Raw genomic sequence first — 72,089 nt, 5'->3', positions numbered from 1 at the left:
AAATGAATGTATCGTCCCTGGTCATTTTGATATCTAAGAAAAAATGAGACTGTGACAAGGTATAATCGGATATACCTTATAAGCAATAGTGACACACCTAATCTCACAAGAAATGAATTCCACAGTGATATAGATTGACGAGGCACGAATTCTCACATGGGTTTTTGTTTTCATCTGAACCTCCTAACCTTATGTCCCTTGATTGTTTAAAATCATCAATAATGAAATAAAATCGAAGGAAATAAAGTTATATACATTATGAAAAGTAGGAGATTTGAACCTTCACTCCAATTGAGAATCAATATGACTTAAAATCTTCATCGACCATAAGCATCTGAAAATTAAGTCAAAAGACGATTAATCACAAGGTTCTATAAAAGCTTATTATGGCAAGTATTTTATTCTATTTTTGAAGATTTGTTTTTCTGAATGTTTTTGGAAATATTGGTTATCTGAATTTTTTTGGTATTTTTGAAAAAGAAAGCAATTTTCAAATGTTTTTGAATTTTCTTTTTGAATGAAAGTAAACACACTTTTGTACAAACAAAAGTTAAAAGTTTAAGGATGGATGTTATCTGGATTTAACATTCCTAGACGGCCTAGGAAGTATTGAAACTTTGTTTCATCGAGAGCCTTAGTGAAGACATCGGCAATTTGATCTTCGGAGTTGATGAAGTGTAGTTCGATATGACCCTTTTGAATGTTGTCTTTGATAAAGTGATATCGAATGTCGATGTGCTTTGTCATGGAATGGTGAACGGGATTGTGAGAAATGGCAATTGCACTGGTTGAGTCACAAAATATGGGAATTTGTGAGATTTTGAAGCCATAGTCATGCAGTTGAGTTTGCATCCATATGACTTGTGAGCAACAGCTGGCGGCAACGACATATTCAGCTTCTGCTGTTGATGTGGATACACAAGTCTGTTTCTTTGAAGTCCAACTCACTAGTCTACCTCCTAAGAATTGACAGCTACCAGATGTACTCTTTCTATCTAGCTTGCATCCTCCGTAGTCTGAGTCGGTGAAAGCGTTTAGCTGAAAATCGGATTTAGCTGGATACCAAAGGCCGAGTTTGGGAGTGCCTTTAAGGTATTTGAAGATACGTTTCACAGCAACTACATGGGATTCCATAGGATTTGCTTGGTATCTAGCACACACACATGTAGAAAACATGATGTCAGGTCTGCTGGCAATGAGGTATAAGAGTGATCCAATCATTCCACGATATCTTTTCTGGTCAACGGGTTTCCCATTTAAGTCTGCATCGATTTTGTATCCAAAAGCCATTGGAGTTTTTGCGGTATTTGATTTGTCCATTGAAAACCGAGTGAGTAGGTTTTTGACATAATTCTCTTGGTTGATGAAAATGCCATCAGTTGACTGTTTGATTTGAAGTCCGAGAAATGTAGTCATCTCCCCAATCATGCTCATTTCGAATTTGCTCTTCATTAGATCTGCAAACTTAACACTTAAAGATTCATCAGTAGAACCGAAAATAATGTCATCAACATATATTTGTACGATTAACAGATGTTTATTAAATATTTTACGAAAGAGGGTTTGATCGATTGAACCTCTTTTAAAACCTGATTCTTCGAGAAAGGTTGACAACGTGGCATACCAGGCTCGAGGTGCTTGTTTCAAGCCATAGACAGCTTTCTGTAATTTAAAGCTGTGATCTGGAAATTTGGGATCTTCAAAACCTGGTGGTTGTTGGATGTATACTTCGCGATCTATCTCTCCGTGTAGGAATGCACATTTAACGTCCATTTGGAATACTTTGAAGTTCTTATGCGCATCATATGCAAGAAAGATACGAATTGCTTCAATTCGAGCAACTGGGGCATACGTTTCATCGTAGTCGATTCCTTCTTGTTGTGAATATCCTTTGACTACAAGACGTGCCTTGTTTCGACAAATGATTCCTTGATCGTCAGTCTTGTTTCTGTATACCCATCTTGAACCTATAACAGTAACATCGGGTGGAGTAGGAACAAGATTCCATACGTCGTTTCTTTCAAATTCTGCTAGCTCTTCTTGCATAGCTTTTACCCAGTCTGGATCTTTTATAGCAGAATGTATGGTTTTGGGTTCATTTGTGGATAAAAAGGCTCCAAATAAACATTCATTTGTAGATGCGGCTCTAGTCTGAATGGCTAAGTTGGGATCTCCGATGATTTGGTCGGTTGGATGATTTCTGGTCCACTTTATTAAGCGATTCTCTTCCGCTATAATAATTGGAGTTTCAGTATCCCATTGTTCTTCTCCAGGAGTTTCATCTTGGAATAGGTTTGAAGGTTCCCCCATAAATGATGCATTGGGGTTGTTTTGGCTATTTGGGGATTGGGCATTTAAAGGAGGATTTGGTGTTTGTTTCAAAGAGGAAGTATGTGTTGGTGGTTCCCCCTCGAATTGATCTGCATCATTTTGGTTTGTTTGTGGAATAACTTCACTGGGTGTTCCTGTAGGATCAATTAAAGTAGTTAGAAGTTCAGAATTGTAAGCAGTTTTTGGTTGTTCAAAAAGTAAATCAAGATCGATTTCAATGTCTATGTCAGGAGAAGGTGTTTGTTGAATTGGATTTTGAAAAATATTTTCAATCATTTTTGAACCAAAATGTTCACGATCCAATTTCCTGACATAAAATTCATCGAAATGAACATCGGTACTTTCTTCAATTACTCTGGTACGTTTGTTCAGTACTCTATAAGCAGCTGAAGAAAATGAGTAACCAAGGAAAATTCCTTCGTCCGACCTTGATTCAAATTTTGAAAGGTGATCTTTATTGTTCTTTACGAAGCATCGACAACCAAAAATATGGAAAAATTTGATGTTTGGTTTTCGGTTGTTAATGACTTCATATGGTGTTTTATGAAGATGTTTATGGATTAAGGAACGATTTTGAGTGTAGCAAGCTGTGGCTATTGCTTCTGCCCAGAAGTATTGTGGCAGATCAGCAAAGATAAGCATTGATCTTGCAGCTTCACATAGAGTTCGGTTCCTTCTTTCGACAACACCGTTCTGTTGTGGAGTGTATGGGGCTGAGAAGTTATGTTCAATTCCTTTGTCTTTGAGAAATGAATCTAGAGTATTGTTTTTGAACTCTAAACCATTATCACTTCGGATTCTTCGAACAGGTCGTTTCAGCTTCAGCTCGATTTGTTTGATGAAGTTGATCATCTCTTCAGGTGCTTCTGATTTTAGTCTTAAGAAAAAGACCCAAGTAAAGCGCGAGAAACCATCAACGACAACAAGAATGTACTTCTTCCCTTGTATGGTTTGGGTTTTGGCAGGGCCACAAAGGTCTATGTGCAACAATTCTAGTGGTTCGGATACACTAGATTCTGAGATGCTTTTGTGAGTGGATCTGGAAAGTTTTCCTTTTTCACATGCGGCACAAAGAGTTTCGTTATCAAGCTTCAGGAGTGGTAGCCCTCGAACAAGATCATCGCCGATTAATTTGTTGATGTACCCAAAGTTTAGATGGGAAAGGCGACGGTGCCATAACCAACTAATATCTGCTGGGGCTTTAGATAGCAGACATATATCGGGTTTACCGTAGATAAGATCCATGTCAAGTGGATACATATTTCCGGCACGGTTAGAATCAACTATAACATCTTTTGTTTTGGCGTCCATGATCAAGCTTCGTTGTTTGGTGAAAAGAACTTCAAGATTGTTATCACACAGTTGAGAAACACTGATGAGGTTGTGTTTCAGGTCATCGACGAAGGCAACTTTCTTTATGGTAAAATTACCATTTGTTATGTTTCCATAACCTTTGATTTTTGCTTTCATGTTGTTTCTGAAGGTAACATCTTGATTGGTTTGTATAGGTTTGAAGTCACGTAAGTAGTTCCGGTTTCCTGTCATATGCTTGGAGCAGCCACTATCAATATACCATGTATCATCATTGGGTTCTCCAGCATTAAGTACCTACAATCAGACAGAAAGTTTAGGTACCCAAATCTGAATGGGTCCTGGTTTGTCAGTTGTTATTTTGGGTGCTTTGCTTGATGAATTTCTTTTATCATTTGACTTCACATTATTGTAATGGTTTGGTTTATGACAATGGAATGGTTGAGGTTTGATTTGATCTATTAAGTTTACCCAAAATGTGATTTGTTTTTGAAAGCCTGTGGGTTGATAAGATCTGTGATTTGGTGAAAGATATCCTAGATGTGAAGGTTTGTTTGAAAAGTTTTCTTCATATCTGGGATGTGATGGGCGGTTTTGAAAAGCTTTTTGATGATGATGGTGTGAAACTTTCTGATGTGATGGTTTTTGAAAGTTCCTTGAATGATTAAAAGTGATATCTTGAAAGCGGTTTTCAAAAGGTTTTGGAAAAGGTTTTGGTTTTTGTTTGGAAACCTGTTTATGAGGTATGACGTAGGGTTTAACTGGTTTCTTTGGTTGGTTTTCAAAAATGTTTGGCATGATAAGTGGGGTTTTGGTGACTTGAATGGATTTTTTGCTTGTTTGTTGTTTCTTGGAGTATTTTTGTCCCAGACTAGTTTTTCCAACAATTGATGAAGTCATTGTAGGAAAAACAGTTGGTATAGAAGTACTACCATCCTCATAAGAGGAATTTTCTCCATTCAAAAAGTTTTTGAGTTTAGTGGTTCCATCGGTATGTTTGATTTAGTGAGTTAAAGAACTTGCAGAGTTTGTTTCAGAATTTACAACTCTTTTGAAAGACTTTTTGGAAACACTGAAAGCAGTATCATCTGGACTACAGTTGATAACTGTTTCGTCATCTGAATCTTCCTCATTAAGAGATGTGAAAAGATCTGGTAGAGTAGATTCAGAGTTTTCACAATTCGTCATGTTTTCCTGTTCTGCTTGTTCAATTTCAAAGGATTCTCTTCCAATTCCTGGTCTATAATTCGTATCAATTTTGCCAGTTCCTAAGGTGTTTGCCTTTGTGAAAATATCATCACTTAGTTTTCTAGCAACTTTGATAGAATCCATATTCCATATCAGTCTTTTATTCTCGGTTTTAAGAGAATTGATTTGTTTTAAAGAATCAGTCAGTTTTTTATTTAGAATATTGTATTTATCAGTTGATTCTTGAAAGTCTTGTTTCAACTGAAGGATTTCCATTTCTAAAACATCTTTTGTTTCAGAAGAAATGATTGACTGATCTTTTAGTTCCAAATCCCTTTTCTGAATTAGGGACTGATTTAATTGTTCCAAGACATGATTATAATCTTCTGATTTTCTTTCAACGTCTCTTTCCAATTTGCTTTTAGTTCTTGTTGATTCTCCAAATTTGAGTTGCAAGGTTTGTAACTCAGATTTGCAAATATCATAATTGACCATTGTGTCATGATATGTTTTGAGATCAGTTTCCAGACTAGTCTCAATTTTGGTTATGTGGGACTCAAAAATTGTTTTGGAAAAACCAAGTTCAGAGATCATAGACCATACCTGTTCTATGACGTTTGGAGCTCTTGAAGGTATTTCAACACCAGCTACGAAGCAGAAATTTGATTGTGCTTGTTCATTATCAGCTTCGTCATCAGATGTTGGCCAGTATTCCACGCTTGGTTCATGGATTGCCATCAATGCTTTTTTTCTTTTCTTGGTTTTCCAGTTTCTTCAATTCATCGGCTCTTTGAGCATAGTATGCTGAGTCTTTGATTTTGGTTTTGTTTTTGGCTCGGCATTCTCTGGCATAGTGATTTGTTCCTTTGCAGTTGTGACAAATGATCACTTCTTCATCACTTTCATCCTTTTGACTTTTAATCGGAAGTCTTTCAGGTGCTTGAGTTTGGGTTTGTTGGAAAGGTTGAGAATGGTTTTGTTGGAATCCAAAATTTTGGTTGTTTTGAAAACCATTGTTTTGATTGTTGTAACCTTGATTTTGGAAACCTCTGTTTTGATTTTGAAAACTGTTGTTTGGATTGTGATTATGACCTGAGTTGGGATCGTTTTGAAATCCCTGGTTTTGAAAACCTTGGTTTGAGTTATTTTGGAAAGACGGTCTTTGAGAATTTTGTCCAAAGTAAGGTCTTGGTTGAAAACCTGAGTTATTTTGTCCAAAAGACGGTCTTGGTTGAAAACTTGAGTTATTTTGTCCAAAAGATGGTCTTGTTTGAAAATTTGGTTTAAAATTTGATTGACCATGATTTGGGATAAATCTCTGGAGATTTGTGTTTGCAACCAAAGCACACAGTTGTTGATAATCTGCTTCATCATTTGAATCAGACTGGAAGGATTGGTTTTGAAAAGATGTAGTCTAATTAAAATGATCAAAGTTTTGATCATTATAAGGTGTTTGGTTTTGAGAAGTTGTGGACACAAGAGCAAGTGGTCCTCCAAAAGCTGCAATGGTTAGTGGGTCAATCGAGGATTCATACGATTGAAGTTCTCCATACAAATTGTACAAAGATTCGGTATGAATAGTTGGATTTCCCTAAATAATGAGTTTAACCATTTTCCAGCTTTCGAAAAGATTGTTTAAAAACTTGAGATTTATCTCGTGTTGTGTCTTTTTGATACCCAAATTGTTCATTTTAACCATAATCAAATTGAACCTATCATGAGCATCATGGATAGTTTCTGATGAAAGCATTTTGAAATTATCGAATTCATTCAAAACAGATGTTCTTTTGTTTCCGATAATTCTTTTATTTCCACAAAAACAATTTTTCAAATTTTCCCAAATTTGATTTGCGGTTAACATCATAATGTCATCCATTTGACTAAGAATACTGTGAGGTATTCCAGACACAAGTTCCTTTTTGGCTTGGAGTTCCAACTTTCTTATGATATCGGTTTGAGTGGCTTGATTCGTAGCAAGAGTAGCCATATTTTCTGGAGTAACATATGTTCCTTCTACACACTTCCAGATATCTTCATTTATAGTGTTAAGATGAAGATTCATACGGCCAACCCACGAATTATACTCTTCAGGAATAAGTATGGGTGCCCGTGAACCAGATCCTAAGCTATTTGCAATGGACACAGAGTTCATGTTGGAGTAATTTGCCAAAGACATTTTTTTTGAATTTTTTTTAAAGGATTTCGAACAAGTGATATTAAAATGAAAAAATTTTAAAGAAAAACTTATGGAAGGTTTATAAACGCTATAACCAAAATTTTTTCGACAAAAATTTCAAGGTAAATCACACAAGCTCTGATACCAATTGTTGGATATTATTCCTTTTATATATCAGCTCAGATACCGATTGTTGGAAATATAAAAATCTGATCACTGCGACAAAAGGCTCGGTTACCGGTCACTGTGTGATAGATATATAAGTTTAAGATATAAGATGTAAATATATATAAAGAATAATAATTGCGGAATAAGTATAAATATGAAAGCTATAAATGACTGAAAGCTATAATAATATAAATGACTATATTTAAATGACGTAAAGCTATAAATAATATAAATGACTGTATTTAAATGACATAAAGCTATAATAAAATATATATATATAAGTATATAAATATATATCAAGTAGGTTCATCAATAAATTGATTGAATTGGACTCGTGGAACGACTGGTCGATATTTGTTCTCTTGGAAGGACCGGTCGATATTGCGACTCTTGGAACGACTGGTCGATATTTGTTCAAAGATCAATCCGGTAATTGATAAGTAGTAAAAAGTTCATTTTCATGTAAAATGGATTGTTTACAAAACAGTGCAAGGTACACGAGTCATGTATTTGTATACGGGTATCGGGTGTTTTGAGGAGATTTGATGAGGTTGGAGTGGGTATTTGGAGGGTGTTAGGAGGTGGAATAAGGTTGTAATTTTGGTGGTGTAAGGCAGCAAAGATGGTGAAGTTGAAGGAGCTTTGGGTGGTGATGGATGTAGATTTTCGGAGTAAATCTCTCTGGATAGCCAATTCTCTCTCGCGTCTCTTTGGGGTTTCCCGTGGTCAAAATCGTCCACGAAAATTTCTAGATGTAGGTAATGTCCTGAAGAATTGATGGTGAAAATCTCCCTAGTAGTATTTTGGCTGTGTTGTTCTCGCTTTTTTGTTTTCTAACATGAAGATTCTGAACTCAAAAACAGAAATCTCTCTGGATAGCCAATTCTCTCTCGCGTCTCTTTGGGGTTTCCCGTGGTCAAAATCGTCCACGAAAATTTCTAGATGTAGGTAATGTCCTGAAGAATTGATGGTGAAAATCTCCCTAGTCTTTTTGTGCTTGTAACGAGCCCAGTTTTCTTTGTTTTTGACTTGAAGATTCTGATGTCGAAAAACAGCAAGGTGGTGATGGTTGTGGTTATTTGAAAGGGTTTTTTTGGAGGAGGTTTAAGGATGGTATTTGGAGGGTGTTAGGAGAGTATTTTGAGGTTGTTTGGAGGTTGGAATGAGGTTGATATAAGGTGGTGAAAGTTTATGAAGATGATGATGTTTGATGGGTTGAAGATGAACACCTTGAGTTTGAATGAAGAAGATGAAGATGGTTGATGATGTTCTTCATTTTTGGTTGTTGTTGATCTTGATGTTCTTGGTTATCTCCAGGGATGAAGATTGAGAGGGTGTGGTTTTACAAAGGAAAATTCACTATAACATATGAATCTCTCTTAGTCTCTTCTATTCTCACTTTCTAACACACATTACATACACATGTATATATATGAGAAACAAATATCTTGTAGTAGTGCACTTGAGTGGTTTTTGAAAGAGTTGGCTGCAAGTTGATGTAGAGTAGGAGGAAAAAAACGTGGGTGTGGGTTTTGCTTCACATTTCCATTACTTTGTTGACTATTCCTTGTTGACTACTTCCATTTCTTGACTTTTCAATATACAACATATATATATATATATATATATATATATATATATATATATATATATATATATAAAAATACATATATACATATATAATACATACATATATATAATACATATATATATATATATATATATATATATATATATATATATATATTGTTGAAACTGTTTAGTCACACATTTGTGTTTTCGTCATTCGCGTGTTTTCGTATTTTCCGTTTTGACCATGCATTCATGCAACCTGAAATAACTGATAATATTTGTTAGATTGTATAAAAACAGTTCATCTTATTTCAATGATGGTCACATACAAGCTTACATAAGAACATTTTTCAACAGATAGTTTGTGGATATTTATGACCTCGGGATGAATTATCATTTTGACTATTCGAATGAGGGTTTTTAGCTCATATATACAACACAAAAATAATACCAAGAGACCTAAAAAAATTGCTAAGAACATCACCACCCACTGCCATCATGGCAGCAGTGGGCAGTTGCAAAAACCACCATCTCAATGGTGGTGATTTTAGGGTGAAACGTACCAATCAAGAATCAAGAAGGAAAGAAGAAAAAGAATTTGAATGCTAAACTTGAGTACAAGAACACCTCCAGCCAACACCCTAGCACTATTCCTTCATTGGCGACAATATTCACCTCTAACAACCTTCCCTTTCCCACTCTCAATCTTTCCTACTTTTTTTCCGGCCACAAGACAACACACACTCACACACACAATCTTTTGGGTTTTAGGCTTCTAATTTGACTAAGGTTTGAGATGTATTAAGGTTAGATGAGTGGGCCTCAAGAAATCACATCCAAAAACCAGATCACGTCGATTTATGGCTATGCATATTCGAATTTCCACAATTTACCCTTAACTTTTCCATAATGGTAGTTTTAGTCCCTCAAAACAAAATCTTTGCATCACAAGTTACCAAAGCTGTCAATTTCGTTCATTATTTTGGAAAATGATTACAAATATTTAAAATACTTGTTTCGTAATTATCTTTATTATTAAGAGTAAATTACATGTATGATCCCTATGGTTTAGGGTAATTTCCACGTGTGGTCCCTAACTTATTTTTTTTTAACTTGCAAGATCCATACTGTTTGTTTTTGTTATGCGTTTGGTTGCTGTCTTACCTAAAAATGCTATTTTCCATTGAGTTTTTAATTTATTTAAATAAACACACCCCAAACCCACTCCCCTCACCTTACCTTACCTACCCACAATTTTTCCCTATTTAAATAATAGTTTTTTTTAGGTAACACAAGGACCAAATGCATAACAAAAACTAACAATATGGACCAAAAATGTAACAAAAACAAATAGTAGGGTCCTTCCGAGTTAAAAAAATAGTTAAGGGACCAAGCGTGCAAATTACCCCAAACCATAGGGACCATTCGTGTAATTTACTCTATTATTAGTTATTATTAATTTTATTTAGAGTAAATTACACGAATGGTCCCTATGGTTTGGGGTAACTTGCGTGATTGGTCCCTAACTTATTTTTTTAAGTCGGAAGGTCCCTGTTGTTTGTTTTTGTTACGCGCTTGGTCCCTACTGTTTGTTTTTGTTACGTGTTTGGTCCCTATCTTAGCTAAAAAGACTATTATTTAAATATGAAAAAATGTTAAGGTAGGTAAGGTAATGTGAGGGGGTGGGGTTGGGAGGGTGTTTATTTAAATAAATTAAAAAAATCAAGGGCAAAATAGTCTATTTAGGTAAGAACGGGAGCAAATGTGTAACAAAAACAAACAATAGGGACCTTCCGAGTTAAAAAAATAAGTCAGGGACCAAACACGCAAATTACCCTAAACCAAAGGGACCATTCGTGTAATTTACTCTTTTATTTATGTATATGCATTTATACCTATTTTTTATTAAATAATTAAATGAAAAAGCAAGCATTAGATAAGAACTATATGAAAAGACAACATTGCAAAAAATGATCCTTTTGCTTGACAAATTTCTATGGTTTTTGTCCAAAAAAAATTGGTGATGCATTGGTGGTCCAATTTTGTATACCTTATGTGTTTTTGGTCCCTATGGTTGGCATTTTTGTATGACTTTGGTCCATACCCCATATGAAATGACAAATATGGCATACATTACTTCTTTTTAATTTCTTTTATGTATTTGTTTTTATTATTTTAATTAAAAAAATAAAATAAAATATCACCCACCCACTTACACACACACACACACACACACTCTCTCTCTCTCTCTAAAATACCACCATTAATTCACTAACTCCCTCTCTTAATGCTTGCATCTAAGAGCACCATAGACCAACATTCTTTTGAATCTCTCCTTCTCTCCCTTATTCTCTTTTTTTTTTTTTTTTTAAAATTTTCATTATTTAAAAAATGTTAATATAAATATTAAAAAATAAAATAATAAATGTAAGAGCTATAATAGTCTTTTTAAATTGATTGAAACCAAAACCAATAAAGAACCCAATTTTAAACGTTTAATAAATCATCAAAAGCTTTTAGACTAAAGGATGTTCGTTTATCTCTTAATTGAGAAATTAAGAGGCAACCTCTTAAAATCCAGATATAAATTGTTTGGCAACATCTTATTTGTTACCTCTTAAACTAAAAAAACCACTTAATTTTTCAAACTTGGCATTGTATCTTAAAAAATAAATAGGCACGCTCTTTCCCGTTTTGCACAAAAGCATATTCCCTATTCTCTATTCTATTTCACGATACAACATCTTCTTCCCTCCTAACCATCTCTGACGACCTGAAAGCCTTTACCACTACTCTCGCCATTGGCCAGTCACCACCTCCGCCAGAGCCATTGCCTGCGCCGCCGCCTACTTCGCCCTTTATCCTTGTTAATCTCGTCGACTACAACATCAGGTAATGGTTAATTTCTGAACCTATTTCTGAAATTGGTGTGCTGGATTGAAGTCTACACTTGAAATCATGGTGCTCTTTTGGGTCTTTGTAGTTTTTTAATGTGATGCTCCTTTCAGTATTTATCTTTTCAGTGCGTTGGATTGAAGTCTACACATGAAATCATCCCCCCTCCCTAATTTTCTGTTACCTTTGACACGTGATTTTGAAGATTGATTCCTTTTCATCGGGTGTTAGAATTGTTATTTTCATGAAACTTGCTATGGTTTTAAGCATTATATCAATCCTATGGTGCACATGCAACCCTAAAGCTTTGGATCTAGGTTTTCTCTAGTTATACATGCAACAAAAATTATCCAAGGCTATAACCCTAATCTTGTTGGATTAGTGTCTAAGTCCATAACTATTTTGGTATGTACTTAACCCGATGGTGCATGGTCCTTTTGGGTTGCCTTCACCAAAGCAACTTGATAGGATGAATTATGAAGAGAAAGGAATAAATATGATTTATTAATATATTATGAGAATAATATATTAAAGGAGAAATCATATTGTTTAATTAATATTAGTCAAGAATTAATTAGTAATTAGTTTTGTGACTAAAAGAGATTAATTAAACTTAAGGGACTGGAATTGTAATTATAAGATAATTGCAATTTGGGCTATGGATTGCCTTATATTAAGGAGTGGACGAATTCTATGGGAAAACTCATTAGAAATCGTCCAAGGCCTTAAGAAAAGGAGTCCATGGGTTGCTTAGGGCTTAAGCATCCAAATTAGGGTTTCCTTGTTAGATAACCCTAATAGCCTCACTATATAAAGAGTCCTTATGCCTCAAAAACGGGGACAAGACTTATTCTAGGGTTTCCACATGTTTTTGAGAGCCTCCTTCTCTTCTCTTTTTCATCCTCTTGCTCTTGGTGTTTGTGAGCCATTAGAGGAGTGACATTTGTGACTCTAAGCTTTCTAAAGTCATTACAAGGAGGATTTGAGATTGTTATTGCTACATAACAATCAAGGTATGATCTAAACCCTAATTATATGTTATATTGATTATCATATGCTAGATCTAGGGTTTATAGTCTTGGATAAATTGCATGTACAATAGAGAAACTTAGATCCAAACATTAGGGTTTGTATAAGCACATAGGATGTTCTTATGACCAAAACCCATCAGTGGTATCAGAGCCTTGATTGGTTTCTATTGTATTGATGCCTTGTATGTTGAAAAAAATTTGTTTTTTGTGGTTCTGCATGATGGACTCGGCGAGTTGCCCCCTACTCGGTGAGTCCATGGGGGTACTCGGCGAGTTCGAGCGTCAGATGGAGCTATTTTCAGGATTTCATGCTGTTTATCTTTGAGATACTTGTCTTTATCATATTAGATCAATATAAATCCGATTTTATGATATATATGAGTATATTCTTGATCTAATTAAAGATATTTATCAATTAATAAAATATTTATTTCCTTATGTTATAATTGATTAATTATTTTGATTAAATTGGTAAATTGTTTTGCAAGAAATCATTAAATAAATCAAATATGGATAATTATGTGATTAAATGTTAATTTAGATTATTTGTTATTTGATCCATGTGTTATGAAAAGTTTCAATTTTCCCTTTTAGGTTTTATAGTTTAAATTTAAACTCAAAAGTTTAGTTTTGAAATTTAAATAGTTGAAACCCTAATGTTTTGAAAAGGTTTCAAAACTTGCCCTCAAGTTTTGGAATTTAAATTTTGATTAAAAGTTTAATTTTGATGTTTATTTAAATTCTAAACCCTAAGTTTTTGAAATGTTTCAAAAATTGTCCTCAAGTTTTGGAATTTAAATTTTGATTAAAAGTTTAATATAGGAATGTTAAATTCTAAAACCCTAGTAGTGTTTTGAAAAGTTCATATCACACCCTTATGGTTTCATTAATTAATTAAGGTGTATAATTAAAAGAGGTTTAATAAATCCATAAAAGTTTTGGTTTACAATTTAATTGAATTAAAAGTATTATCGTTAAATTTGACCACCTAGTATTTTAAAAGTCTAAAATACACCCTATACTATATATAACATTAAAAGTCTAACATTATATATATATATATATATATATATATATATATATATATATATATATATATATATATATATATATATATATATATATATGTATGAGTAAAAGTCAGTCTTACCGTTAGTAGGCCTCATTCACGAAGCTGGTCTATAAGGGGTGTTTAAGGAAATTGCCTATAAAATGGCGATTGAATGAGTATCCACTCATACCCACCGCACTCTTGACTAGTGGAGGGTCGTTAGCCGAACAGGTAGGATAGGACAAAACCTTCCATTATAAGTATAATGAAGTACAAAAGTAACTAAATGTTTTATAAATTCCCAATCTTAGTTACTTAGGCAAAAGTGAATTGATGCAATTCCATGAAATTACACTTTGTGCCCTTGCGAAGACGTTAGTGGAGCATGTGTGGTTTACTGGCACACTAAATGGTTCGAAGCAAAGGTAGCAAAGGGTGACTCAATGTTTGTCATAGTTCGTTGGAGCGTGTGTGGTTTACTGGCACATCGAATAGGTGAATGTAACATGTGAGGGCACTATGTGAGTTTTCATGGTTATTCACACCCGCTTTGTGATCCTCGACATCCCAGTCACAAACAAGAGGGGCATATCGAGATTTAAACATGTCATTGAAATGTTCAATGAATCTCAAAGGATCTAGGAGTTTCAATAAATTTAAAACTTAAATTTCTTTTTCGTTTTTCGTGGTGGAAATTAGTGAATCATCATTCACTTACCTTCAAATATTCTGCAACTAGATTACGGCATCCCTTTTCTAGGTTGTAGCATATTGTGTTGGGTCCTAGACTTAGTATCTCATTTGGGTGATTTACTAAGGAATCAATCAATCAACTAACTTGAATTCGTTTTCTCCCGTTTTGTAGATGTCAAATTTCGACAACTATGGTCATCCCAAATCCCGTGGAACAAGCTTTCCACATGAAGATGATATTCCACGATTCGATCGAGGAACAAGAAATCATGCTTCGCTTCCTCCACATCCTCCAATTATTCTCCCTAACCCACAAGTTCGAAGGCTTGAAAAGTTCAAGCTCACTCAAGCCCTTTTGGCAAGTAAAGATGAAGAGGGAAAGTCGATGTGTGCATACGTCCTAGGGATGAAGTCACACATTGATAGGTTAAGAATGTTGGGATCCGTTGTCTGTGAGGAGATGGCTGTTGATTGGGTTCTTCAGTTACTTCCTAACTCGTATAGTGAGTTCGTAAGAGAGTACTATATGATGAACTACGATGTGACCCTTATAGATCTCACCTATATGCTTATTGCTGCTGGATCAGCAATGGTTTGGCGCAATAGAAAAGTAAAGTTGATTGGTGAATGTGCCTTCAAGACCTCTATGGATATAGACAATGACAACGAAAGACATGCTATGATCGAAAAGTTTGATCATAAGAGAAAGGCAATGTCTGAAGTAGTTCCATGTCCTATTCCAAAAGAATCAATTTGCTTTTATTGCCAAGAGAAGGGGCATTGGAGATGAAGCTGCCCTATTTACCTAAGAGATCTAAGAGATGGGAGAGTCAAAACGTATGGCTCTGCTTTAGGTAAAATCCATTGACTAACTCTTTTAAGCTCTGATTCTAGATTCTTAATAGATAATGTAATAAGATTACAATTGATGTTTTGTAGGATCGAAGAAAGGAGAGGAAGCTTAAGGGAAGAAGTGAGCAGAATCTAACCGTGAAGAAATGGATTTTGATTGCATTACTTGAAGATTAGATTCTTGAGCTACTACTTAGAGTTAGAATTAGATTGCTAAGAAATATGTATTAGCATAGTTTTTCAATGAATTGCATTGTAAGGACAAATTTTTTCCGCAATAAAATAAATTTTGATTTTATATTATTTATTTATCCTTGCAATGGCGTGTATGCAAAATTGTTGTTTGAATATTTCTATTATTAGCAATAATGGATTTGATTCTTAATTATGGAAATGTCAAAAATTTTCCAAATAAGGTGAGTTTCTCATCGCCCAAGTTTCAATTGGACAGAAACTTGGAATCATGCAACTTGGTTGCACGATGAATGAGAAATTTCATATTTGGAAATTAGACAAATTCATTGACAAAGTGTCAAGTGAAGGACTAAGAGATCGAGTACACAAAGTTGTGTGTTGATCAAGTCCACCACAAGAGTAACAAAGACATTCGTCATGATTTACTAAAGGTTTAGTAAATATGATTATACTTATAAGATTAAGTGTAATTCTGAATTGATTGAAAATGTTTAAATCAATAGCAGAACGAATAAGAAGAATCAAGTAGGCAGAAAGATAAAAGTTTCTCCATTCTAAGAAGAAGGGAGAGTACCTTTTATGCTTTATGATAGGTCTTAATGATTAAGAACCATATCTCAATTGATACTCTAAGTGAGTCTTAGTACAATTGTATGTCTAAGAAGAGGAATCAAGAATTGAAGAAATGGTTAAAACAAGAAGTCAATCATACTTCGTTCCAAAACAAGTCTTAGAGTTAAGATTGTGACATTGAGTGATAAATATTAAGAAGGTTTATAACATTCATCAAATGTGGAAAGTTGTGATGTCTTGGATAAGACAAAGACCAACTAGGACCAATTTATGAAGTGTTTTGATAAAAACTACACTAACTCTTGAATATTTGTTTGTCAAGAAATGTTTATTGACAAGAGAATCTTATATGTCAAGGAGTTAGTGGGAGTCTTAATGGTCTTGAAAGGTTTCAAGAACAAATCAAAATAAACCTTATCGATCATCACTAGCACACAAGTTGAGGTTTACAACCTATCGTGTTGACACTATTTTGTTTCTATGCCATTCCAATTAAGATAATTATGCATGAGTTCTATGAGTTCTCATTTGAAAGCATAAAAGGCAGGAACCTTGATCAATGAAAAGTACATTGATAGGAAAAGGTGAGCTGCTTAACTACTTGGAAGACATGGTGGGCAGCTGTGCTACCATAAGGCAAGAAATCGAGATTAAGAAAGTTCGGTCCATATAAGTTTGAATTTGTCATAAAACTTGGTTTTAACAAATTCACATGGATAGGAACACATACACCATTAAAATCTAAGTGTCATAAGATTTTTTCCTTCATGAAAATGACTGTGAGAAAATGCTTTCACTAAGAGAGATTTGAAGAAGATAGCAATTGTAAAATTGCATTCTCAAATTTGATTATGGTTACGGTATCCCTCTCCATGATTCGAATTGTGAGATTTGGCAATTAGTCTTAATTGTTTAAGACACATATGAGCTATCTTGGATAAAGGTGTATGAGATTAAGAAGCCTTGATAAAGGATTATCAAAGCATTAAGTATTAGAAACATGAACTTAAGAAATTCAATAGTTCTTGTTTTTCTGTAAGTTAAGCTGTTTTCTGAATACATGTCAAAGATAGTGGGAGCATAAGTGTTATGTTTATAATAATCATCATGATAGTGGGAGCATAAATATTATGATTGTATGATTATTAAGGCCAGTATTGCAAGTTAGCAATATTAATTATAGAAAACAAGAGTTAAACTTTGTAGAGTAGTAAGGGTGTAAAGTTGTTTTGCTATAATTAAGGGAGAGAATATTGTACTTCGTTTCAAAAGCTAAAGCTTAGATTGAGAAATTTTAATAAATTTAGTCAAAGGATACATAGTGCGTTCTTAAATTTCAATTATGATTACGACATTCCTCTTCATATTTCGAATTATGAGAACGTAGCACGTAAAATATGATGGCAGAAGATTGATAAAGTATTAAATCTTCATGTAAGACATTGTGCATCGTGTCCATACGCTTCGAGTATAGGATTGATTGCAAATGCTATAATATTTGACCATTCTAAAATTTTCCAAATGTCTAGCACATTTAGAGGGAAGAAGGACAAGAATCGGTTTTAACTAAGATAATTAAACAACCATCAAAGGAGAATCCAAAGTTCGCCGAGGATTGGTCACTTGTGAGTAGTTGGAAGTATAGTATTGAATGGACCATATCGATATTATTATGAATAGATAAGATTCTATTAACAATGAGTTGTCATATGGAAAATATGGAAACGTGTCCATATTGGGAATTGAATATTGAAAATCTATGTCTAGATTAGAAACTTTTATGCAAAGGATGTTCAAAGTAATGTACTTTGAGTGAGAGACATCATATCTAAGGAATTGTATTGTAACAATCTCCGATAGAGGACTTTGTAATATCGTTGGCAATAGTCTTTGTGACTTTTTGTGCTATGACATTACGAAAAGGATCATTGCATAAAATGTTAGAATCTAACATATTCTATAAGTGGCAAGAATTTGATATTCTTTCACTTATGAAAAAGGATTTGGAGTTGTGAAATGAGTATGATTGGAAATGTGTTCATTTGATCTATTTCACAAAGTAAGAACCATAAGTAAACATTGTGTGCATGATAAGAGCATGGGACAAGTGTAATAATTCAAGTAAGAAGTTGATTACCCGAAACAACAAATAATGAGTAATCGATATGGTGATAAATAAAAGGTGTTTTAATTATACTCAAAGATTTGAGGCCATATGGGATTAGTATTATTCTTGTGTTTCACTTTGCATGTTTTGACTTCCTGAATAATTTAATTGGTTTAGAACAGTCAAATTATTCGAACGGGCCACAGTCATTCATATGTTGGAAGTAGGTATGAATAAAGACTGTCGTGAATTGGTTTGTGGATTGTCTAAAGAGCATTTGACATAAGCAAATGTTTGCTGCAACGTTCATGAGTGCTCATGAATATGATTTGAGCATTAGATTAAACCCACGCTCACTTGGATCACTTCATGAATTGTATCACAAGTGATTGGTGAGACGATAACATCTTATATTCTTGAAACCGAGATGTGTCAGTTGTATCTTGCAAATCGGTTGCACATTGATAATGTGTAAACGCACCAGTAACTTGGTGTCATAAAACATATTGTTGTGTGTGATTCGGTGAGTGAGTGCAAGCGAGCATTGAATCAAAGTTTATCCGTTCCTTTTATTCAAAGTAGGATAAAAGCGATATCTTTGGGCCCCTCGATGATTTAGTGATGACAAACGTAAATGCACGGTCGGGCTAGGGCTAATTTGATTTGTTCAATTAGTCAGTTGTCATAAATCGGAAGTCGAGAAATGGTACAGAGAAAATGATTAGAAATCATGTCTTATACGATATCTAGAATGGAGGAATATATGATCCCTTATCTAAAGGACATGCGTATCTGATAGGATCAGAGTTGATAGCGGCTTTGGAAAGCTACGATTGCAGATCAGGATCTGAAGTCATACACAGAATAGCTATTAGACTTATCCAAGTGGGAGACTGTTGGATTAGTGTCTAAGTCCATAACTATTTTGGTATGTACTTGACCCGATGGTGCATGGTCCTTTTGGGTTGCCTTCACCAAAGCAACTTGATAGGATGAATTATGAAGAGAAAGGATTAAATATGACTTATTAATATATTATGAGAATAATATATTAAAGGAGAAATCATATTGTTTAATTAATATTAGTCAAGAATTAATTAGTAATTAGTTTAGTGACTAAAAGAGATGAATTAAACTTAAGGGACTGGAATTGTAATTATAAGATAATTGCAATTTGGGATATGGATTGCCTTATATTAAGGAGTGGACGAATTCTATGGGAAAACCCATTAGAAATCGTCCAAGGCCTTAAGAAAAGGAGTCCATGGGTTGCTTAGGGCTTAAGCATCCAAATTAGGGTTTCCTTGTTAGATAACCCTAATAGCCTCACTATATAAAGAGTCCTTATGCCTCAAAAACGGGGACAAGACTTATTCTAGGGTTTCCACATGTTTTTGAGAGCCTCCTTCTCTTCTCCTTTCCATCCTCTTGCTCTTGGTGTTTGTGAGCCATTAGAGGAGTGACATTTGTGACTCTAAGCTTTCTAAAGTCATTACAAGAAGGATTTGAGATTGTTATTCCTACATAACAATCAAGGTATGATCTAAACCCTAATTATATGTTATATTGATTATCATATGCTAGATCTAGGGTTTATAGTCTTGGATAAATTGCATGTACAATAGAGAAACTTAGATCCAAGCATTAGGGTTTGTATAAGCACATACGATGTTCTTATGACCAAAACCCATCAAATCTAACATGCTATTTTCGAAATTGACATAATAAACAAGTTAGATGATTACCTTTGTTTGTAGATTGAAGATCTTCAACCTTTGAGAGCTTATTATCTCAAGTATGATACCTCTAATTGATGATAAACACCAAGAGCAAGTTACAGGAATATGAGAGAGAGGCTTAAGGATCACAATTTCCGTTGGAACTCTTCTTAGGGTTTCTAGTGGCTGAAAATAGGATACCCAGGGGTTCCTTATATAATTAAGGTGTTAGGGTTTCAGTCAAAAACCTAATCCTATTGCTTAGGCCTTAAGGAACCCAATAGATCCTTCCAGAAGATGCCTTTGGATGAATTCTTCTATGGACTTCCATAGAATTCGTCCACCTCTTCTTAAAGATCCACAAGCCCAACTTTTAATTATCATATAGTTGCAATATCAGCCCCATTTATTTTAATTAATCTCTTTTGATCACAAAATTAATTCCAAATTAATTCTTGACCAATATTAATTAAATAATATGATTTCTCAATTAATATATTATCCAAATAATATATTAATAACTCACAATTAAGCTCTTTCTCCATAATTCATCCAGTCAGGTTGCTTTGGTGAAGGCAACCGAAAAGGACCATGCTATTATCGGGTCAAGCACATACCAATTATAGTTATAGACTTAGACACCTAATCCAACAGTCTCCCACTTGGATAAGTGTAATAGCTATAATTTAATCTCCATAGGCTCCTTTATGGCAGGTACAACTCCAAGGTCTCCAATGAAGTTCTTTAGCCATATTGCCTCTTTCGACGCCTCACTTGCTGCTATGTACTCTGATTCGCACATTGAATCAGCTACGGTCTCCTACTTAAAACTTTTTCTGAGTCACTCCTCCTCCATTTAGGGTAAATACCTAACCCAACTGAGAGTGGAAATTATCTCGGTGGGTCAGAAAATTAGCGTCACTATACCCACGCACTCTCAAGTCATCACTCCCACCGAGGATAAGAACCCAGTACTTAGACCTCTGTATGTACGTAAGAATGTTTTAGTGGTATCAGAGCCTAGGTCGGTTTTCGGTTTGTATTTGATGCTAGCTTAATTGTTCAAAGCTGAAAAAGTCAAAAATCTGGAATCTGGCAGCATAAACTCGTCGAGTCCCCTAATGAACTTGACAAGTCAGGGCTACTCGACGAGTCCGCTTATCTGTTGGTAGACTTTTCAGGATTTCAACCAGAATTGGATTAGGATAATTACCATAAACGTTTTTAACTGATAAAATTCGATTTCTATGATATGGTAATGATTATCCCCCATCCAATTAAAAGATAATTGTCAAATTACAAGATCATTACTAATTTATATGATAAAATTAATTATTTGTATTATTTGTTTTGAATTATCTTGTCTAGAAAATGGATTAGGTCAAATTTTGTGGTAATTATTAATTATATGATTATTTAATTATTCTTCAAATTTGATCTAAAAGATATTTTGAAAAGTTTCAAAATCAGCCCTCAAATTTTGGAATTTAAATTTTAATTAAAAGGTTTTGATTTTGAAATATTTAAATTCTAAACCCTAGAGTTTTAAAAGTTTAAAACTCAACCCTTATACCATTATAATATTAAAAGATTAATATATATATATATATATATATATATATATATATATATATATATATATATATATATATATATATATATATATATATATAAGACGAGTCAGTCTTACTGTTAGTAGGACTCATTTACGAAGCCGATCTATAAGGGGGGGTATAAGGATACTGCCTATAAAATAGCGGTTGTATGAGTGTACATTCTCACCCATTGCTTCCTTGATTGGTGGAGGGTCGTTAGCTAAACAGGTAGGATAGGACAACTAATTCCTCATCAATAAGTATAATGATTTTATAAAGTAACTAGACATTTTCATAAATTCTCAATCTTAGTTACTTTAGGAAAATGTGAAAATGATGACGTTCCATGAAATTGCACTTTGCATATTGCCAAGTCATTAGTGAAGCGTGTGTGGCTAACCGACACACTAATTTGGGACTAGCAAGGGTGGCAAACGGTAGCTTGATGTTTATCATAGATTATTGGAGCATGTGTGGTTAATCGACACATTAATTAGGTGGTAAATGACATCGAGAGTACCAAGATGTAACGCCCAGAATTCAGAAGACCTAGAAAGGAAAGAGAAACCTCAAGATAAGGAAGTAACTCGTCGAATAGATGGGGTGACTCGACGAGTAGGAGCGCGAATTCGGTCACGGGTTAAGTGACCTACTCGACGAGACCGACTCGGCGAGTTGGTCAGGTTTTGGGAAAACCCTAAATGCAGGCCTTGTACCCTATTTAAAGAACATTATAACCCTTCATCAGCCTCCTTGATGCTCTCTCTAGTCCAGAACAAAACCCTAGTGCCTTCCATGAGTTTGTGAGCCTTTGAGAGCATTCTTGAGTGTTGTGAAGCTTGAAGAAGAAGGTGAAGCCTTGGGTATACAAGAAGAGACTAGTAGATCCAGAAACCTCTTGCAATCTCCTCCATTTTCTGGTAAGAAAGTTTCCACCTTGATCATTATGCATGTAGATCTCTATTCTTTGTCACTTTTGGGGGTTTTTGGGCCAAGAACCCTAGCATGAAGGGAATGGATGTCCCTAGAGCTTGTGCTTTCAGATCTAGCACCATTGAGGGTTGTTATAGCATAAAGGTGCAAGCTTTATGCCATAGGAGTCCCCATGCAATCATATGAAGTGTTCTTTTGGCCTTTCTAGCTCAAAAGGCCATGAATGGAAGAAAAAGGTAGTAGCTTCGCATTGTTATGAGATGGTTGGGTCCAGATCTATGTTTTGGATGCTTTGAGACCCTCAAAAATCATCTGAATAGATTGAGATATAGAGGGACTTGGCGAGTCAAACCATTTTCTTGCCCTAGAACCCTTCTGTTAAAGGGTATAAGTGGAGTGGTTAGGGACTTGGCCAGTCTAAGTTCACAGGGGACCTGGAGCTCTTCGTAGTCAACGAGTTCAAAGTGGAACTCGGCGAGTCCAAGGCAATCTCCTTAATTTATGAAGGTGGACTCGACAAGTTCAAGGGAGAACTCGGCGAGTCAGATGAAGGAGGGTCCCGATATGTTGAAGGTGCATTCGACGAGTTCACGGAGAACTTGATGAGTAGGATCGAAGTCCAGAGTTTTGTATGGGATGTAGGACTCGACGAGTTTGTAGGCCAACTCGGCAAGTTGAAGTCGACTCGGAGCGTTGACTTTGACAAAGTCTAGTCGACGAATATATTTCCAGTCTGGGGGTCTAATGTCGGGGCAAACCTGAGGGAGATTCTTATGTACTATGTTAGATTATACTTGTTGTCTCTATGATACTTGTATATGCCTGGTAGGGAGGTGCGTGTGGGCAAGGTCACGTATCTCATCACTATCTGAGTATCGATGGGGTTTAATATCTCAATATTAGCAGAGTATGGGCGAGGCCCGTGATAAGAGGGGAGTGAGTGTGGGCGGGGGCCCATATCTCACTACTAGTAAGAGTGTGGACGGGGTTCCACAACTTCAGTAACAGAGCAGGGGCAGGTGTAACGCCCGCATTTCCAGGCTAGGCATTTTCATTGATGTAATAGTCTAGGTTAACCCTTGTAACTCTTTTGAAGTATTAATAATGAAATATTTGAGTATCATGTTAATTATGTGTTTATTTTCTTAATTATTATAATTTAATGAATTAAGAGTAAAATAAGCGTCAAAATTAAAGTATGAGATAAGCCCGATATCTTCGCATAAAGATGTAGTGGCCGAAACGAGGTTTCTGAATATATATAGAACGCCCAGATGTGACTTCGTATGAGGAAGTTATGATTTTCTGAAGTTTCGACTTAGCGGTGAGCAGCATGAATACTCGATTTGAGATCGAGCAGTTTTTAGCCGAAGCAATCTAAACGAGAATCGAAGATCTCGTTGTTAGTAACGAAACGATGAAAAGTTAGGCGAGAACGGACGTCGGACGAAGAAGTTATGAATTTATAACGGAGTTTTCCTGTCCGGGCCTACTAAAAATAAAGCCAAAATTAGCCGATGGAGTCAAATCGAAAGTTGTAGAGAGTAGTCTCACCTACGCGTAGATATAAAGAACATCGAAAACGGAGTTCGTATGGCGAAGATATGAATTTTAAAAGTTTATTAAATAATTAATATTTAAATTTAATTCTTATATCCGATATTATCCGAAGAGGAGTCACCGGACTTATCAGGGTTACGCCCAATATAAGGCGGTACGCTCCGCGTACAGCGAAGCATGATGCACCTCGCACTCGAGTGACTTCGGATACGTAAGCCATGATGACCGAGGTAGTACGCCCCTCGTAACCTCGTACGCCCAGCGTATTGTGAGGCCTCAGCCCCCTATAAAAGGGCACGCGAGGACAACTTCTTTCTTTTGCCAACTTCTTCCTTTCTCTCTAGTTATTGCCTCGATTTGCATGCCATTTATACCCCGAAGCCCCGGTATTATTCCCGAGCCCCGAAGCAAGTCCCGAAGCCCCGAAGATCCCGAGAAGTGCAATTCCCAAGTCGAAGCTCTGCTCGCGAAGAGTCCGATTTTGTGAAGATCTTCCAGATCTACTGAGGGATACTACTTCTATAAGCCGCAGTGCTGTCTGATCATCTTCTGATTAGGTGAGTGTGTAGTTACTTTCTTCCAACACAATATTATGAAGTATTTTATATAAAGTACATGCTATGTGTATATATTTTGTTATTATATGTGTGAATGTATATCCACTCTCTTCTATCTCATAGATCTGATTTATCCTCTATGAAATACGTGTTATGTGTGTGTGCCTTATCTGTTATGTGGAATATGTATTGATTAAAGCATGATATACAGGTTTTAAACTACGTATAAAAATGTATATTTCCATCTACTAATATGTTGGGTAGAACATGGGTAGATAGTCGGTGCGTAATAAATAGATGAGAGGCCTCGTTGTTGTTTCGATTTAGTCATCTAGCAGAGTTTAGATGACGACCACGGACTTTTCTAGACAGTCTCGTGGAACACTAGCAGGCTCGCCACCTATAGGTGTTAATGGATTTGGGTGTTCATTTGCTGTACTCCATCCCCCCATGGTTGCCTTATTTGACATATATTGCCGGGAAACCCCCGAAAGCATGTGTTGTCGCCCCGATGAAATATTCTTAGACTAGGTCCCTTGTGGTAGTTATTTTAGGGACATAAAGTGAGAATAACGGGAATGGGTAATCGGGTTATTGTTGGTTGATGAATATTAATTTAATTATTTATTGTGGGTTGAAAACCCTATATGCTCACCAGGCTCCCAAGCCTGACCCACTCAGTTTCTTTGTATTACAGGAAGTGGCGCGAGGGCATAAGATGGATAAACATCAAGTTGTTTTGTTTACAAGTCTGTATATGTATATATTTTTTGAATGACTTGTAATGTTGTCGTTTATGCTTTATGGTCTGTATCGGAACATGACATCCCGAGTTTTGATTATATAATGAAAATACATTTCTTTATGAAATGCTTTGGTAAATATTATTTTATCAAGTTTTGTTTTTTGGGAACAAATTCCGCATCTCTTTTAAAATCAAAAGGATTTACTCTGAAAATGTTTAAAAAGCAGAAATGAAACCGGTCTTTTCTGGCCGAGATTTTGGGGATGTCACAGTTGGTATCAGAGCATTAGTTTAAGCGAACTAGGAATTTGTAGGATTTCTAGACTTAAACTTAAAATGCTAAGTGGAATTTTGAGATGTGTGTCTGTTATATTTTAGACATGAGCACTAGTTTATTTTAGGAAAATTTCCTAAAATGCTTTTATGTGCTAAATGTTATATGTTTTCCATATATGATATTATTTTTTCGGATCTATGGTCTGTTGCCGACTGGATCTGGAAACCTTACGTGTGTAGGATTCTAAGCGTACGTCTACGTATTTAGAACTAGCATGTAAACGTTTCAGAGTGATAAGGATGATTTGAATATCTATCGTGAATGAGGATCTAATTTCACCTTATTCGGTGTGTAGATCAAAAATGGTGAGAACAAGTAGTGGAGTTGGAAATGCTGATGAAAACAGGAATCAATCACCTGTGATTGAACAAATACCTGTTGTAGCAGCAGCACCTGAGCCGATAACAATGGATGGTGTACAATTGATGATTCAAACAATGTTGGATCGTCAAATGGAGGACACTAGGCGGTTGCTTCAATAGAATCATGAAGAACTGTAAATTCGTATGGAAGAGCCTGAATTAAATGAAGGGCACTCGGAAGGTGGAAACTTCAATGGGTCTGTTGGTCAAGCCAACCCACCGATAGATAGACAAAACAACCATGATGGAAGGAATGATGGAATGGGATGCAAGTACAAGGACTTTCTAACTTGCAAACCATCGACCTTCAATGGAAAGGAGGACCCGATTGGAGTTATGGATTGGATCTCAGAAATGGAGTTGGCCTTCATGACTTGTGGCTGCAGAGGCAAGTTGCATATATATATGCAGTGCGTCAGTTCCGAGGTGGAGCTGTTCGATGGTGGAACACTCTAGTAAAGACTTTAAGCCCTAATGAGCCACTGCAGTTGTCGTGGGCAGAATTCTTGGTGCAGTTCAAACGCAAGTTCTGCTCGGCTCAAAATCTGTTGGAATTGGAGAATAAGTTTTTGGCATTGAAGAAAGGCAACATGTCAGTTGATGAATACACTAATAACTTTACCGATAAGATGGAGTTTGCTTTGCGCATCATGCCAGATGAGCTGACAAAGGTTGACCGATACGCAAAAGGACTCCCATGGGAGTACGAGGTGCCGGTACGTCAGACACCTACCCTAGAGGCAGCTATCTGGGCTGCCAAGTCTGTTGAGAACATGATTAAGGGGAGAACCACCAACAAGGTTGAGGTTGGTGAGAAGAGAAAGTTTGAGGGAACATCTAGTTCCGGTAAGAAAAGCAAATTTTCGAAATCTGATTCGAAAAAGTTTGGTGGAGGAAAAGGAGGCGAAGCGAAATGGTGTGATAAGTGTAAGAAAAAGCACTTTGGGAAGTGTAGTGAGGATGTAACCTGCTACAAGTGTGGAAAAATTGGACATTTTGCCAATGAGTGTCTGAACAACAAAAGGATGTGTTTTGGTTGTAATGAGGAGGGGCACATTTTGAAAGACTGTCCGAAGAAGAAGGAGGCAGCAAAGCCCAACATTCCACCAAAACCGAAGGCGAGAGCCTTCCAGATGACACTTGAGGCTGCGAAAGATGAAGCTGATGTCACTTCAGGTACCTTTCTTGTTAACGAACTACCTGCTCAAATTTTGTTTGATTCTGGAGCTAACTACTCCTTTATTTTGCATGAGTTTGGTAGAAAACTAGCTTTGCCTGTTGATAGACTAGATAATGCTTTATTAGTCGAAGTTGCTAGTGGTAAGTTTGTACCTGTTAGCCATCGTATGAAAAACATCTTAATCGACCCGAATGGGAATAAGTTTCACGAGGAATTATTTCCTATCGAACTTAATGGTTTCGACATCGTTCTGGGAATGGATTGGCTTAGCGCCAATGATGCCGAAATTTTATGCAAGAAGAAGATAGTTAAAGTAAACGCGCCTGGGAAAGATTCGTTTATGGTGTATGGGGACAAACGCAGAGTAAATTCTGGAATCATTTCCCTAATGAAATCCAGAAAGTGTTTGACCAAGGGATATACATCATATTTGGCATTCGTGATTGATGCTAAGAAGGAAAAGAAGGTGATGCAGAGTATTCCAGTGGTGTGTGATTATCCGAAAGTATTTCCCGAAGATCTTCCTGGATTAGCACTTGATAGACAAGTGGAGTTCATAATAGACTTGTTACCAGCGACCACGACAATAGCAAAAGCACCTTATCGATTAGCACCGACGAAGATGAAGGAGATGATGATGCAACTTCAGGAGTTATTGGACAAAGGTTTCATTAGATCTAGTTCATCACCTTGGGGAGCTCCGGTGTTATTCGTGAAGAAGAAAGATGGAAGTATGAGAATGTGCATCGATTACAGAGAACTGAACAAGGCAACAATAAAGAATAGATACCCGTTGCCAAGGATTGATGACCTGTTTGATCAATTGCAAGGTTCGAGCTATTTCTCGAAGATCGATCTAAGGTTAGGATATCATCAGCTAAAAGTGAGAGAGCAGGATATCGAGAAGACTGCATTCAAAACACGATATGGACACTATGAGTTCTTGGTTATGTCGTTTGGACTAACCAATGCTCCAACAGCGTTTCTGGATTTGATGAATAAGGTTTGTAATCCGTTTCTAGATAAATCTGTAATAGTATTCATAGACGACCTTCTGATTTACTCGAAAAGGCAAGAGGAACATGGCAGACACTTGCGAGAAGTGTTAGAAGTCTTGAAGAAGGAGAAGATGTATGCGAAGTTCTCCAAATGTGATTTTTGGATTTGAGAAGTCCAATTCTTGGGTCACGTGGTCAACCACGAAGGATAATGGTCTATCCAGCAAAGATTGAGGCTGTAATGAAGTGGGAACAACCAAAAAGTCCCACAGAGATCCGAAGCTTTTTAGGATTAGCCGGATATTACCGAAGGTTTATCCAAGGCTTTTCTTCGATCGCTAGTCCATTAACAGCTTTGACCCACAAAGGAGCTACTTATGCTTGGAGTGATAAGCATAAAGAAGCATTTGAGAAGCTAAAGAAAAGACTATGTGAGGCACCAATACTTTCTCTACCCGATGGAGTTGAAGACTTTGCTGTTTATAGTGATGCATCTAGGGTTGGATTGGGTTGTGTTCTGACCCAAAGAGAAAAGGTGATAGCATATGCGTCTCGACAGTTGAAGGAGCATGAAAAGAACTACCCTACTCATGATTTGGAGTTGGCAGCGGTAGTTTTCGCTCTGAAAATATGGAGGCATTACCTCTATGGCACGAAGTGTAAACTTTTCACCGATCATAAGAGTCTCTAATATCTCTTTAATTAGAAAGAATTGAATATGAGGCAACGACGCTGGCTAGAATTACTTAAGGACTACGACTGTCAGATACTTTACCACCCCGGTAAAGCTAATGTTGTTGCTGATGCTCTCAGTCGGAAAGTCAATCTTGAAGGAAAAAGGCCAAGAGCGTTGAGAATAGAAGTTGTCTCGACCATTGTGGAAAGTATAAAGAAAGCTCAAGAGGAAGCTTCTGAAAAGAATGACCGAAAGGAGGAACGTTTGGGCAAAACGTTGGTGTTCGGTATAAACAGTCATGGACTGAAGGTGTTCCAAGATCGGATTTGGATACCTAAGTCAGGTGGAATAAGAGATCTTTTGATGGAAGAAGCTCACAAAACCATGTACTCGATTCTTCCCGGCAGCACTAAAATGTATAGGGACCTGAAACCCTACTACTGGTGGCCAACGATGAAGCTTGATGTTGCAAAGTATGTGTTTGAGTGTGTGACCTGTGCGAGAGTCAAGACACAACATCAGAAACCATATAGGAGTTTAGAGCCTTTACCTGTGCCTATGGGTAAATGGGAAGACATTGTTATGGATTTTGTCACTAAACTACCCAGAACGAAAAGTGGTCACGACATGATTTGGGTGGTCGTTGATCGATTCACTAAGAGTGCGCATTTCATAGCAGCCAAGGAGAAATAGTCTATGGATAAGCTTGCGAATTCTTATGTGAAAGAAATCGTGAGGCTTCATGGTGTCCCGTTAACGATTGTGTCTGATTGTGATAGCCATTTCATCTCAAGGTTTTGGAAAAGTCTACAAGAGGAAATGGGTACCAAGTTGTGTTTAAGTACAGTTTACCATCCACAGACTGATGGTCAGAGTGAAAGAACGATACAAACACTTGAAGATATGCTGAGAGCATGTACCCTAGAATTCCTAGGTAAGTGGGATGAACATTTACCTTTGGTAGAATTTTCCTATAATAATAGTTTCCACTCAAGCATAAAGATGGCACCTTATCAGGCTTTGTACGGACAGAAGTGTCGTATGCCATCTTGTTGGCTTGAGGCTGGGGAAAAGCAGTTTATGGGACCCGAGATGGTCTATCAGACTACTGAGAAGTTGAAAGTGATCAAGGAAAGAATGTTAGCAGCTCAGGATCGTCAAAAGAGCTATGCTGACAAGAAGCGAAGACTGATGACTTTTGAAGTTGGAGATTCAGTTTTACTTAAATGCCGTGGAAGGGACTTATAAGGTTTGGTAAAAGGGGAAAGTTAAGTCCGAGGTTTATTGGACCGTTCAAAGTTCTTCAGAGGATTGGGAACCAAGCTTGCAAGCTAGAACTACCAGAAGAATTGAGGGGTATTCATAACACTTTCCATGTGTGTTATTTGAGGAAGTTCATGGGAGAAGTTCCCAATATAATTCCAATTTCTGAATTGAGAATTGATGAAAACAAGAGGTTAATTGAAGAACCAGAGGCAATTGTTGACCGAAAGACTAAGAAGCTTTGACGCAAGATGGTCGAATTAGTGCTTGTCCGTTGGAAACATTCGAATGGGCCAAATCTCACTTGGGAAACGGAGAGTGACATGTTGAGTCGCTATCCGCATTTGTTTGTTGATGTGCGATTCCGGGGACGGAATCATCCTAAGGGGGAGAGAATTGTAACGCCCGCGTTTCCAGGCTAGGCATTTTCGTTGATGTAATAGTCTAGGTTAACCCTTGTAACTCTTTTGACGTATTAATAATGAAATATTTGAGTATTATGTGAATTATGTGTTTATTTTCTTAATTATTATAATTTAATGAATTAAGAGTAAAATAAGCGTCAAAATTAAAGTATGAGATAAGCCTGATATCTTTGCATAAAGATGTAGTGGCCGAAACAAGGTTTCCAAATATATATAGAACGCCCAAATCTGACTTCGTATGAGGAAGTTATGATTTTCTGAAGTTTCGACTTAGCGGTGTGCATCCCGAATACTCGATTTGAGATCGAGCGGTTTTTAGACGAAGCAATCTAAACGAGAATCGAAGATCTTGTTGTTAGTAACGAAACGATGAAAAGTTAGGCGAGAACGGACGTCGGACGAAGAGGTTATGAATTTATAACGGAGTTTTCCTGTCTGGGCCTACTAAAAATAAATAATAAAAATAAAGCCAAAATTAGCCGACGGAGTCTAAACAAAAGTTGTAGAGCGTAGTCTCACCTACGCGTGGATATAAAGAACATCGAAAACGGAGTTCGTATGGCGAAGATATGAATTTTCAAAGTTTATTAAATAATTAAAATTTAAATTTAATTCTTATATCCGATATTATCCGAAGAGGAGTCACCGGACTTATCCGGGTTACGCCCAGCGTAAGGTGGTACGCTCCGCATACAGCGAAGCATGACGCACCTTGCACTCGAGTGAATTCGGATACGTAAGCCATGACGACCGAGGCAGTACGCCCCGTGTAACCTCGTACGCCCAACGTACTGCGAGGCCTCAGCCCCTTATAAAAGGGCATGCGAGGACAGCTTCTTTCTTTTGCTAAATTCTTCCTTTCTCTCTAGTTATTACCTCCATTTGCGTGCCATTTATACCCCGAAGCCCCGAAGATCCCGAGAAGTGCAATTCCTGAGTCGAAGCTCTGCTCGCGAGGAGTCCAATTTTGTGAAGATCTTCCAGATCTACTGAGGGATACTACTTCTATAAGCCGTAGTGCTGTCTGATCATCTTCTGATCAGGTGATTGTGTAGTTACTTTCTTCCAACACAATATTATGAAGTATTTTATATAAAGTGTGTGCTATGTGTATATATTTTGTTATTATATGTGTGAATGTATATCCACTCTCTTCTATCTCATAGATCCGATTTATCCTCTATGAAATACGTGTTATGTGTGTGTGCCTTATCTATTATGTGGAATATGTATTGATTAAAGCATGATATACAAACTATGTATTAAAATGTATATTTTTATCTACTAATATGTTGGGTAGAACATGGGTAGATAGTCGGTGCGTAATAAATAGATGAGAGGCCTCGTTGTTGTTTCGATTTAGTCATCTAGCGGAGTTTAGATGACGACCACGGACTTTTCTAGACAGTCTCGTGGAACACTAGCAGGCTCGCCACCTGTAGGTGTTAATGGACTTGGGTGTTTATTCGTTGTACTCCATCCCCCCATGGTTGCCTTATTTGACATATATTGCCGGAAAACCCCCGAAAGCATGTGTTGTCCCCCCGATGAAATATTCTTAGACTTGGTCCCGTGTGTTAGTTATTTTAGGGACATAAAGTGAGAATAACGGGAATGGGTAATCGGGTTACTATTGGTTGATGAATATTAACTTAATTATTTATTGTGGGTTGAAAACCCTATATGCTCACCAGGCTCCCAAGCCTGACCCACTCAGTTTCTTTGTATTACAGGAAGTGGCGCGAGGGCATAAGATGGATAATCATCAAGTTGTTTTGTTTACAAGTCTGTATATGTATATATTTGTTGAATGACTTGTAATGTTATCGTTTATGCTTTATGGTTGTATCGAAACATGACATCCTAAGTTTTGATTATATAATGAAAATACATTTCTTTATGAAATGCTTTGGTAAATATTATTTGATCATGTTTTGTTTTTGGGAACAAATTCCGCATCTCTTGTAAAATCAAAAGGATTTACTCTGAAAATGTTTAAAAAACATAAATGAAACCGGTCTTTTCTGGCTGAGATTTTGGGGATGTCAGAGCAGGGCCCTAGTTAGGCGAGGCCTTACACCCGTGTACAGTTAGAGAGTGTTTATTTATGTACTAGTATGTTATTTTTTGTATGTATGTGTGTAGCGGGCGAGGCATGGAAACAAGCGGGGCCTAAGAGAGACATATTTGTATACAGAGTGGGGCTCGATTCCTGCCTGATGCCAGGCGGGGCTTGGTGCCGGGCGGGGCCTGATGTCGGGCAAGGCCCGTTGCAGCGGGCGGGGGCCCAATATGTGGTTATGTGTTCATGGTTATGCGTATATGGTATGTGGTAGGTTGGGGGAACTCACTAAGCTTCACGCTTATAGTTTTCAGTTTTGGTTTTAGGTTCTTTCAGTAGCGGAGGGAAGAGCTCGGGGTGATCGCATGGCACACTCCAAAGGAGTTTTAGTCTGGAAACGTTTACTCTGATAAAACGAACAAGTGTATTGAAATGATACTTTGATTTAATATATAAACCTTTAGCTATGGTTGAAATGATTTGATACATATGGTCTTGATAATGTCTAAAAGAATTTTTTTGGTCATGATTTTGGGATGTTACAAGTTGGTATCAGAGCCTTGGTTTGATGGATTCGGGCACACTCCTAGGTGTGTCTGAACTCAAACTGAGAACTTGGTATGAGAGTTTTCAAAAGAGAATCATTTTTATAAAAGAGCTTGTGAAAATGAAAAAGAATTTTGAGAAAAGAAAAGCACTCTGAAAAGTGAAAGAAACTTTGGAAAAAAGAGAAAAAGGGTGTGGTTCATGCAATTAGCCAAGCTCAAGTAAGTTCTCCCCAAATTACGAATACAAGTTTATGTTATGATATGATTATGTAATCAACATGCTAGATGTAGGAGGATACCTTATATGCCTATTATATGTGTTTATTGAGTTGCATGCTAGTATCGATTAGATAGTGGTAGGATATCATGTTTAGGTTATGCCTGATTATATGAGCTTTGAACCGCATGCTAGTACAAATTCTTGTTGTGTGGATATAATTGCTTGATTATGTTCTAGTTAGATTACCCTTTTTGTCTGAATGCTACTTTCTTTGTGCTTTGTGGAAATTTGAGTGATGGGAGTTAGCCATTAGGTGAATACGTAGTCACATGTGACCAGGGTTGAATAATCTCAGAGTGATGGATTTGGCCCTATTGTGCAGCTCTTGTATGAGTCTAACCATAGTAGGGATGAGTCCTTTAGTCGAAGGATTATCTGAGCCTCGTCATATGTGATGGTGTTTAGGTAGTGGCTAATTGGCATTATGAAGGTGCCTTTAGTAGTTGAGGACTAGGTTCGGGTTGGAGGTTACCCTGGGGCAAGCCTAGGATGAGAGTAGTGCTGGGAGCAGTAGTAGTAAGGGATCTGGTGGAGTCGAGGCAATTCTTGAGGAAAGTACGGATAGATGTGGAAGGTAGTATGGGCCCGAACTACTGAAAGTAGAGGATCCGTACTCGATTCAAGAAGGGTTGAGATAAAACCAGGGAACTGGTAGTGTCTGTGTGATCTCTCAGCAGTGATGTGTATTTTGATTGTTGTTATGTTATGTTTTTAGCCTGGTAACGTTGCGGGAGAGACCAGTAGGCGGTTCAGGCGTCGGCGAGGGATCCGGATCGGGTTTAGGAACCAAGCAGACCGAGGAGCGGATGAGGGAATTTGTATCAGCTGATATTACGTGCAATATTCTAGACCAGACTCCTGTGATCTTTGGAACGGTCAAGGAGGGCATACTAGATATTTTGGATGAGAGACTGGGAGCTTTCTACACTGAGATGATGGCCATGATGGGAGCGTTTACATTGACCTTTCGAGAGTTCAGAGCTTATGGAGCTCCAGATTACCATGGGGCTAGGGAGCCCATTGCTAGCAGCATATGGTTGGCTGATGTTGCCAACACTTTTCGTTCTAGTCGGTGTCCCGAGGGGGACAAGGTTCGACTCGCCTCCTGTCTACTGAAGGACAGAGCGCATGATTGGTGGGAGGAGATTGGTCATGCTATTGGGGATGATACCGCATTGGACGCGATGACATGGAGCGATTTCTCGACAGACTACCGAGACAGTGGCGGAAATCACCGCCAAGTTCAGGGAGAGAGAGCCCTTATGGTTTTGTAGTATGTGGTGGATGAGGAAATGAAGAAGGCTCGGCACCACGAGATGTTGAGGAACAATAGCAGTTAGTTTGTGAGTCGGTCCAACTGCAAGACACTGGAAGACATGATCGCTCGGCCAGAGAAAAAGAGATTGATCTTGAGACAGAAAAGAGGAAAAAGTTAGCAGAGGTTCAGATATCTATGGGATCGGGCAAGAGGCTCAAGACATCAGATTCTTGATTGAGAGGTCCTCAGGACCGGGGCCGATGTGGCAAGTGTGGCAGGACGCATGAGGGTGTGTGTATGAGTGGCAGTGATGGCGATTATGGTAGCTTCAAGTGCGGCCGGATTGGTCATCTTAGCAGGGATTGTACTACTACCATCACCCAGGGTTCAGACCTGATATGTTTCCATTACAGTCATAGGGGCCACAAGAAGGCCCAATGGCCGAGTTTTCATTTAGCAGGACATGTGATAGCACCTGCCACTGCAACCTTGAGGATCACTAACGACCGTCAAGGCCGGGCAAAGGCACTTGCAGCAAGGAGCAGGGCATATCAGTTGGTTTCAAAGGAGGCGTGAACAGCCCGATGCGTCAGGTAAGCATCTTTCATTCTCTATCAGATTATGTTGTGATATTATTGTTATGGTTGTGCATCGGTAATGATAATGATATTTTGGAATTTTGTGACCTACTTGTGATTGAGTTATATGTCATCTGCATACCTTGGATGCTAGAATGATTGTTGGAGGTCATCTGCTTTAGAGCAGGTTACTTCGGATGCAGTAACTGTAGCATGCATGTGTGGTACTCGGTAGCGTCTTGCTAGTTTCAGGAAGGTATCGTTTGGGAATAGATCGGTTAGATCCCCAGCGGTGGTAAGCTTGGGTTTCAGCATAGTGGCCATAGGATGGTAGGGAAAATTAGGAATTCTTCCCAGCGGTGAGCTGTGAGGAGCTAGTCAAGTCTAAGTGGGGAAGAGCCACCCATGTGGCCAAGGATAGAAGTAAGTGCAAGACTAGGGCGGTTTCACAGTCTTGGTGAGGAAGGAAGCAGCTCAAGTGGTTGTTGGATTGAGGAGCAGGTAAGTTGGGAGTTGGGGAGACTTTACAACCTTGAGTTTGTGTATTCACGATTACTTGATGACTTGTTTAGGGAAACTAGGTCGGAGAGCTTCCGGCAAGGTGCAAGTTTAGTCAGGATATAAGACTGCAGGGTAGCCACAGCATTCCCCAGCTGCGAGTCAGTGAGGGAAGTGTTGTAAGGTTGTGGGTAAGCCGTAGCATTCCTTAGCAGCTTAATTGGAGGAGTGTGGGCGAGGGACCGTATCTCCTAGTTAGTGGAGTGTGGGTGGGGGCCTGTATCTTATAGTTCGTGGAGCGTGGGCGAGGGCCCGTATCTCCGAATTAGCATGATAAGAATCAGGGAAGGATAGCAAGTTGAGATTAGCGGGGGGGAGTGGGCATGCATAGCCTTGGATAGGTGAGACCTGTCGGAGAGGCCGCTCTGAAGTATAGTTTGGGTGAGACCCGTGGGCGAGGCCCGTATTCTTATAGCAGCAGGTGGGACCTGGTAGAGACCTTAGGGTAAGTTAGGGGATCGAGGATCCCAGATCTTCTAGAGCCAGAGTGGATAGGTTGGTAGAACACTTCAAGTAGCCGCAATATCTTCATAAGTCATTGAGACCGACTGAGGGATTATTCTTGCGTTTGGTAATCGGTGGGGGACTGGTATTTTGAGTAATGGTAGATCATTAAGGACCAGGGTGGTCTCGGTTCATCTGGCAGGTGAATGAGAGTCAGCAGGACTTCAGGAAGAAGTGATGATAAGGGATTTTGTGCGTAGAGTAGTGAGCTGATCAGGAGATGTTAAGTCGCTTACGACAGGATTGAATAATCTCAGAATGATTACCTTGACTCTGTTGCGCAACTCGTGTATGAGTCTTAACCGTTTCAAAGATGAATCTTTACTCGAAGGATTATCTGATTCATACAGATGGTGGAGCATTTAGTATTGGAGCATCGTATGTGGAATTATTCTGTGAGTATCGATGGCCGGCACGGGCAGTGGCTAGGATTGCAGTTTCAGCATAGGATTTGTCCTTGATGGAAATTGGAAAGGTTTGTTTCTTGTGGAAAGTTTCCTTGGAAAGGCCAGTGCTAAAACATGAAAAGGGGTGAACCTCTTGTGTATCAAGTGTAAGTGCTCGGAAAGTATTGGTAGGGTTACCGGTTGAGTAAGAGTGTTGTACTCGATGGATAGTAATGATCGGATTATTATGAAGAAGATATTTTCAAGGATTGGACCAAATAGATGAAGTGCGTATCTAGTGGTAAAGTTGTAAGCACATTGTAAGGTAGTTTACTGTGGTGGACATCGAGGACGAAGTCTAGTTTAAGTGGGAGAGAGTTGTAATACCCTGAATTCAGAAGACCTAGAAAGGAAATAGAAACCTCAAGAGGAGGAAGTGACTCGTCGAGTAGATGGGGTGACTCGACGAGTAGGAGCGCGAACTGGGTCGTGGGTTAAGTGACATACTCGACGAGTCAGAAGACCGACTCGGCGAGTTGGTCAGGTTTTAGGAAACCCCTAAATGTGGGTCTTGTACCCTATTTAAAGAACATTATAACCCTTCATCAGCCTCCTTGATTCTCTCTCGAGTTTAGAACAAAACCCTAGTGCCTGCCATGAGTTTGTGACCCTTTGAGAGCATTCTTGAGTGTTTTGAAGCTTGAAGAAGAAGGTGAAGCCATGGGGATACAAGAAGAGACTAGTAGATCCAGAAACCTCTTGCATTCTCCTCCATTTTCTGGTAAGAAAGTTTCCACCTTGATCATTAGGCATGTATATCTCTCTTCTTTGTCACTTTTGGGGGTTTTTGGTCCAAGAATCCTAGCATGAGGGGAATGGACATCCCAAGAGCTTGTGTTTTCAGATCTAGCACTATTGAGGGTTGTTATGGCATAATGGTGCAAGCTTTATGCCATAGAAGTCACCATGCAATCATATGAAGTGTTCTTTTGGCCTTTTTAGCTCAAAAGGCCATGAATGGAAGAAAATGGTAGTAACTTCAAATGGTTATGAGGTGGTTGGGTCCAGATCTATGTTTTGGATGCTTTGAGACCCTCAGAAATCATCTAAATAAATTGAGAAATAGAGAGACTCAGCGAGTCACTTGTGGGACTCGGCAAGTCAGACCGTTTTCTTGCCCCAGAACCCTTCTGTTAAAGGGTATGAGTGGAGTGGTTAGGGACTTGGCCAATTTGAGTTCATAGGGGACCAAGAGCTCTTCGCAGTCGACGAGTTCAAAGAGGAACCTGGCGAGTCCAAGGCAATCTCGTTAATTTATGAAGGTGGACTCGACGATTTCAAGGGAGAACTCGGCGAGTCAGATGAAGGTGGGTCCCGATATGTTTAAGGTGCACTCGACGAGTTCACGGAGCACTCGACGAGTAGGATCGAAGTCCAAAGTTTTGTATGGGATGTGGGACTCGACGAGTTGGTAGGCCAACTCGGCGAGTTGAAGTCAACTCGGAGCGTTGACTTTGTCCATTGACTTTGACCAAGTTTAGCCTAGGTTGACTTTTGTATTATTTTGGTGTCAATGTTATTTTGGGTATTAATAGTTCGGGGAGCCGAAGGATCAATGGTTCAGGAGTTGCCGGATAGCAGTCAGAAGTGCCCAGCTAGTCTTCAGCAGTGCAAGGTGAGTCTCCTCACTGGTTGTATGGGTCTAAGGCACTAATGCCGACCCGTTATGTTTATGTTTATGTATAGTTGGAAGACCCGGGGGTTAGCCCTATGCACTTTTTGTTATATGTTCCGGGTTACGACCTGATGCCGACAGAGGCCCGAGGAAGGTTAGAATGCTAGAGGTCTTTGTGATTCTTGCATGAGTAGGTATGATAGATTTAGGACCGGGGTCCAATGTTGGGGTAAGCTCGTAGTATGATTAGATGATAGTATATTTCTGGTTCGGGGGTCCGATGTCGGGGCAATCTCGAGGAAGATTCTTATGTAGTATGTTAGATTATACTTGTTGTCTCTGTGATACTTGTATATGCCTGGTAGGGAGGTGAGTGTGGGCGAGGTCCCGTATCTCATCACTAGCTGAGTATGGATGGGGTTTAATATCTCAATATTAGCAGAGTAGGGGCGAGACCCGTGATAGAAAGGGAGTGAGTGTGGGCAGGGGCCCATATCTCACTACTAGTAGGAGTATGGACGGGGTTCTACAACTTCAGTAGCAGAGTTGGGGCAGGTCCCTAGTTAGGCGAGGCCTTGGACCAGTGTACAGTTAGAGACTGTTTATTTATGTACTAGTATGCTATTTGTTGTATGTATGTGTGTAGTGGGCGAGACCTGGAAACAGGCGGGGCCTAAGAGAGATAAATTTTTATACCGAGCGGGGCTCGATGCTAGGTGGGACCTGATGCCAGGCGGGGCATGATGCCGGGCGGGGCCCCATGTCGGGCAAGGCCCGATGCAGCGGGCGGGGGCCCAGTATATGGTTATGTGTATATGGTATGTGGTAGGTTGGGGGAACTCACTAAGCTTCGCGCTTATAGTTTTCAGTTTTGGTTTCAGGTACTTCCGGTAGCGGAGGGAAGAGCTCGGGGTGATCGCATGGCACACTCCAAAGGAGTTTTAGTCTGGAATGTTTACTCTAATAAAATAAACAAGTGTTTTGAAATGATACTTTGATTTAATACATAAACCTTTAGCTATGGTTGAAATGATTTGATACATATGGTCTTGCTAATGTTTAAAAGAAATTTTTTGGTCATGATTTTGGGATGTTACGCAAGCAATTTGCATGGTTATTCACACCTTGTTTGTGATCCTCGGTATCCCAATCACAAACTTGAAGGGCATAATCGAGATTTAAACATGCCAATGAAAATTTCAATGAATCTCAAAAGAATCTAGGAATTGCAATTCATTTAAAATTAAATTTTTTTTACATGGTGGAAATTTGTAAATCGTCATTTACCTACCTTCAAATATTTGAAATTTGATTACAGCATCCCTCTTCCGAATTGTGAAATATTGTGTTGGATCCTAGCCTTAATATTTCATTTTGGTGTTATATTAAGGATTCTCATCTAATCTAAACTTTGTCTCTTTTATTTTTTAGATGTCTACTTCAAAGAACAATGCTTCTGGCTCGAACCCTTCTGGCACCTTCTCACTGATGAACTTGTATGTAAGGGTGATCCTTGATGGATCCAATTTTAACGATTGGATTCGCAACATTCGCATGATCACCCGCTACAAGGACACAGAGTATGTTCTCGACAAGGAGCTGAAGGAAATTCACCACAACCCTACAACTCCCAAGCAAATCATTGAGTATAATGCTCATGAAAAGAACGCGACAAAGTTGTCATGTATCATGCTCGCTACATTGACTGCTGAACTCCAAAAGTCCTACGAGGACTACTATCCTTATGAGATGCACCAAGACTTGATGGAAACGTACCATCAAATTGCTAGGAAAGAAAGGTATGCGATCATAGCCTCTATGATCACTAAGAAGATGAAGGATGGAGAGTCCATCACGGCTCACTTGCAAAAGATGCAAAGATTCGTGGACTGCTTGCTGAAGTTAAATGTCAACTTCGATGAAGAGTTGGATATTTATATTAATTTACATTCTTTGCCTCCCTGTTACGATCCGTTTCGTATGACTTATCATATGAACAAAAAGGAGATCACTCTAAGCAAGCTTTAAGGCCTTTTGCAAACTGCTAAGAGTAGTTTGACGGGAAGTTATGTTGCATCAACTCCTACTGCTGCTGCCCCTGTCTTGGCAATTGGACAAGGGAAAGGAAAGAAGAAGAACGCTCCTTCTAAGAGCCATAAGGGAAAATCCTATGATGGATCCTCTTCTAGTCGGACCAAAGGTGGTCCTGCTACTCCTTCCTCTAATCTAAAGGATGCAGAGTGCTTCCACTTTCACGACAAAGGCCATTGGAAATGAAGTTGCCCGAAGAATCTACAAGATATTAACGATGGTAAGATAAAGCCCACCTTCGCAGGTATTTACACTATTCAATCTAATAACTCATCACATGCTATGTCATAGGTCCTTGATATAGGATGTGGTTTTCACATTTTTCCTGATTTGCAGGGTCTAAGAAGAAGTAGGGATGTAGAGCATGGGAAGATAACTTGACCACGAGGAATAGGAGAGCATCGCGTGTCACCAAGATTGGAGTTTATTCTTTAGTGCTTAGTAGTAGGTTAGGATTAGATTTTGAATAATTGTTGCTACTTTTCAGAAATGACACGAAACATTATTTCTTTTCATGGTTTGTATAAACAAGGTTTTAGATTTTTATTAATAATGAAATTGGTTCTATTAATGCTTTCCTGAATGGTACTTTCTATTTTGAAGCATTGCCTTGTAATGGTACATATGAAACTATGATGGTTGTAACCAACTTAGGAAATAATGTGTTGCATATCGATTCATCCAATAGTTTGGACAAATCATGCATTGTCGACTTGGGCGTGTCAACAAGAAGCGCATAGCCCAACTCCAAAAGGATGGAGTGTTGGAGTCATTTGACCTTAGGTTCGATGACACGTGCGAGTCTTGTTTGCTTGGAAAGATGACAAAGTCACCTTTCACTGGTACTTGTGAAAGGGATGAGGGTTTATTGGATCTCATACATACTGATGTATGTGGGCCCTTTAGATTCACCATAAGGGATGCAAACTGCTTCTAGGTGACTTTTACCGATGATTATAACAAATATGGGTATATCTACTTGATCAAGCACAAGTCAGAAACCTTTGAAAAGTTCAAAGATTTTAAGCAAGAAGTGAAAAATCAGTTGAGCAGGAAGATAAAGATGCTCCCATCCGATCGCGGTGGCGAGTATCTTAGAATTGAGCTCCACGACTATCTTAAGGAATGTGGAATTGTTTCAAAACTGATGCCACCTAGGACACCACAACTGAATGGTGTGGCTAAGAGGCGCAATCGAACCTTGTTGGACATGGTTCGTTCCATGATGAGTCGAGCTTCGTTACCTATCTCATTTTGGGGTATGCCTTTGAGACTGCCGCCCATATCCTTACTCTAGTCCCAACTAAGAAGGTTGGCAAAACACCTCACAAGATGTGGACAGGGAAGGTTCCCTCATTAGCACATATCAAGGTTTATGGTTGCGAGGCTTTTGTAAGACGAGAGACTCACGACAAGCTCGAACCTTGTAGTGAGCGATGTATTTTCATCGGCTACCCGCAAAAGTCCTTAGATCGAATGACAATGTTGTCTTCGTTGCGAGGAGAGGGGTATTCTGAGAGAGAGAACTCATATGGCAAGAGGGCAGTGGGAGGCAAATTGATCTTGAAGAGCTTCATGAATCAAGCAATGAAGGAACCTCTAACACTGGCGCTCAACTCGAGGACGAAACTCCTATTGAACCGATTGACGAGTCCTTACCTCTTTGACGTTCCAATAGAATTAGTGTTCCACCCGTATTATATGGTTTCCATATAACTGTTGAGGGTGATACGTTTATTACTTATAATACACTAATAAATATGGATGAACCTAACAACTACAAGGAAGCAATGGCAGGCCCGGAGTCTGCAAAATGGAAAGAGGCTACAGATAACGAGATTCGGTCCATGTATGTGATGGGTTTGAGCCATAAGAACTTTCCTATGTGCACATGCAAACCCTAATGCTTGAATCTAGTTTTCTCTAATTAAACATGCTTTGTATCCAAGACTTTCAATCATAGATCTAGAGTAAACAAACAATTCATAACATATGAAATCAGATCTAGATGAATACCTTGAGTTACTTGCTTGAAAACTTCTTTTCCTTGGAGCTTAGAGTCATAATTGTCACTCTTCTAATGGCTTACAAACACTTACTAGCAAGAAGATGATTTGAGAGAGGGAGAGAGGTGAGAAATCGACTCTAGGGTTTCCTCAAAGATAGTGTGGTCGATTTCTCCAACCCTAAGGGTCTATTTATACTATGAGCTCCTAGGGTTTCACCTTAAACCCTAATATGATAACTTAGCCTCAAAGAAATCCAAAGATCCTTCTAGATAAGGCCTTGGACGATTTTTAAGATATTCATATCTCAAAATCGTCCCTTCCCATATCCATAAGGATTCATAGCCCTAAACACAACTATCACACATTTGACAGTTTATGCCCCTTTATTCAATTAATCTCTTTAAGTCACCAAATTAATTCCTAATTAATTTATGACTTATATCAATCAAATAATATTATTATTCCTTTAACATATTATTCTTACAATACATTAATAATAATAATATCTCTTCTCTCTATATAAATCACCTTGTCAAGTTGCTATGGTGAAGGCAACCCAAAAGGACCATGCACAACTGGGTCAAGTACTTACCAAATATAGTTACAGCCTTAGACACTAATCCAATAGTCTCCCACTTGGATAAGTATAGTAACTATAAATGAAAACACAATCCGATTAGCAATCGTAGCTCTCAAAGACACTGTCAACTCTGATCTTGTTAGTATCCTGTCCTTTAGATAAGGGATTGTACAATCCTCTGTTTTGATATCATGTAGACAATCTCATGAAACATTTTTCATACTTATTATCTAGCTATTATTTTCTCGATCTCAGATTTATTCAACATAGAAATTAATCGAACACATCAATTCAGTCTTGACCGGGCCCGGCACATAAGTCAAATCAAATCATCGAGCGGCTGTGATATCGGCTTTACCCTCTTAGGATAAAAGTAACAGATAAACTTCGACTTATATGCATTTACTTATCCACTAATCAACTATACACAACAATGTGTTTTATAACATCAATTTACTTATGCGGTTTCGCATTATCAATGCACAACCAATTAGTAAATAATAAACCATATATCTAGGTTTTAATACCATATGATATTATCGTCTTGCGATCACTTGTGGTATATTCCGTAGAGTGATTCCAGCAAGCGTGGGTTTATTCCAATGCTCAAAACTTGTTCATAAGCACTCATGAACGTTGTAGCAAACCTTTGATATGTCTAATACCATTTAGACAATCTAGACACCAATTCATGACAATCTTCATTCATACCTACTTCCAACATATGAACAATTGTGGACTGTTTGAATAATTCAATTATTCTTAATAAACTCAATTATTCTGGAAGTCAAAACATGCAAAGTGAAACAATAGTTAAACAATTAACATAAGACAAAACTTTTAAATAATACTCCTTTATTTTATCATAAACTGTTAATTACATTTATCTATTACAAGTTTCCAAACTATCTAATCTAAACTAATATCATCCTTCAGCCCAATACTCCTAGCATCCTGTAAGTGCTTAACCCTGCTCAGTCCCTTCGTAAGCGGATCTGCTGGGTTATCTTCTGATAACATCCTCTTAACCACGAGGTGTCGTTCTTCTACTCGATGTCTAATAAAGTGATATTTTCTGTCGATATGCCGAGATCTACCATGATCCCTCGGTTCCTTGGTCAAGGCAACCGATCCTTCATTATCACAGAAAATTTCCATAGGCTCCTTTATGGAAGGCACAACTCCAAGGTCACCAATGAAGTTCTTTAACCATATCGCCTCCTTTGACGCTTCGCTCGCTGCAATGTACTTTGATTCGCATGTTGAATCAGCTACAGTTTCCTGCTTGGAACTTTTCCAAGTTACTGCTCCTCCATTAAGGGTAAAGACCCAGCCCGACTGCGAACGATAGTTGTCCTTGTCGGTCTGGAAACTGGCATCGCTATACCCTCGCACCTTTAAGTCATCACTTTCTCCGAGGACTAGAAACCATTCCTTGGTCCTCCGAAGGTACTTAAGGATATTCTTACCCGCAATCCAATGAGCTCTGCCAGGGTTCCCTTAATATCTACTGACCATGCTCAAAGCAAAGGCCACATCAGGGCGAGTACAAGTCATAGCATACATGATCGAGCCAACTGCGGAAGCGTAAGGTACTCGGCTCATCTCATATATCTAGGCTTCGGTACTCGAAATTTGAGTCTTATTCAACTTGGCATTACTTTGTATCGGTAGTTCTCCCTTCTTCGAGTTTTCCATACTAAAATGTTTTAGTACTTTATCTAAGTAAGTATTCTGACTAAGTCCTATTAGTCTCTTACTTCGTTCTCTCACTATCCTTATTCCCAAAATATAGGAAGCCTCTCCGCGGTCCTTCATAGCCAAACACTTCCCGATCCAGGACTTAACTTCCTGCAGAGTCGGGATGTCGTTTCCCATAAGCAGTATGTCATCGAAAAACAAAACGAGGAAGCTAAGTACACTCCCAATGGCTTTGACATATACACATGATTCATCTTCGCTTCGTACAAATCCAAACTCGTTGACTTTCTCATCAAAGCAAAGATTCCATCTGCGAGATGCTTACTTAAGTCCATCAATGGACTTTTCAAGCTTGAACACTCTATTGGGATGCTTGGCATCAACAAAACCCTCTGGCTGAGCCATGTAAACATCCTCTACCAACTTCCCATTAAGGAAAGCGGTCTTGACATCCATTTGCCATATTTCATAATCATGAAATGCAGCAATGGCTAGCATCACCCTAAAAGATTTTATCTTCGCAACTCGTGAGAAGGTCTCATCATAGTCAACTCCGGGAGTTTGAGTAAGGCCCTTCGCCACCAGTCGTGCCTTATACGTGTGCACATTCCCATCCACATCGGTCTTCTTCTTGAAGATCCATTTGCACCCAACCGTCTTACGTCCGGGCACATTGCCAACCAAATTCCAAACTTGGTTTTCGTACATGGACTGAATCTCGCTGTCCATCGCCTCTTTCCTTTTTCCAGACTTTGGGCCTGACATGGCTTCATTATAGCTATTAGGTTCATCTAGATTTATTAGTGTACCATCACTAATATACATGTCCCCTTCGGTAGTAATATGAAAACATAAAACTGAGGTTGAACTCTAACTCTTTCGGAACGTCTAAGAGGTATGGACTCGTCAATTGGTTTAACCGGAGTTTCCTCCTCGGGTTGAGCGCCGGCGGTAGAGGCTCCTTCATCGCTCGATTCTTGAATCTCTTCAAGATCGATTTGCCTCCCACTGTCTCCTTGGCTTATGAGTTCTCGCTTTCAGAAAACCCCTCTACTCGAAACGAAGAAAACATTGTCACTCGGTCTATAGAAGATATATCCAAAGGATCTCTGCAGGTAGCCGATGAAAATACATCGCTCACTACGAGGTTCGAGCTTGTCGTGAGTCTCTCGTTTTATGAAAACCTCACAACCCCAAACCTTGATATGTGCCAATGAGGGAGCATTCCCTGTCCACATCTCGTGAGGTGTTTTGGAAACCTTCTTTGTAGGGACTCGGTTAAGGATATGGGCGGCAGTCTCTAAGGCATACCCTCAGAATGAGATAGGTAGTGAAGCACGACTCATCATAGAACGGACCATGTCTAACAAGGTTCGATTACGCCTTTCTGCCACACCATTCAACTGTGATGTCCTTGGTGGCGTCAATTGTGAAACTATTCCGCATTCCTTGAGATAGTCGTGGAATTCAAGACTTAGGTACTCTCCTCCTCGATCGGATCGAAGCATCTTGATTTTCCTGCCCAATTGATTCTCCACTTCATTTTTGAACTCTTTGAACTTTTCAAACGTTTCTGACTTGTGCTTGATTAAGTAAATATACCCATATCTACTCTAATCATCGGTGAAAGTCACATAGAAGCGATTCCCATCCTTTGTGGTGGATCTAAAGGGCCCACATACATCGATATGTATGAGATCCAATAAACCCTCACCCCTCTCACAAGTGCCAGTGAAGGGTGACTTGGTCATCTTTCGAAGTAAACAAGATTCACACGTGTCATCTTCCCTAAGGTCGAATGACTCCAACACTCCATCCTTTTGGAGTTGCGCTATGTGCTTCTTGTTGACATGTCTAAGACGACAATGCCACAAAGATGCTTTATCCATACCATGGAAGAACCCATACACAATACATCATTTCCTAGGTTATCTACAACCATAACAATTTCATAAATTCCATTACAAGGCATTGCTTCAAAGATAAAACACCATTTAGATAAGCATAAATAGAACCATTCTCATTATTGAACGAATATCTAAATCCTTTTCTAAATAAACCATGAAAAGAAATGATGTTTCTTGCCATATCTGGAGAGTAGCAACAATTATTTAAATCTAAATTCAATCCATTTCTAAGCACTATAGAATACACTCCAATCTTGGTACCAGGCGACGATCTTCTATTCCCCATGATTAGATTTATTCTTCCTGGCTCCACATCCCTATTTCTTCCTAGTCCCTGCAAATCAGAACGAATGTGGTAACCACACCCTATATTAAGAACCCAAGAAATAGCATGAGATGAATCATTATATTTAATTGTGTATATACCTGCAAAAGATGGCTTGATCTTTCCATCCTTGATGGCTTGCAGATATTCCGGGCAGGTTCTCTTCCAATGCCCTATTTTGTGGCAATGATGGCACTCTGCATCCTTTGGGTTAGGGTTGGGCTTAATAGGATCAACCTTGGTCCCACTAGAAGAGGAACCATCTTGGTACTTTCCCTTGTGGTGGCTCTTTGACGGAGCCTTCCTCTTCTTGCCCCTTCCCTGCCCTATAGCCAAAACAGGAGCAGCAGATGGATTGGGAGTTGGTGCAACAGACTTGTCCTTTAGGTTGCTCTCAACAGTCCTTAGAGCCCTTGGAGTTTGGTTAGGGTGACCTCTTCCTTGTTCATGTGGTAGGTCATCCTAAATTGGTTGTAGCATGAGGGCAAGGAGTGAAGAACAATGTCGATGGCCAAATCCTCCCCAAAGTTAACATTTAACTTGCAAAGATGATCAACATATATTTGCATCTTTTGCAAGTGCACGGTAAGAGATTCCCCACTTCCCATTTTAGCAGTGATCATATTCGTGATGATCTCATAGCGCTCTTGCCTCGCGCTTTGGTGGTACCTCTCCATTAAGTCTTGATGCATTTCATACGGATACATGTCCTCATAGGACTTTTGGAATTCTTGGTTTATTGTGGCTATCATGATGCAATGGACTTTCGTTGCATCACGTTCATGGGTCTCAAAGACAATCATCTCTTCGCGGATAGCGATTTCTGGGTTGACCTTCTCGAGCTTTTCGTCGAGGACATACTCTTTATCCTCGTAGCGTGCGATCGTTTGAATGTATCTTATCCACTCGCTAAAGTTCGATCCATCGAAAGTCAACTTTTGGCAAAGACTCATTAACATGAATGAGTTAACAGTAGCGTTGTTTGCGTTCGACATCTACAAATAGAAAGGACAAAGTTTGATTAGAATTGAATCCCTAATTAAACACCCAAAAATGAAAAACTAGGGCTAGGACCCAACAACATTATTCACATATTAGAAAAGGGATGTAGTAATCCAACACGCAAATAATTTGGAGGTAAGTGAATGACGATTCACTAATTCTTCACCATCAAAAAAAACATAACCTTAAGTTTTAAATGCATTGAGAATTCCTAGATTTTCTTGGAGATTCAATGAACTTTTCAATGGCATGTTTAAATCTCGATATTCCCCTCTCGTTTGTGACTGGGATGCCAAGGATCACAAAGTGGGTGTGAATAACCATGCAAATTTACACGGTGTCTTCATTGTTACAATCACCCATTCGATGTGCCGGTAAACCACACACGCTCCATCGAACTATGATAAACAATGAATCACCCTTTTCCACCTTTGCTTAGAACCAATAAGTGTGTCGGTTAACCACACACGCTCCACTAACTTCTTAGCAAGGGTGGAAAGTGTAATTTCATGGGATTGCATCAATTCACTTTTGCCTAAAGTAACTAGGATTGGGAATTTGGAAAAAGGTGTAGTTACTTTATATTTTAACATTATACTTTTAATGAGAAGAGAGAGTTGCCCTATCATACCCGTTTGGCTAACGACCCTCCACCAGTCAAGCAAGCGGTGGGTGTGAGTGTACACCCATTAAGCACCATTTTATAGGCAACAACCTTATATCCACCTTATAGACCGGCTTCGTGAATGAGGCCTACTAACGGTAAGACTAGCATTTTAATTATGCTTATATATTCATTAAGCTTTTAATACTATAATAGTATAGGGTTGAATTTTAAACTTGTAAAACTCTAAGGGTTGAAATTTAAATTCTTCAAAATTAAACTTTTAATCACAAAATTCAAATTTCAAAACCTGAGGACAAATTTTGAACTTTTCAAAACTAAAGGGATCAAACAACAAATAATTCAAATAACTAATTTCATAATTATCTATATTTGACATATTCCAATTTTAGTCATTAGATAATTACCAAATAATTTTAAATAGTCCATATTTATCATATAAATAACCAATATGCAAAACATTTGAAATTATCTATTGTTATATCAAGGATAATCATTAAATTAAGTCAAAATTCAGATTTTAACATAACAAAACGATTTAGATATCAAATCCAAGACAAAACAGCAACAAAATCCCGAAATATCCTCTGCCTGACGCTCGGACTGGCCGAGTAGGGCCAACTCGCCGAGTCCAGACACTGACTTGCCGAGTTGGGTCGGGCAGAGGCTAAGAAAAACGATTTTCAACAAGCAAAACAGTTAAGCATCATATTCAATTGAAACCAATCAAGGCTCTGATACCACTGATGGGTTTGAGCCATAAGAACATTCCTATGTGCACATGAAAACCCTAATGCTTGGATCTAGGTTTCTCTAATTAAACATGCTTATATATTCATTAAGCTTTTAATACTATAATAGTATAGGGTTGAATTTTAAACTTGTAAAACTCTAAGGGTTGAAATTTAAATTCTTCAAAATTAAACTTTTAATCACAAAATTCAAATTTCAAAACCTGAGGACAAATTTTGAACTTTTCAAAACTAAAGGGATCAAACAACAAATAATTCAAATAACTAATTTCATAATTATCTATATTTGACATATTCCAATTTTAGTCATTAGATAATTACCAAATAATTTTAAATAGTCCATATTTATCATATAAATAACCAATATGCAAAAGATTTGAAATTATCTATTGTTATATCAAGGATAATCATTAAATTAAGTCAAAATTCAGATTTTAACATAACAAAACGATTTAGATATCAAATCCAAGACAAAACAGCAACAAAATCCCGAAATATCCTCTGCCTGACGCTCGGACTGGCCGAGTAGGGCCAACTCGCCGAGTCCAGACACTGACTTGCCGAGTTGGGTCGGGCAGAGGCTAAGAAAAACGATTTTCAACAAGCAAAACAGTTAAGCATCATATTCAATTGAAACCAATCAAGGCTCTGATACCACTGATGGGTTTGAGCCATAAGAACATTCCTATGTGCACATGAAAACCCTAATGCTTGGATCTAGGTTTCTCTAATTAAACATGCTTTGTATCCAAGACTTTCAATCGTAGATCTAGAGTAAACAAACAATTCATAACATATGAAATCAGATCTAGATGAATACCTTGAGTTACTTGCTTGAAAACTTCTTTTCCTTGGAGCATAGAGTCACAATTGTCACTCTTCTAATGGCTTACAAACACCTACTAGCAAGAAGATGATTTGAGAGAGGGAGAGAGGTGAGAAATCGACTCTAGGGTTTCCTCAAAGATAGTGTGGTCGATTTCACCAACCCTAAGGGTCTATTTATACTATGAGCTCCTAGGGTTTCACCTTAAACCCTAATTGGATAACTTAGCCTCAAAGCAATCCAAAGATCCTTCTAGATAAGGCCTTGGACGATTTTTAAGATATTCATATCTCAAAATCGTCCCTTCCCATATCCATAAGGATCCATAGCCCTAAACACACCTATCACACATTTGACAGTTTATGCCCCTGTATTCAATTAATCTCTTTAAGTCACCAAATTAATTCCTAATTAATTTATGACTTATATCAATCAAATAATATTATTACTCCGTTAACATATTATTCTTACAATACATTAATAATAATAATAATATCTCTTCTCTCTATATAAATCACCTTGTCAAGTTGCTATGGTGAAGGCAACCCAAAAGGACCATGTACAACCGGGTCAAGTACTTACCAAATATAGTTACAGCCTTAGACACTAATCCAACAGTATGACAATGAAGTTTGGCACTTGGTTGACAATGTACCAGGTCGCAAGACGGTCGAGTGTAAGTGGGTCTTCAAGAAGAAGACCGATATGGATGGGAAGGTACACACATATAAGACGCGATTGGTTGCGAAGGGCTTTACTCAAACTCTCGGAGTTGACTATGATTAGACCTTCTCACCAGTAGCGAAGACGGAGTTGACGATATCCAAAATTTGTCACCCCAGGCATGCCCGCCTAACTGTAGCTAGCAGTTAAGGTGTGGGATTGTCAGTCCCGAATAGATCTATTCACAAATTCCATGCTCTCCCTCCAGGAGACTCTGGTTATACTTTCGGGGAGGATTTACTGATAACCTGAAGGGTTTAATGAAGACGAATCTCACAAGGTAGTATTAAATTATTCACGGTGTAATCGGTCGTTATCGAATATCATAATCTTTTCGAAACATAATACAGTATAAGTAATTGAATACAAATAAATTATCTGGCATGATACTCTACATTAAAAAGAGATAAACTGAATCAGACATAGTTTATCTATTGACTTTGCATGAAATCTGAACTCATAAAACAAGAAATGAAGATCCCAAATTATTCCCATAATAATTTGATTGGTTTAATTGTTTCCTACATTGTAATTGAAATCTTTGTAGTTATTTTCAGAAAAACATCCCTTATGCTCCGCATGATACAAAAGGGGTAAATATACCCATATCTACTCTAATCATCGGTGAAAGTCACATAGAAGCGATTCCCATCCTTTGTGGTGGATCTAAAGGGCCCACATACATCGATATGTATGAGATCCAATAAACCCTCACCCCTCTCACAAGTGCCAGTGAAGGGTGACTTGGTCATCTTTCGAAGTAAACAAGATTCACACGTGTCATCTTCCCTAAGGTCGAATGACTCCAACACTCCATCCTTTTGGAGTTGCACTATGTGCTTCTTGTTGACATGTCTAAGACGACAATGCCACAAAGATGCTTTATCCATACCATTGGAAGAACCCATACACAATACATCATTTCCTAGGTTATCTACAACCATAACAATTTCATAAATTCCATTACAAGGCATTGCTTCAAAGATAAAACACCATTTAGATAAGCATAAATAGAACCATTCTCATTATTGAACGAATATCTAAATCCTTTTCTAAATAAACCATGAAAAGAAATGATGTTTCTTGCCATATCTGGAGAGTAGCAACAATTATTTAAATCTAAATTCAATCCATTTCTAAGCACTATAGAATACACTCCAATCTTGGTACCAGGCGACGATCTTCTATTCCCCATGATTAGATTTATTCTTCCTGGCTCCACATCCCTATTTCTTCCTAGTCCCTGCAAATCAGAACGAATGTGGTAACCACACCCTATATTAAGAACCCAAGAAATAGCATGAGATGAATCATTATATTTAATTGTGTATATACCTGCAAAAGATGGCTTGATCTTTCCATCCTTGATGGCTTGCAGATATTCCGGGCAGGTTCTCTTCCAATGCCCTATTTTGTGGCAATGATGGCACTCTGCATCCTTTGGGTTAGGGTTGGGCTTAATAGGATCAACCTTGGTCCCACTAGAAGAGGAACCATCTTGGTACTTTCCCTTGTGGTGGCTCTTTGACGGAGCCTTCCTCTTCTTGCCCCTTCCCTGCCCTATAGCCAAAACAGGAGCAGCAGATGGATTGGGAGTTGGTGCAACAGACTTGTCCTTTAGGTTGCTCTCAACAGTCCTTAGAGCCCTTGGAGTTTGGTTAGGGTGACCTCTTCCTTGTTCATGTGGTAGGTCATCCTAAATTGGTTGTAGCATGAGGGCAAGGAGTGAAGAACAATGTCGATGGCCAAATCCTCCCCAAAGTTAACATTTAACTTGCAAAGATGATCAACATATATTTGCATCTTTTGCAAGTGCACGGTAAGAGATTCCCCACTTCCCATTTTAGCAGTGATCATATTCGTGATGATCTCATAGCGCTCTTGCCTCGCGCTTTGGTGGTACCTCTCCATTAAGTCTTGATGCATTTCATACGGATACATGTCCTCATAGGACTTTTGGAATTCTTGGTTTATTGTGGCTATCATGATGCAATGGACTTTCGTTGCATCACGTTCATGGGTCTCAAAGACAATCATCTCTTCGCGGGTAGCGATTTCTGGGTTGACCTTCTCGAGCTTTTCGTCGAGGACATACTCTTTATCCTCGTAGCGTGCGATCGTTTGAATGTATCTTATCCACTCGCTAAAGTTCGATCCATCGAAAGTCAACTTTTGGCAAAGACTCATTAACATGAATGAGTTAACAGTAGCGTTGTTTGCGTTCGACATCTACAAATAGAAAGGACAAAGTTTGATTAGAATTGAATCCCTAATTAAACACCCAAAAATGAAAAACTAGGGCTAGGACCCAACAACATTATTCACATATTAGAAAAGGGATGTAGTAATCCAACACGCAAATAATTTGGAGGTAAGTGAATGACGATTCACTAATTCTTCACCATAAAAAAAAACATAACCTTAAGTTTTAAATGCATTGAGAATTCCTAGATTTTCTTGGAGATTCAATGAACTTTTCAATGCATGTTTAAATCTCGATATTCCCCTCTCGTTTGTGACTGGGATGCCAAGGATCACAAAGTGGGTGTGAATAACCATGCAAATTTACACGGTGTCTTCATTGTTACAATCACCCATTCGATGTGCCGGTAAACCACACACGCTCCATCGAACTATGATAAACAATGAATCACCCTTTTCCACCTTTGCTTAGAACCAATAAGTGTGTCGGTTAACCACACACGCTCCACTAACTTCTTAGCAAGGGTGGAAAGTGTAATTTCATGGGATTGCATCAATTCACTTTTGCCTAAAGTAACTAGGATTGGGAATTTGGAAAAAGGTGTAGTTACTTTATATTTTAACATTATACTTTTAATGAGAAGAGAGAGTTGCCCTATCATACCCGTTTGGCTAACGACCCTCCACCAGTCAAGCAAGCGGTGGGTGTGAGTGTACACCCATTAAGTGCCATTTTATAGGCAACAACCTTATATCCACCTTATAGACCGGCTTCGTGAATGAGGCCTACTAACGGTAAGACTAGCATTTTAATTATGCTTATATATTCATTAAGCTTTTAATAATATAATAGTATAGGGTTGAATTTTAAACTTGTAAAACTCTAAGGGTTGAAATTTAAATTCTTCAAAATTAAACTTTTAATCACAAAATTCAAATTTCAAAACCTGAGGACAAATTTTGAACTTTTCAAAACTAAAGGGATCAAACAACAAATAATTCAAATAACTAATTTCATAATTATCTATATTTGACATATTCCAATTTTAGTCATTAGATAATTACCAAATAATTTTAAATAGTCCATATTTATCATATAAATAACCAATATGCAAAAGATTTGAAATTATCTATTGTTATATCAACGATAATCATTAAATTAAGTCAAAATTCAGATTTTAACATAACAAAACGATTTAGATATCAAATCCAAGACAAAACAGCAACAAAATCCCGAAATATCCTCTGCCTGACGCTCGGACTGGCCGAGTAGGGCCAACTCGCCGAGTCCAGACACTGACTTGCCGAGTTGGGTCGGGCAGAGGCTAAGAAAAACGATTTTCAACAAGCAAAACAGTTAAGCATCATATTCAATTGAAACCAATCAAGGCTCTGATACCACTGATGGGTTTGAGCCATAAGAACATTCCTATGTGCACATGAAAACCCTAATGCTTGGATCTAGGTTTCTCTAATTAAACATGCTTATATATTCATTAAGCTTTTAATACTATAATAGTATAGGGTTGAATTTTAAACTTGTAAAACTCTAAGGGTTGAAATTTAAATTCTTCAAAATTAAACTTTTAATCACAAAATTCAAATTTCAAAACCTGAGGACAAATTTTGAACTTTTCAAAACTAAAGGGATCAAACAACAAATAATTCAAATAACTAATTTCATAATTATCTATATTTGACATATTCCAATTTTAGTCATTAGATAATTACCAAATAATTTTAAATAGTCCATATTTATCATATAAATAACCAATATGCAAAAGATTTGAAATTATCTATTGTTATATCAAGGATAATCATTAAATTAAGTCAAAATTCAGATTTTAACATAACAAAATGATTTAGATATCAAATCCAAGACAAAACAGCAACAAAATCCCGAAATATCCTCTGCCTGACGCTCGGACTGGCCGAGTAGGGCCAACTCGCCGAGTCCAGACATTGACTTGCCGAGTTGGGTCGGGCAGAGGCTAAGAAAAACGATTTTCAACAAGCAAAACAGTTAAGCATCATATTCAATTGAAACCAATCAAGGCTCTGATACCACTGATGGGTTTGAGCCATAAGAACATTCCTATGTGCACATGAAAACCCTAATGCTTGGATCTAGGTTTCTCTAATTAAACATGCTTTGTATCCAAGACTTTCAATCGTAGATCTAGAGTAAACAAACAATTCATAACATATGAAATCAGATCTAGATGAATACCTTGAGTTACTTGCTTGAAAACTTCTTTTCCTTGGAGCATAGAGTCACAATTGTCACTCTTCTAATGGCTTACAAACACCTACTAGCAAGAAGATGATTTGAGAGAGGGAGAGAGGTGAGAAATCGACTCTAGGGTTTCCTCAAAGATAGTGTGGTCGATTTCACCAACCCTAAGGGTCTATTTATACTATGAGCTCCTAGGGTTTCACCTTAAACCCTAATTGGATAACTTAGCCTCAAAGCAATCCAAAGATCCTTCTAGATAAGGCCTTGGACGATTTTTAAGATATTCATATCTCAAAATCGTCCCTTCCCATATCCATAAGGATCCATAGCCCTAAACACACCTATCACACATTTGACAGTTTATGCCCCTGTATTCAATTAATCTCTTTAAGTCACCAAATTAATTCCTAATTAATTTATGACTTATATCAATCAAATAATATTATTACTCCGTTAACATATTATTCTTACAATACATTAATAATAATAATAATATCTCTTCTCTCTATATAAATCACCTTGTCAAGTTGCTATGGTGAAGGCAACCCAAAAGGACCATGTACAACCGGGTCAAGTACTTACCAAATATAGTTACAGCCTTAGACACTAATCCAACAGTATGACAATGAAGTTTGGCACTTGGTTGACAATGTACCAGGTCGCAAGACGGTCGAGTGTAAGTGGGTCTTCAAGAAGAAGACCGATATGGATGGGAAGGTACACACATATAAGACGCGATTGGTTGCGAAGGGCTTTACTCAAACTCTCGGAGTTGACTATGATTAGACCTTCTCACCAGTAGCGAAGACGGAGTTGACGATATCCAAAATTTGTCACCCCAGGCATGCCCGCCTAACTGTAGCTAGCAGTTAAGGTGTGGGATTGTCAGTCCCGAATAGATCTATTCACAAATTCCATGCTCTCCCTCCAGGAGACTCTGGTTATACTTCCGGGGAGGATTTACTGATAACCTGAAGGGTTTAATGAAGACGAATCTCACAAGGTAGTATTAAATTATTCACGGTGTAATCGGTCGTTATCGAATATCATAATCTTTTCGAAACATAATACAGTATAAGTAATTGAATACAAATAAATTATCTGGCATGATACTCTACATTAAAAAGAGATAAACTGAATCAGACATAGTTTATCTATTGACTTTGCATGAAATCTGAACTCATAAAACAAGAAATGAAGATCCCAAATTATTCCCATAATAATTTGATTGGTTTAATTGTTTCCTACATTGTAATTGAAATCTTTGTAGTTATTTTCAGAAAAACATCCCTTATGCTCCGCATGATACAAAAGGGGTAAATATATCTAAAAGTTTGCCAGATATTTATAGAATTACATCAATTTTAAGTTTCGAAATCATTTATAATTTGCTTGTATTCCCCCTGGAAACATTGAAAAACACGGAAAAAGGCGTAGGGGTATGAACTCACCAGACGAGGAATGTGTCGGATAGGAAGCTAAGTTTCAGTTCGGGGTTTGATTATACGCGAGGTCCCTATGTAATATGAAGAGATACACATTTGTATCTAATTAGAATTTGAACCACTAATCAAATAAGAATAAACACTTCAAAGATACGAAAACACTTCAATTCAAGTGTTAGGAGTGACCCGGGTGGCATTTATGGATGTGTATGACCTAGATATGGAGTTTGCTCTTCAAGAGTAAACTCCTTGGGGAGATTACGGCCCATAGACCATATCCCCATGAGTTTACAGCCGTAAACTCATGGGTGGTGGGTTCTTGGGTACTTAAAGGTTATACTCTTTCCTTTTGTGTTTTAGTGGTCCAAGATTAATCACATGTGATTCTAATTCAAAATACAAGTGATAGGATGAAGTTAGGGCACCATTTGACCATGATATAGGAGTTTACAGCCCAGGAACCATTCCTTGGGGGGTTTATGGCCGTGAACTCCTGAAGGGATGGTTTTTATCAAGTTTAAGGTCCCTAACACATTGGAGGATGATTCTAGACTTTATTCCAAGGCTTAAGAGGTGTTTAAGGGGAATCTTAACACCTTGAAAGGTGTTTATGGCCTATGAAAGGGTGTTTACGGTCCAAGCATGTTCTTGGGCCGTAAACTCATGTTTACCCCTCAAATGATAAGTTTTTGGTGTTCCAAGTCCAGTCTTGTAAGCCTCTAAGTCATATCTAAGCTCTAAAGTTGGTTTGGAAGGGTTTTGGGGCTCCAAAACCCCATCTATGTGTGTTTGCGGCCTAGGGCTGTTCCAGGGCCGTAAACACATGATTATGGTCCTTTTGAATGAGGTGATTTTGGATAGATATCTAAGAGCTAGGATAGATATCTTACCAAATTGAATCTTGAAATGAGGTGATTTTGGATCAAAAGCTTGGAATTGTAGAGAAAGAGAGTAGAGAAAGGTTGAAAAAGCTTGAAATGAAGTTCTTTTAACTTTAAATATGGATTAAGTTTGAGACACGGTAGAATTATACTCGATACTGACGTTTAACGAGGCTTTTGGTCGTACCCGATTAAGTGTTTGTAACCCGACGTGGTCGTAACTAAAAATTATCCAAATAAATATTGAAAGTGTTTTCACATGTTTCTAACGTGTTTGGACACCCATTAAGTCATAATAGAAGTCTCAAAATTAATGACTTAATTAAAAATGTAAACGAAACAATTCGATAAAGACGAGTTTTATTGACGCAACGGGTTACAATGATGGAATAAACTTCGGTTTGTCACATTATCCCTCCATTAGAGGGAATTTCGTTCCAAAATTTGAAAATTAAGATACAAATCATGGATTTGGAAAGAGATGCGGATATTTCTGCTTCATCGCGTCTTCGCGCTCCCAAGTGAATTCGGGTCCCCGCTTGGCATTCCAGCGAACCTTCACTATCGGGATGCGGCTTTGCTTCGTACGTTTGATTTCTCGATGGATCACGAGGGTTTCATCGGATAAACACATTTTACGATTCGAGTCGACGTGGAATACAGGATGGATGTTACTAAGCTCATGGGGTAATCGGAGTTTATAGGCTACGAGACCGATTCTAGCGAGGATCTCGAAGGGTCCTATGTACCTCGGGTTAAGTTTTCCACGCTTTCCAAAGCGTATCATACCTTTCCAGGGCAAGACCTTCAACAGGACACGGTCACCAACCGTAATTCCAAAGGTTTCCGTCGTTTATCAGAGTAACTCTTTTGTCTGTCTCGTGAAGCTTTCAGTCGTTCTCGGATTTGGATGATCTTCTCGGTGGTTTCACGGATGATTTCAGGACCACTGAGAGCACTGTCGGGGACTCAACTCTTAGCTAGCTGCGTGTCCCCTACCTCGGCCGAGCATAGAGGGGATCTGCACTTTCGACCGTAGAGGGCTTCGAACGGAGCAGCCTTGATACTGGTGTGGTAACTGTTGTTATACGAGAACTCAATCAAAGGCAAATGTGTGTCCCATGACTTTCCGAAATCGATGACACATGCTCTAAGCATGTCCTCCAGGGTTTGGATAGTTCTCTCACTCTGCCCATCTGTCTGAGGATGATAAGTCATGCTCATGTCTAGTTTAGTTCCAAGAGCTTTCTGAAGGCACTGCCAAAACCTTGAGGTAAACCTGCTATCTCGGTCGGAGATAATGGACACATGCACACCGTGCAGTCGGACTATCTCTTGGATGTAGACTCACATGACTCTTTCCATCTTGAATGATTCTTTGATCGGAATGAAGTGAGCAGATTTTGTCAAACGATCGACAATTACCTAAATGGTATCGTACCCACTCGGAGATTTGGGTAACTTGGTGATGAAATCCATGGTAATCATCTCCCATTTCCATTCAGGTATCTCGGGCTACTGGAGTAGACCCGAGGGTTTCTGATACTCGACTTTTACCTTGGCGCAAGTCAAACACTTGCCCACGAAGGTAGCAATCTCGGCTTTCGTGTTTAGCCACCAGTATTGCTTCTTGAGATCCAGGTACATCTTATCCGAACCCGGGTGAACAGAGTATTTGGTCTTATGAGCTTCGTTCATAACAATATCCCTGAAACCTCCGAAATTTGGAGTCCAGATTCGATCCATGAAACAGTAGACTCCGTCACCTCTGATCTCAAGTTTCTTATCCATTCCCCTCAAGGCTTCGCTCGACACGTTCTCTGGTTTAAGGGCTTCCAACTGAGCTTCTCGGATATGTATGGATAAGTGGAAATGGATAGTCATTGTCAATGTCTTCACCTTGCGGCTTGAACTGTCCTTTCGGCTGAGAGCATCTTCTACCACATTGGCCTTGCCGGGATGGTAGCGGATTTCGCACTCATAGTCACTGAGCAACTCTACCCATCGCCGTTGCCTCATGTTTAAGTCTTGCTGATCGAAGATGTGCTGCAGGTTTTTATGATCAGTGAATATCGTACACTTGGTTCCGTAGAGATAATGTCTCCAAATCTTCAGCACAAAGACTACTGCTCCTAACTCCAAGTCGTGAGTGGTATAGTTGACTTCATGTGCCTTTAGCTGTCTCGAGGCATAAGCAATAACTTTTCCCCTTTGCATAAGCACACAACCTAAACCCTGGTTGGACGCATCACAGTAGACAATGAAGTCCTCCGTCCTTCGGGCAGGGACAAGATAGGTGCGCTGCACAAGGATTGCTTTAACGTTTGAAACACAGTTTCTTGCTTTTCACTCCAACTAAAGGGTACACCTTTCTGTGTTAGAGTGGTTAAGGGTTTGGCGATTCTTGAAAAATTCTGGATGAACCTCCGATAATAACCGACGAGACCCAAGAATTGCCGGATTTCTGTGGGTGTCTTCGGTGCAGAGCAATTCTCTATCGCTTTGATCTTGGAAGGGTCCACGTGTATACCCTCCTTGCTGACCACCTGACCAAGGAAAGTTACCTTCCGAATCCAGAATTCACACTTGGAGAATTTCGCGTACAACTTTTCAGATCTAAGGGTTTCCAACACTGACCTCAAGTGTTGTTTGTGATCTTCCTCGCTTCTGGAATAGACAAGTATGTCATCAATGAACATGATTACGAACTTGTCAAGAAAAGGACGACACACCCGGTTCATCAGATCCATGAACACTGGCGGTGCGTTGGTTAGACTGAAGGGCATCACTACGAATTCGTAGTGTCCATATTGAGTCCTAAAAGCTGTTTTGGAAACATCACTCTCATGAACTCGTAGCTGATGGTACCCTGACCTAAGGTCTATCTTTGAGAAGTAGCTGGCTCCCTGAAGTTGATCGAAGAGGTCATCAATTCGAGGAAGAGGATATCGGTTCTTGACGGTCAACTTATTCAACTCACGGTAGTCGATACACATCCGAAAGGATCCATCTTTCTTCTTTACAAACAATACCGGAGCTCTCCAGGGTGAGGAACTCGGTCTGATGAACCCTTTGCTAATTAGCTCGTTGAGTCGGCTGGATAACTCCTGCATTTCTGCTGGAGCTAGGCGGTATGGAGACTTGGCTACGGGGGTAGCTCCAGGGATTAGGTCGATACGAAACTCAAGTTGACGTTCGGGAGGAATTCCCGGGAGCTCTTCGGGAAAAACATCAGGAAAGTTACAGACTTCGGGGATGCTCTCGAGGTCTTTAATTTTCTGTTTCTCGTTGATCACATGGGCTAGAAATGCATGGCACTCCATTCGCAAAAGCTTTTGAGCTTTGATGCAGGAAATGATGCGAAGATTGAAGCTAAGCTTATCGCCATAGATCATGAAAGTTTGGCTAGAGGGGAGATTGAGACGGATGGATTTTTCGTAACAAAGGATATCAGCATGATTGGGACTCAACCAATCCATGCCAATGATAACATCAAAGCTCTTTATGGAAACTGGCATAAGATCGATGGGAAAAAATGGTCGTTCAACGTAAGGGTACAACCTATGAATATATCGCTACCACTTTCTTTCTCACCGTTAGCCATCTCGATGATAAATGATTCGATTAATGGTTGGGGATTATGTTTAAGGAGATGTTTGAATGAATGGCTAACAAAACTTCTTTTAGCACCAGAATCGAAAAGGATACTAGCATAAGAGTTGTCGAGAAAGAACGTACCCGAGACAACGGTGGGATCGGCGACAGCCTCCTCTCGTCCCATAACTAGGACTCTCCCCGTGTTGCTAGTTGTTGCTGCCTTGGGGCAGTTTCGCTTGAAATGCCCTACTTGACCGCAACCGTAGCAGGCCTGACCGACACCTGCTCCGGAAGTTTGATTGGTTGATTGGGCTGGTTTTCTGCAGTTTCGAGCAAGGTGGCCCTTCTTGCCACAGTTGTTGAAGAGTCTTTCACGACATGGCTCAGGAGTACGATGATGGTAGCTGCACTTGCTTCACCAAGGAAGGGTACCGGTGTATCCACTGGTAGGAGTCTGAGCGGTGGATCCGACAGCAGAAACAGCAGCAAGGGTAGTAGCTGATAGGTTTTCAGCATTCTAACACTTCCTAAGTGTACATGCAACCCTAATAACCTTGGATCTATGTTTGTCTAATTATCATGCAAAGTTGATATCCAAGGCTATGATCCTATCTAGCATACATGGGGAACAATTTTAACTTGAATAATAGATAGAACTACATACCTTGTTGTTGATTTTGATCCTTGAAACCTTGTAAGCCTAGCACCCCAAGTGTGATGCCTCAAATGCTTCACACAACACCAAATGCTATGGAGTAAACTTGGAGAGAATGTATAACACACTAAAATAAGCTCTAACCCTCAAGTATGCATGTGTAACCGATTTTGGGAGAAACATGAGCTTTATATAGTGTTGGCACATCTAGGTTTACACCATGTAAACCCTAATGTGTCATGACTCTTCATTTCCATGACCCATGGGTTTGTAACTCCCATGGAGCCTCCATGGAGCATCCAATGGGTCCAACCCAACTTGATTATCCATGGGGCCTCTTAGCCCACTATATAAGTTATGGATGATTTACATAATCTACCCATATATTTAATTAGTTATCTTTTGATCACTTAATTAATTCTAAAATTAATTCTTGATCAAACTAGTTAAATAATATTATTAATATATTAAAACGTATAATATATTAATAAACCATATGTGTTATTTCTCTCATTTTGTTTATCCAATTGCATGGTGCCATGCAACCCAAATGGACCATGCCGGGTCGGGTCAAGTACATACCAGAAATAGTTATGGACTTAGACACCTTATCCAACAGTCTCCCACTTGGATAAGTCTAATAACTATAACTGCAAGTATGACTTCAGGAATCGATCGGCAATCGTAGCTCTTTTCAGGGTTTCTTGGAACTGAGAAGATGATGGTACGCCATTTCAGATAAGGGATCATATAATCCTCTGTTCTAGATATCAGCCGGAAAAACACATGGAACATTAGTCTTGCTTATTGTCCAACAGTTTGTTTCCCGATTTTCCGATTTGTTTGACATAGAACTTAATTGAACACATCAACTTAGTTCTGACCGGGCCCGGTACATAAGTCAAAACAAAATCATCAAGGGGCCCAGATATCAGCTTCTAATCCAAGAAGGAACAGATAAACTTCGACTCATATGCTTGTTCTACTACTTGTTAAATTACACACAAACGCACGTTTTATAACATCGAGTTACCAATGCAGTTTCGTACGTTCAATGCATAACTAACTCATAGTTAACAAGTCATATCTCTAGGTTTGAAGACTTATATGATATTACCGTCTCGCGATCACTCGAGATAAATTCCATGAAGTGATACCAGCGGGTGTGGGTTGAATCCAATACTCAGAACTTATGAGCACTCATGAGTGTTGAGGCCATGTCCAACATCTTAGACCTCTACAACCAACTCATGACAATCTTACTTCATATCTACTTCCAACATATGACTGAATGTGTATAATTTGAATAATATGTAAAACAACATAAATATTCTGGAAGTCAAAACATGCAAAAGAAATAATAGTAAACGATTGACAAGAGATAGCAACACTTTACTCATAAATAAACACAACGTTTTATTCATCATCAAATGTCAATTACATTTTACAAATTTCAAAATTATCTAACTACTAAAACTAATATCATCCTTCAGCCTTATGCTCCTAGCATGCTAGAGATGCTTAACCCTACCCAGTCCCTTCATGAGGGGATCTGCCGGGTTCTCATCCGATGATACTCTCTTTGCCACGAGAAGTCCTTCTTCTATGCGATGTCTGATAAAATGATATTTTCTGTCGATGTGTCTGGATCTCCCATGATCCCTTGGTTCCTTTGCTAAGGCAACTGCACTTTCACTATCATAAAAAATCTCTATGGGCTTCGATATAGCTGGAAAAACTCCAAGGTCTCCAATGAAGTTCTTTAGCCACATAGCCTCTTTTGCCGCTTCGCTTGCCGTTATATACTCTGATTCGCAAGTTGAATCAGCCACTGTCTCCTGCTTGGAACTTTTCCAAGAGATTGCTCCTCCATTTAAGGTAAAGACCCAGCCCGACTAAGAGCGGAAATTATCCCTATTAGTTTGGAAGCTAGCATCACTATACCCTACAACTCTCAAGTCATCACTCCCATCAAGGGTAAGGACCCAGTCCTTAGTCCTCCGCAGGTACTTGAGAATGTTCTTTACCGCTGTCCTGTGAGCCTTACCAGGATTCCCCTGATACCTGCTAACCATGCTTAAAGCAAAGGCTACATCAGGACGATTACAGGTCATAGCATACATGATCGAGCCTACTGCCGAAGCATAGGGAACCCGACTCATTTCTGCTATCTCATCCTCAGTACTCGGGCTCTGAGTCTTACTCAGTCTAGTGTTACTCTGGATGGGTAACTCTCCTTTCTTGGAATCTTGCATGCTGAATCTCTTCAACACCTTATCCAAGTAGGTACTTTGACTATGTCCAATTAGTCTTTTACTCCGGTTTCTCAAGATCCTTATCCCTAGAATATAGGCGGCTTCTCCTAGGTCCTTCATAGCAAAACACTTCCAAAGCCAGGACTTAACTTCCTGCAGAGTTGGGATGTCATCTCCTATGAGTAGTATGTCATCCACATACAGTACCAAAAAGCTAACTATACTCCCAGTAGCCTTGACATATACACAAGATTCGTCTTCACTCCTAGAGAAGCCAAACTCTTTGACCTTCTCATCAAAGCATAGATTCCATCTGCAAGGTGCTTGCTTTAATTCATAGACGGATTTCTCAAACTTACACACTCTATTAGGGTACTATGTGCTGACAAAACCCTCTGGCTGATTCATGTAAACATCCTCAGCCAACTTTCCATTAAGGAAAGCGGTTTTGACATCCATTTGCCATATTTCATAGTCATGAAATGCAGCTATGGCTAACAATACCCTAATGGACTTAATCTTGGATACTGGAGAAAAAGTCTCATCATAATCCACTCTAGGAGTTTGAGAGAAGCCCTTTGCTACCAGTCGAGCCTTATAAGTGTGTACATTACCATCCATGTCGGTCTTCTTCTTGAAGATCCATTTGCACCCTACAGTCTTACGACCTGGTACATTCTCAACCAAGTTCCAAACTTGATTGTCATAAATGTATTGTATCTCGCTATCCATTGCCTCTTTCCATTTAGCAGACTCAGGGCCTGCCATGGCTTCCGCATAGCTGTTAGGTTCATCCAGACCTACTAGTGTCTCATCACTAATAGGTGTCTCACCTTTTGCAGTAATATGGAAACCATAGTAATGCTCAAGTACATTCCTAACCCTTGTGGAACGCCTCAGAGGTACAACCGGAGGTATAATTAGATCAACAGGAGGTTCCTCCTCAAGTTGACTGCTAGGGTTTGAGGTTCCTTCACCACTTGACTCTTGAAGTTCTTCAAGGTCAATTAGCCTCCCACTGTCTCCTTGTCTTATGAACTCTCTCTCTCGAAAGACAGCCCTCCTTGCTACAAAGACCACATTCTCACTAGGTCTGTAGAAGAGGTAACCAAAGGATTTTTGTGGGTATCCGATGAAAATACACTTCTCGCTTCGAAGTTCGAGCTTGTCATGAGTCTCGCGTCTCACGAACGCCTCGCAACCCCAAACCTTGATGTGGGCTAGACTAGGAACTTTTCCATTCCACATCTCGTGAGGTGTTTTGGCAACCTTCTTTGTAGGGACCAGATTAAGGATATGGGTGGCAGTCTCTAAGGCATACCCCCAAAATGAGATTGGTAGCGTAGCTCGACTCATCATGGAACGAACCATATCCAACAAGGTTCGATTACGCCTCTCAGCTACACCATTCAACTGTTGTGTCCTGGGAGGTGTCAATTGTGAGACAATCCCACATTCCCTTAGATAGTCGAGGAACTCAGTACTAAGATACTCACCACCACGATCGGATCGAAGCATCTTAATGTTCCTGCCCAATTGATTCTCGACTTCCTGTTTAAACTCTTTAAACCTTTCAAAAGTCTCTGACTTATGCTTGATTAAGTAGACATATCCATATCTACTATAATCATCCGTAAAAGTCACATAATAACGATTAGCATCCCTTGTGGCATGTTTGAAGGGTCCACAAACATCCGTGTGTATAAGGTCCAACAAACCTTCACCCCTTTCACAAGAACCTGTTAAGGGTGACTTTGTCATTTTTCCATGTACGCATGATTCACAACTATCATCTGACTTTAGGTCAAATGACTCCAATACTCCATCCTTTTGGAGTTGGCCTATGCGTTTCTTGCTTATATGTCCAAGACGACAATGCCATAATGATAATTTATCCAAGTTATTATCATTAGTAGGATCAATACACAATACATTATTTCCTAAGTTATCTACAACAGATACAGCTTCATACACACCATCACAAGGTAATGCTTTAAAATAAAACACATTATTAAAGAAAGCATTTATTCCACCAGTTTCATTATCAAAAGAAAAGGTAAAACCTTTTTTATACAAAGCATGAAAGGAAATAACATTTCTTGCCATTTCTGGCGAATAACAACATTTATTCAAATCTAAAGTAAATCCACGACGAAGCAACAAAGTATAAACTCCAATCTTGGTGACAGGTGAAACTTTCCTATTCGCCATGATCAAGTTTATCTTTCCATGCTCCACATTCTCACTTCTTCTTAGTCCCTGCAATTCAGAACGAATATGAATACCGCAACCGGTATCAAGGACCCAAGAGTTAGAATAGAGTGAATTATTAGATGAAATAGTGTAAATACCTGCATGGTTGGGTTTAACCTTCCAATCCTTCAAGTCTTGCTGGTACTTTGGGCAGTTACTCTTCCAGTGCGCCTTTTCATGTCAGTAGAAGCATTCAGCCTCTTTGGGATCAGAAGAAGGTGTAACGAAACCTTTCTTGGTTCCGCTAGAAGAGGAGCCATCAAGGGTCTTACCCTTGGTACCCTTCGAAGGGTTCTTTCTCTTCTTCCCTCTACCTTTCGGGATTGCCAGGACAGGTGCTGAGTTTGGAGTAGTAGCAGGAGTGGTCACAACCGACTTACCTTTAAGACCTGATTCTGCGGTCTTTAGGAGTCCCTGAAGTTTGCTAAGTGTAACTTCCTCCTTATTCATGTGGTATGTCATGCGGAATTCATCATAACACGAAGGTAAGGAGTGCAAAATAATATATATTGCTAACTCCTCAGGGATGTTCACATTCAACTTTATCAAACGATCCACATACCTTTGCATTTTCTGCATGTGGCTGGTGATGGGTTCGCCATCTTTCATCCGGGTTGTGATCATAGAGGAGATGATTTCATATCGCTCTTGACGAGCACTCTGATGGTAGCGGTCCATCAAATCCTGGTGCATCTCAAAAGGATAGTAGTCCTCATAGGACTTTTGGAGCTCGGCTGTCATGGTGGCCATCATGATGCATGCCACTTTGGTTGCATCTCTTTCATGTGCCTCATATTCAGAAAACTCCTCAGGAGTAGCATTTGGCTCAGGCACCTTGAGCTACTTGTCAAGAACATATTCCTTGTTCTCGTAACGAGTGACCATCCTGATGTTTCTGATCCAGGCAGTAAAGTTGGATCCATCAAAGATGACTCTCCCACAAAGATTCATGAGAGAGAAGGAGCCAGTAGGGTTTGAGTCAGGAGTAGCATTGTTGGAAGACATCTGAAAAGAAGAAAGTAAGTTTAGTTTATATATAGGGATAATGCTTAATAAAACACCCAAATGTAATATTAAGGCTAGGATCCAATCACAATATATTATAACCTAGAAGATGGGATGTCGTAATCCAAGTTATAACATATTTGAAAGGTAGGTGAATGACGATTCACCAATTTCCACCATGAAAACGAAATATGAATAATTAGGTTTTATTTGGCTTTTAGAAATTCCTAGATTCTTTGAGATTCATTGAACTTTTCAATGGCATGTTCCAATCTTGAGTGTGCCCTTCATGTTTTGTCACTGGGATACTGAGGATCACAAAACAAGGTGTGAAGTAACCATGCAAATTACTTGGTACCCTTAATGTTTTTCACTTAATCGTTGTGCCGGTAAACCACACGCACTCCTTCCGACTTCATGAAAAACCTTAAGTCACCCTTTGCCTTCCTTGTTAGGTCCATGTTAGTGTACCGGTAAACCACACACGCTCCACCAACGACTTAAACAAGGTGCAAAGTGTAATTTCATGGATTAGCACCTTATTCACATTTTTCCTAAAGTAACTAAGATTGGGAATTTATAAAACATTTAGTTACTTTATAATAAATATTATACTTTTAATGAGAATTTATAAATCCTTGTCTTAACCGTTCGGCTAACGACCCTCCACCAGTCAAGCAAGCAGTGGGTGAGAGTGGACACCCATTAAGTTGCCATTTTATAGGCAACAACCTTATACCCACCTTATAGACCGGTTTCGTGAATGAGGCGTAGTAGCGGTAAGACGACTTTGTTCTTATACATACATACATATATATATATATATATATATATATATATATATATATATATATATATATATATATATATATAATTATTAAATCATAATACTATAAGTATAAGGGTTGAATTTTAACTCTTAAAATTCTAAGGGTTGGAACTAAAGTTTTAATCAAGACTTTACTTGTTCCAAAACTTGAGGGCAAGTTTTGTAAACTTCCAAAACTTTTCATTTCTTGTAACTTATGAGTTTAGTAGGGTATTAAAAATGAAGACTCTTCATTTTTATAACCCATGTGTTCTTTTAATGGTTTTAAAGCAAAGTGACTTTTGGTTTTCCATAACTTGAGGACAAGTTATGGACTCCATTAAAACACATAATAATCATGACTTAATCTACCACATAGGTTACAAATAATTCCTATGATCATCTAAACATCATAAGATCAAGAACTTGAATATGAACACTTTCATGAATCAAAACTTACATTTCAAACTTTGTAATTTTGATAACTTGTTGTTGTAAATGGATTAGCAAAAACATTACACCATCTAAAACAGGTTTTCAAGTACCAAAACAGTTTAGGGTAATGTTTCTAGTCCATTTCCAGCAACTAAAGTCGAAAATCTGCATTCTGAGGCTTCTTCTCGCCGAGTGCATCAACCTACTCGACGAGTAGGTTGAAGATACACATGAACTCGACGAGTCTCCCCATGGACTCGGCGAGTTCATCAGGCAGTTTGCAAAAATATCGACTTTTTTCAACTTTCTAGCACAAATAACAAACAAACAAGCCTAGGCTCTGATACCACTGATGGGTTTTGAGCATTTTAACACTTTCTAAGTCTACATGCAACCCTAATAACCTTGGATCTATGTTTGTCTAATTATCATGAAAAGTTGATATCCAAGGCTATGATCCTATCTAGCATACATGGGGAACAATTTTAACTTGAATAATAGATAGAACTACATACCTTGTTGTTGATTTTGATCCTTGAAACCTTGTGAGCCTAGCACCCCAAGTGTGATGCCTCAAATGCTTCACACAACACCAAATGCTATGGAGTAAACTTGGAGAGAATGTATAACACACTAAAATCGGCTCTAACCCTCAGGTATGCATGTGTAACCAATTTTGGGAGAAACATGAGCTTTATATAGTGTTGGCACATCTAGGTTTACACCATGTAAAACCTAATATGTCATGACTTTTCATTTCCATGACCCATGGGTTTGTAACTCCCATGGAGCCTCCATGGAGCATCCAATGGGTCCAACCCAACTTGATTATCCATGGAGCCTATTAGCCCACTATATAAGTTATGGATGATTTACATAATCTACCCATATATTTAATTAGTTATCTTTTGATCACTTAATTAATTCTAAAATTAATTCTTGATCAAACTAATTAAATAATATTATTAATATATTAGAACTTATAATATATTAATAAACCATATGTGTTATTTCTCTCATTTTGTTTATCCAATTGCATGGTGCCATGCAACCCAAATGGACCATGCTGGGCCGGGTCAAGTACATACCAGGAATAGTTATGGACTTAGACACCTTATCCAACAGTAGCAACATGGACTGCCACAATTTGTTGCTTCTTAGAGGATGCTTGTGAACCTTGGGCCTTCTGTTTGTTCCATAATTTCTTTTTACTACCACCACTACCCTTAACTGTGACATCCCCATTTTCACGGCCAAAAAAGACCGATGTTGTTTATGCTTTATAAAAATCAGAGTACTTCATTTTATAAAAATGTTGCGGAATTTGTTCCCAGAAAAACATGGTAAATACGTTATTAAAACATTTTCGAAGAAACGTATTTATTTCATTTTAAAACGTTTGGGATGTCATCGTTAATACAGAAACATAAGCATAAACAGAACTTACAATTATTTACACTAATGATCTACATCTCTTTAAATCTCTCAGTGTAATGTCACTTCATATCAACACCTGTGATATAAATAAACTGAGTGGGTCAGGTTGGGAAACCTGCTGAGTACATAGGGTTTTCAACCCACAATAATATAATTATTATGTTTAAACAATCAAACAATCAACCCAATTACCCATCCCCATTATCTTCTTTATTCTTAAGGATCTACCCTAAGAATCAGCTATTTCTCATTCATTCATTCCTAAGGATCATCCTAAGGAAACAACATTAAGTCCATTGTTGCCAATGACACATTGGTCAAGCGCAGCTGCTAGTATTGTCACTTAGGCTCAGCTGCCAGAATTAGGACATTTTCTATGAGGCGCTTCTGCCGGTATTGACCTTTAAACACTACTGTCATGGTCATAAGGCTCCCTATTAGGCGCAGCTGCCGATACTATCCTTAGAGCGCAGCTGCTAGGACGTTTCCGTAGATCTAAATCATCTACGGGTTGTGGCGCAGCTGCCAGTGCTCATCTATAGGGTACTAGGTCCACTGCTGCCAATGTATACCTATAGGGCACTAGGTCCGTACTACTAATGTTCCTCTATTTCAGCTTTTATCCATCATCATTCATCTACCCATGTTTTACCCAACATATTTTGTAGATATAAAATACTTTATACAGTTTACATCATTTACAACATGTATAAAAAATCTTTCACTAGCATAGACAACAAGTATTCAGACAATATGCACACATAACACGTAATTTATATTAAAATACTTCATATCTATGTGTAAGATGAAAGAGACCATGCACTCACCTGATTAGGTGGTGATTCCGAACTCAGACAGCACTTCGTTATCTCAAAACAATTTTCCTCGACAAAACCTAGTATCAATACCATTAAGGTTTAGTTTTTAACGTTAACCACGACTAATTAATAGTCTAGCTATTATTACTATTATATAAGCGTTAAATAACACTCAATATAACTCATAATAATAGCCCAAATAATTATTTTAAGGTCCTAATAATGTTACTATAATTAAATAAAATCTATATTAAATATAGTATAGGCGTAGCTCACTTACAGCGAGTTTTTATTAAAAACCGGGCTTCGCTGGAGTAGCGTTTCCAAGCCGAAAGCTTTTCTTCTCGGAGCCGTCGGGCGCTCCGGGGCTTTCTTCTCGTGCTAGGGAGGTTCCGTAGACTTGGGAGGGGTTTAGGGAGGCTAGAGAGAAGTTAGAGAGAGAAAGAGAGGCTTATGGTGTGAAGAAAATATGAGGAGTTCACCCTTGTATTTATAGGAGTTTTATAGTAAAGTAGTCTCTAAGCTTCGTCCGTAACTTTTGCATACGAGCTCCGTTTTTGTCTGTCTTTTTACCATTGATTTCCTATTAATGAGATCTTCAACTTTCATTTAGACCTCGTTGGCTAATTCTCATTCTATCTCGGATTTACAAAACTGTATCGAATTCGCCGCGCTCGAAAAGTAGGGACTAAGCTTCGTCCATAACTTTTGCATACGAGCTCCATTTTTGTCTGTCTTTTTACCGTTGAGTTCCTATTAATGAGATCTTCAACTATCATTTAGACCTCGTTGGCTAATTCTCATTCTATCTCGTATTTACAAAACTGTATCGATTTCGCTGCGCTCGAAAAGTAGGGACTAAGCTTCGTCCATAACTTTTGCATACGAGCTCTATTATCGACGTTCTTTATATCCACGCATTGGTATTTACGAGTACTACAACTTTCATTTAGATCCCGTCGGCTAAAAATCGACCGATCTAAAATTCAGATTTCGGGCTGTGCACTGCTATGCTAAATCTTAGAAAAATCATAACTTCCTCATACGAAGTCAGATTTGGGCGTTCTTTTTATCGATGTTCTTAGTTTAACATATTCTACGACTTTCGTTTAGATCGCTAAGGCTAAATCTCGCTCTATCGTAAATTCACTATTTACGCTTCCCGGTATCGTGTCGGTTC

Source organism: Lactuca serriola, chromosome 8, assembly GCF_051521515.1.
Source record: "Lactuca serriola cultivar US96UC23 chromosome 8, Lser_US96UC23_V15, whole genome shotgun sequence".
Taxonomy (NCBI): Eukaryota; Viridiplantae; Streptophyta; class Magnoliopsida; order Asterales; family Asteraceae; genus Lactuca; species Lactuca serriola.
The sequence above is the reverse complement of the archived record's forward strand: the minus strand, read 5'-3'. Positions refer to the sequence as shown.